General features: G+C 40.0%; 1 protein-coding gene and 1 long non-coding RNA gene across 8 annotated transcripts; one reads left to right on the forward strand and one right to left on the reverse strand.

Annotated features, from left to right (window-relative positions):
- The first annotated feature begins 6,566 nt into the window (after positions 1–6,566).
- LOC132637540 (uncharacterized) lies at positions 6,567–33,239 on the forward strand. 5 transcript variants are annotated; one of them, XR_009581563.1, is made up of 6 exons: positions 6,567–6,724; positions 7,484–7,623; positions 7,739–7,819; positions 7,905–8,688; positions 8,805–8,975; positions 14,046–14,307. It is a non-coding gene; the product is annotated as an uncharacterized LOC132637540 (long non-coding RNA). The 5 variants fall into 5 exon arrangements; XR_009581562.1 differs by having other exon boundaries at positions 7,739–8,028; positions 8,215–8,688; positions 14,046–14,306; XR_009581564.1 differs by lacking the exon at positions 14,046–14,307 and adding an exon at positions 33,085–33,239 and having other exon boundaries at positions 7,739–8,688.
- A 27,626-nt stretch (positions 33,240–60,865) lies between these two features.
- On the reverse strand, positions 60,866–67,859 carry LOC132637552 (NAC domain-containing protein 82-like). 3 transcript variants are annotated; one of them, XM_060354624.1, is made up of 7 exons: positions 67,689–67,859; positions 65,026–65,412; positions 64,279–64,568; positions 62,809–63,321; positions 61,870–62,268; positions 61,680–61,794; positions 60,866–61,236 (listed from the first exon to the last, which is right to left on the reverse strand). In XM_060354624.1, the coding sequence occupies exons 2-7, from the start codon at positions 65,174–65,176 to the stop codon at positions 60,902–60,904; spliced, it is 1,803 nt and encodes a 600-aa protein (XP_060210607.1). In that variant the 5' UTR covers positions 65,177–65,412; positions 67,689–67,859; the 3' UTR covers positions 60,866–60,901. The 3 variants fall into 3 exon arrangements, with proteins under 3 accessions (XP_060210607.1, XP_060210610.1, XP_060210615.1); XM_060354627.1 differs by having other exon boundaries at positions 64,279–64,556; positions 67,689–67,857; XM_060354632.1 differs by lacking the exon at positions 60,866–61,236 and having other exon boundaries at positions 61,663–61,794; positions 61,865–62,268.
- Positions 67,860–72,089: the final 4,230 nt, after the last annotated feature.

Consider the following 72,089-nt stretch of genomic DNA (forward strand, 5'->3'; position numbering starts at 1 on the left):
TACATGATTTTCCTTGGGCTCTCCTGCATGCTTATATGACATATGTATATAAGATATGTATATGTACATGGGGTGGGGGAAGGGATATATGGGGAATGGGAAGGGAAACATGTTTCATTGCCACCTGGTCAGCTGGCGTTATCATCCCGGACGCGGGATATATGGGCGAGCCGATGTATTTCGGTGCTATGTGGGCGAGCCGACATTGTTCGGTGCTATGCTATGACCTGATATGATATGACATGATATGATATGACACGATATGATATGACATGATCTCATATGATATGATACGATATGATATGATATGATAAGACATGACATGATATAAGTTCCATTTTCTATGTCTATGAAAAAGAAATGTTTTTTTAAAGGAAAGACAAGCATGCAAGGTATCCGGCCTGAAAGGGTATTCCTATGTATAGGTTACTTTCTTGTATCACTATATGTCCTATGATCCCATGATATTGTTAATCATACCTTATGTTTCTGTTTGTATTATTTTCCATGCCTTACATACTCGGTACACTATTCGTACTGACGTCCCTTCTTGTGGACGCTGCGTTTCATGTCGCGCAGGTCAGCAGGTAGGCGGATTTGATTCCTAGGAGCTCGATCAGCAGTACTTGGTAGCGCTCCAGTTGTTCCGGAGCCTCATTTCCTGGGTACTATTTTTGTGTATATATTCGGGCACGGCAGTACTCGGCCCTTCCTATGTATATGTGTACTATGTTTAGAGGCTCGTAGACAGATATGTACAGTTAGATGTTTTGTACTTTTGGTTGCCCTCGTCGCTGTACAATGTGCTAGGAAAGTTTATTAGCCTATGTTTATAATTACGCTGCTAATGTTAATGTTAAGTAGCAAAAAAAAAAAATAGATATGGTATAGTTCATACGGCCCACTCAGTAATAGAGGTAAAATGATAGATAAGGGGTGCTCGGTACAAGTATCGGGTACTCGTCGCGGCCCCTAGTTGGGTCGTGACAGTATAGTTCTTCGGTACTAAGTTTATAACTTTGATAGAACTCAAATTGTGGAGTCAAAAATGATAGATAGGAATTGTTATGCGTGTTATGACGGTGATTGTTTCGGGAATTCGGATTCAGTTCAAACGACTAATTGGTGATATTCGAGAGTTGTGCATTCATTCAGGGTCAGTATGGTTTGAGCTAAGCTTAATGGTCTATGGTTATATTTCCAGGAAGATATTTAAAGATTCGATGCGTTTCGGCTCAGAATTGAGGTATGACAGATTTACCGCGCTTAGTCAAGGCTTCCTAGTGAATTTGATGATATTTTCTGAGAACAGTCACTTAGATAGAATAATGGATTGCAGTGACCTTGGTACATATTTGAGGAGGAGTTGTTGTGCGAAAGGTCTCTATAGTGATCAGTTGTTTGCTCGATGAAATATTCAGTGGTATGGTTCTTGTATTGTGATTTGAAGGTTTAAGGAGATTCGGACTGGCCAAGTTGGCTGCCGATAAGATCAGTTTTTGATAGAATTGCACAGAGATCGCAGATGAATCAAGGATTATTTTTGGTAAGAGTAAGTTATGGGTTCAGAATTTTGGTATGTGTGTTCTTATGTTTCTAAGGAATCACGGTACGAGAAACGACTCTAGTAAGTGCAAAGGAAAGGTTAGCGGAATCAGAGTATTTCATCGGTTCAGAATGGGTTATGATTGTGACCATGTTCTAGAGGATTGCATCGGTTTGGGAAGTAGTTGTGGAGCTTTTTGTTGTGTTTAGAGTTGCGGTTTTATCAAATCGAAGAATTCGAGCAAAGCGATTCATTTATTCAAGGATCAGTTGCGAGGGAAATCCGAATATAGAGATATGAGAATCGGAACTTGAGCTAAGTGTGGAGAGTTGTGATTGGTAAGTGAGCCGAGGTGCTTGGGCCTATTTGAGACAACCTATTGTTGGATCCTTGTTCTATGAGTTAGTTTTTCACTAGATCTGTCGAATGTTCATCCGGTTTTCCATGTTTTTGTGTTGGAGAAGTACCGTTCTGGTGGTTTCTGTATCCTTCGTTGGGGATTCAGTTTGTTCGATGAGAATCTTTCCTGTAAGGAGAAGTCTGACGTGCGTGACCGATATCTTCAGTCACTGCGATTCGAGCATTTTTCCGTCCTCTCTTCCTTGTCGCTCGAAAACGAGGGATTGTTTAATTGGTATCTAATGTAACGACCTGTTTGTTGTTATTGCATTTCTGGCCCTTTTCACCCTTTCCCGAGCTTGGTTACCTCCCTTGTGGGCATGTTTCCCCAAATTCTACAGTTGATTTTTGACCCAATTTGAATGATAGCAATATAGGTATTGATCTTTATGATTTCTAATCTAGATTTCGAATATGCCTAGACTTTCTTGATCTTGAGGCTCCGCGGAAAGGGCAAGGCTAAGGAGTGATTGTTGGTGTTATTGTTGTTCTGCCATCCAGGTAGGTTATGGCTTACCCATGGTGAGACTTCGTATAGCAAAGCATATATTTAGATTATATTGTCGGAGAAAGCATGCAAACCTTCGGGTATGAAGTTGGGTTGGATATTGCCTTAGGTTGGTCCCTGTTGTGTGATTGGGGCTAGCCACCCCGTCGTGTTGTGTCTTGTTTTATTGTGTTGGTTTGATGCCACGTGTTATTAGTAGATATTGGGAATTGTTGTTCCATCTTGATTGTGATATTTTAGTATCTTACGAGTGGATGTTGATACGAGGTTAGAGTTTTATATGACTTGTGTAGTCTCTCATGATATTGTTGGCGTACCCATGTTGGTACTTGTGACACTAATATGTTGTTGGCGTACCATGTTGGTACTTGTGATATTGATATGTTGTTGGTGTACCCATGTTGGTACTTGTGATATTGACCTGATTCTTAATGTTGGCACATGCATTGCACACACTCTCATGATATACTGTTGATACATTATTGGTACTTGATGAAACATTATGATGAGCTGGGCTCGGTTTTTAAATGAGTGTGATGTGAGAATTCTATATCTGATGTTAGTCTGGGAATCGTGGATTGAGTGAGTGCATGAATTCCGCGGGTCCTTAGGGTGGTGCCGGTAAGAACTCCCGTGGGCAAAGATCCGGGGTCTCGCCTGTCTGTTGGGCAAAGATTTGGGACGAGTGGCACTTAGACTTCGCGAGTCACCTTGGGTTGTGCTACCGAGACGTCGAAATTTCCGTCCGGAGTACATATGTATACATAATTGCATTGCATATACATTTCATACATTATTGCATTGCATTGCACTTGGCTTCTGTTGTGATATTCTTGTGATTATGGATTCGGATTGAGTATTTATGACTTGGCACATTTGGGGTTTAGATGTTTTAACTTAGGTGATGTCGTATACTTGGTTCTGTCTTGTGTTTGACTTATACTTGTTGATTTATCTGCCTATCCTGCTTTATTGTCTGAATTATGTTAGCTATACCTGGTCGGCCGATGATACCTACCAGTACCGTTATTTTGTACTGACCTACGTTTGCTGCATTCTTTATGGATGCAAAGTATTAGACAGGTTCCATTCTTCCCCCTTGTGGTTGATTGGCAAGGCTACTGTAGAGTCATTCCAGGGTGACCACGATGACGACCGCTGCCCGAATGTTCTTTCCTTTACTTACTTGTCTTACTCTTACTTTGAGACTGTAGTATTATGAGACTTTATCGTCTCTCAGACTTGTAGTGTTTAGTTAGTGCTCTGGTATAAATCAGACCATATCTATGGGGTTGTATTTAGCATTTCTGCACTTTTATCTTATGTGGATGATTTGAGACTTATTCTATATTTATTTCTTCCGCCTTTACTTGAATTGGTTATGTTGGGATAAGGGTTCGCCTATCGCGGAGGGAATGATAGGTGCCCGTAAGGCCTAGTAAAATGGGTCGTGACACCGATGGATTAGCACAAAATATAGAAATCTCAGTGTCAAAATGGTAAATGATCAATACGAATTTTATAGTTGGTCTACCAAGCTCATTTCGCAAGTATTATTCAATTTGTGTGATCGGCTTACCAGAAATGGTTAAAAGTTCTGAAGAAAACTATGATGTTAAACCATTGAATAAGATGGAAAATCAAAAAGAAAAAAATAAACTTCTTTTGGGATATCATCCTTCTTAGTGAGGTTTAACCAAAGCCAGCATAGCAACAAAAATTGACATGGTATACTATAATTTTTTGCTCAAAATTGTCATATTACTTATCCATTATTAGAAAACTTCATCTCTTATTAATGTCAGCCCAGTGAAATGGATCAAACAACTTGATGGTTATCTTACAACACTGATAATTGTTGCAAAGAAAATCCTAGCCTAGCAGAAGGTGGGGCATGACTAAGATATCGTAATGATACTTCATAATGAGTTAGCAGTACTACTTTCTCTTTGGCAAATAAGTATACAGATAATCTGGCTTAAGCAAAAGTCATTTCTTTTGTCTGAGGTGGTGTTTTGGCGATGATTGTTAGAAAAATAGGAAAATATAACCGAAGAAGAAATGGATTTGAGGTGTGGATAGATCGAATTTCTTTAAAGAGATATTACCCGTATACATATTGGGGAAAGTACAAGCAATTCGCTTTAGGATACAACAACGCCTAGTTTATACATGCAAAATTTTCTTTATTCTACTTCAAGAGTGTCCTTATATTTATAGAATTTGAGAGATGACGTTTCAAATAGTCATACGCTTTCACGAACAGATGTGTCTATTCAATTTTAGAATTCTTATATTACAAACTATCTAAACAATCCCCCCACTAGTTTGTAATATGTCTTATAATATTATACATACCGGAGAGTATCCTATTTGAACTTTCCATTAGTCTAAATACTCTAAAGTTTTGACGAAGTTGTTGATATCTTTAAAGATTTGAAGCACAACTCCATGTGTCAAAACCGAAAATATCACACACATAATATTTTTAGTAGCTTAAAAAATCCAGTATTTGATTTAGCACGTTTATGGCCATGTGCTCATCCTAATTCCATGAATACTTACAAGACTAATCCTCTAAGTCTTGTGTGAAGTGGCACCACTTCGATATTCATATAGGTGAAATTAACTACTATGTCCCTGCTACTGCAGACATTTACTAATTTCATTAAGATTAATTCAACTTCTTCTCGTAACAGTCTGCACTATGGAGTTTGTCATTATGCTCATGTTATTTCAGGCATTTAACAACTCCTTAACTCCTCATATAACAGTATCAAGTACATTGGAATCAAGGCTCTAAATGAGGAGACTTGTGCTTTAGCAACACAAAGTAACTTGTTCTTACCCGTTGAACTTGTGTTAGAGTGTATACTATCCCAAAGTTGGGTTCCCATTACTTGTGTTTAATTTAAGGATTTCACCCTTATTCCCTCACAATTTATTTAAACTGTATTTCTTCTAAATAAATCTTGCAAGCTCAACATAAATCATTGTCGCCACCGATTGAAAGCAAATCTTTCACATATGTTTGTTATATACCAACATGTCTAGACTTTCCATTACATATATGATTGTTGGATGATCTTAATGTAGCATCATTAGATTACAAAAATATAAGAGAATGATTGCACCACTTGTGGCCACAACTCTTAATAACATATGCATTTCTCAATCATTTCTCTTCTCTTCTAGCATTTGTATGCTCAATATTTCATATATTGTGAAATAAGTTTGGCTTCACGTCCAAGAGGAACGACTCCTTCACGGTACAAATCCATCTTAAAGTGAATTTTTTTTCTTGTCATTTGATCAAATGATTCTTAAATTTATAGGCAAAACAGGCCTCTGTTCATGAACATCATATCTTTTTATACAAAAAGTTGTCTAACAGACACATGTTTTCATGAGAAGTCACAACCTTTTAAGTGGCAGTATTTCCTGAAAGAATGCAACATTTATAGGAAGGCTCATAACATAACCATCAAATTGGTAGTTCCATCAACTAATCATCACCAAAATTGTAAAGTTGTAAATTCACTAACTAGCATATCAAATATATATATCAAAAATATATTTTGTGGGAGTTGAAGAAATAATTTTTCATCTTAAACTTCTTCAAATAATAATGCGTATCAATCATAAGCCAAGCACCCCCACTCTTTAAACATACAAGTGTCATTTCCAAATAATACTAAGTACTTGAAATCTTATTATAAAAGTCAGAACCTCTCAAGTGACATTTTTACACGAGAGAACACAACATTTCAAGTGACACCCTTTCACAAATGAACACAATATTTCTGAAACGACACGTGACCAACCATCAGGTTAGTAATTCAATTAACTAGTCGTCACCAAAATCGAACCAATTGTGAATTCATTCATTGTCATGTTAATATCCACCAAGGATTGGTGGGAGTTAAAGAACTATAAATTTTAATAAATTTATATCTCAAGTTCTTCCTAATTATATTAAATGTTAAATTCATTATTGACTTTACTTTACTTTACTAGTATATAGAAATGGGACTTGGGGTGGGACGAACACAGCTCTGACTTGTACAAAAAGCCCAGTCAATGGTACTTTATATATCTAGGCCTACCTTTGTTAGCTAATTGACACTTGTACCACACTTTTGCTTTATCAAACCACGTTTACTTCACAACTTCAGACATACTATAACTCTTCGCTCCTCCGATTCTCTCTACTCGGCTGCTCTCTCCGATTTTCTTTTTTGCTTCGCTATTTCAAGGTGGTCATTTATTGGGTGAGTTTATTAAGTTCTTCTGGGCTTCTCTGGATCTGTATATTTTGAGTTTTCTTCTCTTTTTCTTTCATAAATCCATGTTCTAAAGTTCCTCCAAATTTGATTCAATGTTGGTTTATTTATTCTTTTGCATAATTTATTGCTAAATTTCTACATGCGTGTATGAAATTCTATCTGATTTTGAATGTTAATTTTTTATTCCTTTGGAGTGGGTAGAACTAAATTTTCACTTTATGGCATTCTTTGATTAAAAATATCATAAATGTGTCTGATCTAACTCATGAGAGAGATGCACTTCTTTGGTAAACTTTTCAATTGTCACCCATATCCATCTCTATGTGTTTGTTTTCTTAAATAAGAATGCACCTCTGCATACATGTTTTCTTCTCTATGCTTGAGATTATTTTTATTTTTTTAATGAGCATAAGCCTCATTCGCTTTCAATTTCTCTGGTGTTTCTGCTGATTGTGGTGATAAAAAATCTTTCTTTTCTTTGTTGGGTATTTTGTTTCCAGTACTTTGGTGGGTATATGATAGATATTCTATTTTTTGGTAGTTTATTGTAGGATTTATAACTTGCATGTTCCTAATTTGGTCGGATTTACTCATGGATGTTTGGAAATTGGTTCCCCCCTTCTTATTCTTCTCGCATTATTTTTTCACAAGAACTTTATTTGGTGCATCTCTCTCAGAAGTCATGCTATATTAATTATTTGTATAACTTTTCCTGTGGATATTATCATAAAGTTATATCTTTAGGAAACACATGGCACCGAGATTCAACATCGACCGAATAACAATTGACACACCAAATTGGACTTGCAAAGTCCAAATAGTGGACATGAGTCGCAAGCGAGAAAGCCCTGAGAGGAAAATCAGATTTTTTGGAAGATGAAGAGGTAATATCATCTATAGTAGTAGCATCTAATTTTCTTTATAATGGAATTTTCTACATTGAGGAAGAAATGTTTATATCAAATGACCCTCAGAAGTTTTGTGTGCTTGACTGTTCAGGCTGCAAACAGAAAACGCGCACGAAAGGAACAAGGGAATTTGAATGCAAGAAGTGTAATGACAGACAATATGAGTGCCTCGGTATTATGTTTTCGCCATTCATATAAATTTCATTTCTGCAGAATATAGCATATGTGTGCAAGTATTAAACTCGCTATGGTTTCAGGTGTACCGTCCAAGTTTATCTTATTGATGGTAATGGCTTGCTAACAACATTTATTTCTAGTGATCCAGTTGAAAAAATGCTCTTCATGAGAGCAGAATATATATTTGACACGACTAACGTCAAGGTTGCCCCTTATTTATATGTATTAGTATACTTTATATATGTTTTTAGTTTCCTATTTCTGCCAAAGTTGTGCAGCCACAATAAATCATTTTAGCATGCAAAACACCATATGTATAAACATTAATATTAGCTTCATCTTTATGAGATATTTTATCAAAATCTAAGAAATGACTCTTTCCGTTTTCAGAACTAGCTCCTGCCAACATAAAATGTTGTCGGACAGACAGTTCTGAATTCAACTCCGCCTGTGTGAGCTCGCTCACATTGCCGGTCCCAAGCCCGGATAAAGGAGGAGGGTTGCTGAGGGTCAATCGGAAACAGCCTCCCTACCCAGGTAGGGGTAAGGCTGCGTACATCTTACCCTCCCCAGACCCCACTATTGTGGGATTACACTGGGTAGTGACCAAGACCAAGACAGTTCTGAATTCAATTAAGAAAGTCATCCTGGAGAAGCTCTAACGACGCACAGACAGTTGTATCAATTATGTCCTACGTTGAAGGGGAACCGATCTTTCCACCTAGCATGAATGAGAGGAATAGTAAAAAAGTCGAGCCGCTAAGCATAAGTGAGGTAGACATGGAAGAAGCAGTTATTGCATCTGAATCTTCAAAATAAGGGCTGAAATTTCAACCACCCACACCAACACAAAAGTTGTAAAAGGTCAGTCAACTCAAATAACTACAGTTGAGCTTCAATATGACTTTTGAATTGACACAATTGAGATGTAATGTAACTTAAATTTTCTTTCTGATTGTCTTTATGTTGTCTAATTGCAGGGAGTATCTTCCTTTTTTTTGTGAATTTTGCTTATCGGAAAAGAGAAGTTTTTTGGATTCTCTGCAACTTCGCTCAGTAGGGTGGAACAATCATTGAAAACTAAGGAGGATGAAGTAAATGATATGCAGGTTATTCAGCTTTTTTGCGGTCTCAATGTTCCACATTTACAAGTAAGTAAATATGCCGCCTTTTGTTAAAATTAAATTGCTATATGTTGTCTCCAAGTCTAAACATTTGACTTTCATCTTTAGTGATTAATTAGTACATCAGTACATGAATGTTTCATCTCATGTATCATCATTCTCAATTTGATGTGTTCTCTCTTTTTGTTTGTATGTCTTTGTACACCTATTGAAAAGTTGTTGGATTGGCACACTAATTTATGTATTCTATATTGTGAAAACAATAGTAAGACAAAATCTGCAGCCGAATTTTAAACCTACTTTTATGATAGGTTATGACTAAACTTACTTTTATGATATTAGTATGTGGAGTGAAAATATTAGAACAATTTTTCAGAACACAAAGGAATGTTGTTTTATTAGGATTACTCTGTTGTATATTTCCTTATGAGTTGAATAGCTCTCAAGTGCAATTTCAAAATTCAGAGCTGATGAACCCAAAGTTGAAGTTGAGCATTTTCATGTTACGTCTTGAAACAGGTTGTAGTTGAGTATAGTGTGACCTTAAAATCATGAGGTTACAATTATCTTCTCCCCACTACAGGTGACTTTTGAAATAATTCTCCCCTCTATTTCTCCTATTTGGTAGCGGGAAGCAAGACTATATTATGTTGATTACTCAATGTAATAACTTGAAAACATTTAAAAATACAATGTTGTGTCCCCTCTATTTCTCCTATTTGGTATTGGGAAGCAAGACTATATTATGAGTGATTACTCAATGTAATAACTTGAAAACATTTAAAAATACAATATTGTGGGATGATAATTTTAGCTGTTAGTAGTGAAAAGATAAATGCACAGTTCTATCATAGTTGAAAAACATCTAGCCAAAAATATGCGTTAGAAGTCCTCCATTAGGATAAAAAGAGGTGTAGAGGGTGACAAAGAAAAACAAAGAATCAAGTACAATATAGGATTATATTATGAGGATCAAATGAGACTACTCAAAATATAGAAACAATACAAAACTGGTTTGTACTATCAGCGAATGGGACTGGCAGCAAGTGTTAAAAGCAATTATTTTGCTAAACTACTTCTTATAAGTTTTCCAACCATAAACTATCTGACATATTGAACCAAAAAACATGTTCTGGTTTCTCCACAAGTTTCTACTAATTTAATTGAATTAGTCGTTGTACATCCAATTCTTTTTGATATATCATTTTAGCTTATATAAATATTTCAGCTGCCTTTACTTAACTGGTGTGAGCAGCCATGTAAACATCAAGTATGGTACAAAATATATATCCCTTAGGATAGAGTAAACACTAACCAAGCTTATCTTTATCTTTTAATGTGTTCCTAATACCTTGATTTAACATTTCGAGATTTCAAATTATACTAGAGTGAATCTAGACGTAGTGTACTGTTATTTTGTTATTATTTTTGAATGAATAAGGAGAAGGACATCATGAAATCTGATAACAAATCATGTATTCTTTGTTTCCCTTTACCAACTACCTGGACACAAATCTCTGATGGTTTCTCTGGTAGTTTTCATTACTTGAATAAATAGTTAATTATCTAATTTATCATTTTTTTCAAATTTGTATGAATGTATATGTCACGACCCAACCCACCATCATTGGCATCCACACTAATTTCTAGTGAGCAAACCAATACGCCTAACCATCTACTCATTCAAGTCTATTTTTAGTTAACAAATTCATAACAGTTAAACACAAGATAAATCAATAAATAGTCATGCCATAACATAATAATGTAAATGCAGAAGTCCTAACTATTACAACCCTAAAATCCGAAAGTCACCGTACAAGGACTCTAATCTAAAACATGTCTAAGGAATGTATACTGTCAGAAATAAATAACCATCAATATCTGGAATGGAAATAGACATTAGGAAAAAGAAGATCTTCGGGCGGTCTGGCATGGATATAAGCTCACCCTCAATCTATCAGCAAATGGCCTCAACACTAAATATGAGGTCGGGTAACATCTCTGGATCAAAATCTGCACTCAAAAGAATGCAGCAAGGTAGTCTCAGTACAAACACTATTTACCGATAGATATCATAGGTCGACTAAGATTAGTATCATGCATGAATCAAAAAATCAATAAAATAGAAAGACCATTCAACATCACATAATCAGATAGCCCAATAACAAGTCAACCAAGTGATATTAACAATCAAGTCACCCAGTGATATCAAAATCAAGTCAACGGAAGCAAACAATGGAAATAAGTCTACCTACAACATTCTCAATTATCAATCACTGACCCCTCGTGTACACACATGCTAATTGGGGTCGTTGAGCAATAGTCTTGACCTGCAGGGGACCCATGGTGTCCATGTACCACACGTTCCGGATTCACTCCTCGGACCCGAGCTCATAACTAGGCCACATCCTTACCCCCGGTCAAATGTGCCTATTAATATCCAGGTCTCATCCTCACCCCCGGTCAAATGAGCCTTTTCATATATATACATAGTTGTTGTCAAATCGCTTTCAGTACTCAATTAATCATTTTGTACCTCAATTTTACCAAGAAGATCACATTAACTTCTCACCACATCTATCATCAACCTGTAGGTCGCAACATATTGAATAGTGGAACTAAGCCCACATAATCACTCAATCAATAGCATATAGGAATTTCAACCACACATATTATGCTTGAAAACTAGGCATGCTTTCTCCTATCAATTTCACAACACATACAATCAACTAATCAAAGTCTAACTCAAGTAGACCGTAAGCTACCTCAACTGTAGAGTTGGAACAATGCAAATTACGCCGCTATAGCCTTTCCCTTCCGTAATGCCTCGGAAAGCTCAAAGTCTAGCAATTAAGATGCTAAATAAGTCACAATCACTCTAATCACAAAATCAATTCAACGAACACCCTTCCCTTTTACCCCATTCTAATAGTGAATTATTTCTAGGTGTAAATCAATCTAACATTGGCCTTGGCAACCACGCACTATAAATTTACAAGGCTATTTAATCAAATTATCTCTTATAAGCAGTTTATATGGTCAAGCTAAAATTCCTATGAAACCCTAAGTCTCAATTCACTTAGTTCATGTCTCTAATGGTTCAATTCTCGATTACAAAGTGACAACCTGTTACACCTCGGAAATTTTTCCGTTAGTGTACAGTGAGTAGGCTAGCAAAGGACATAGCGTATGCGGTGTTTTGGAGACGAGTGATAACGTCCTGTAGATTGGTATCGAAGTGTTGAACAATTGTTAAGAAGGTTCCATAAGGATCAGAGATGAAACGAAGTGGAGAAAATGAGATTCAGTGAACTGGTGGGTTATACGGTCAACTATACGGACCGTAAAAGGGTTTTACGGCCATATAATGAACCGCAGAAGTGTCACAGAAGAGACTGCTGAAGGGTGAGTTTTACGGTAGGTTATACGGACCGTATAATGGTTTGACGGACCGTAAAATGAACCGTCAAGTTGACACAGAGAAGAGTGGCCACTGGATCAGTTTTACGGTCAATTATACGGACCGTATAATGGACCGTAAAATGGCATCGGGACTGATTTGCATTTTATAAAAATATGATCCAAGTTTCATTTTCTCATTTCCTCTTCTCACTCCACGACCCTCTCTCTCTCTAGAACATTCCATACTCTTCCAAAACAAGACTTCAAGTAGAAATCTAGGATCAATATCATCAATCCACAAAAACCTAGTGTAAGAACACATCAAAAGGATCATTTAAGGCAAGAAATTCCATAGAAGGTGGAACTAGGGTTTGGCCAAAGTGAAGCATTCCAACTCAAGACTTGTTCAACTATTATCTAAGGTATGTTTCAACACTTTATCATGTTATTTAAGGTATTAGGAGGCTAGGAAGCTTGAATGGTAGAAAGACATGGAAAATGGGTCTTGAATGGATGAATAGTGTCATCATTGGATGATAGTGGGATTGAATCGTGAATGTTGAAGTGTTAGGATTACGAATACGATATTAATGATGTTTATATCATGAAACAAGTATTAAAGGTGCGAGAACACAATAATGAGCTATACGGATAAATGTGGGAAAATTGGAGGGAAATGGTGAAATATGGTGAATAGATATAAATGATGGTTGTTGGTTGTAATATTGTGGATGTTGTGGTGAACATTGGGAATTGATATAGACGATGGGAAAAGTAGTACAAATAAAGGAAGTGCTGCCCAATTTTCTCTAGAAATAGTGACGCATTCTCTTAAGTCGATTAACTAATGTTAGTCCAATTCTCTCGTAAAGGTAACGACGTGACCTTGAAGGAAGACAAGGGATCGATAACGTAGCTAAGCGACAAGGTATGTGAGGCTAGTCCTTTCCTTCTAACTGCATGAATCTTATAACTCGAATCCCTATCTTCTTCATGAGTTCCTATATTCCGAAAAGTTAAAAGCCTACTTCCATAAATGCTTATATGAGATAAGAGACACGATATGATGATGCTAGAATGATGATGATGTTATTCATTGCCTACACTCACCTTATGTGCTAGTTCTTTCAAGGTGAGGCAGAATGTCCATGATTGCTCCATAATGTAATCGGGGGATCACGACCTTACGTCACCCCGGTAGAGTAAAGTTAATCTCGAGTCTTATGCAGGTACTATGATGAGATAAGTATTTTATAATGAGCACATTATTATGATTATTTAATGATAAGCATGGCATGAGCATTTCACACCGAGCCTAGTTGGCCGGGCAGTCACCGCTGAGGCGGGCAGCTATACGGATACACCATGACCTTCTGGCATGGGCAGACACCACTAGTGGGCAGCATGAGATGGTACCCCGGACGCGGGAGGCCTGGACGCGGGCTAATGTTATTGATTATCACACCGTTCCGATATGGACGGGCAGCTTGCATATGATGCATACATGTTATGATGATAAGTATGAGTAAGACAGCATGCATTATTTCATTTATGAATGTCAGTCGGGTCCAGATGTTTCACATTGATGTTCTCATTATACTATTAATGTCTTTCTTCATTATTTATGCCTCTCATACTCAGTACAATATTCGTACTGACGTCCATTTTCTTTGGACGCTGTGTTCATGCCCACAGGTAGACAGGGAGGCGAGCTTGATCCAGATTCTTAGGAGCTGACAGCGGACTGAAAGCACTCCATTGTTCGGAGGTGCTTATGACTATTCCTTTGGTGTATATACATTTTGGGCCCGACGGAGTCTTGTTCCGTCTATATGTACAATATGTCAGTAGAGGCTCGTAGATGCGCAGTGTGGGTAGTATGGTCTCACATTTTTCATGTATATGTGTACTTATTATTTTGATATACCAAAGATATATATATATATATATATATATATATATATATATATATATATATAAGAGAAATTATGTTTCCCTATAAACTATGACTTTTCCGTGCTTGAGTTAAAAAAAATAAAAAGGGCATTAATCGAGTAAGGTGAGTAGTAGAGCGAGCGGTGCTCGGTGGTTAGCCCCGGGTACCCGTCGCGGCCCCCAGCTGGGTCGTGACACAACCCACGCCATTAGATGATAAACATACAGTAACAATCATAACCCACTAACTATTGAAAGTCTATTAGGTTCTAGGTTTACTATTCCCAACTCACCATTGTAGACCCATAAAGGGGATGATAATTATAGAGATGAAAGCGTAATGATGAAAGGAATGGTTGAGACTTACCTCTCAAGCGTAATTTCCCAGCTCTTAGGCTTCTACAATTGAGTTTCTATTAGCCTATTCTACCCCTAGAAATGTTCTATTTGGTTTGGCGATCCTAGATTTTACATAACGATCGGGAGAGTCGTTATATCAGCTACTAATTAAAACACTGTTCGTCCCCGAACGGACAAGGATGAGGAATCTAAGAAAAAGGTACCTGTCTCAGCTAAAAGCTGAGGACACTTGCTACGCATATCCGATTCTGTTTCCCAAGTTGCTTCCTCAACTGTGCGATTTTTCCACTGAACCTTCACGGAAGCTATGTCCTTCTACCTCAACTTACGAACGTCTCTATCTAAGATAGCAACAGGCTCTTCCTCATACTGCAAGTTCTCATCTAGCAAAACTGAGTCCCAACGGATTATGTACGAACCATCGCCATGATACCTCTTCAACATCGAAACGTGAAATACTGGATGAATGTCTGATAAGCCCGGAGGTCAAGCCAACTCATAAGCTACCTCCCCCACACGCTTAAGAATCTTAAATGGCCTAATGAATCTCGGGCTAAGCTTGCCCTTTTTCCCAAACCTCATCATAGCCTTCATGAGTGAGACTTTCAACAACACTTGTTCTCCCTCCCCAAACTCAAGATCACGGACCTTACGGTCCGCATACTCATTTTGCCTACTCTTTGCTACCAGAAGCTTAGCTTGAATCACCTTCACCTTCTCTAATAACTCCTTCAGAAGGTCAGTACTCCAAGGTCTTACGTCAAACGCATCGAACCAACCAATAGGAGACCTACATCTCCTCCCATACAACGCCTCAAATGGAGTCATGTCGATGCTCAAGTGGTAGCTATTATTATATGCGAACTCGGCCAATGGTAAGAACTGATCCCAATGACCACCAAAGTCTATCACACAATCCCGAAGTATATCCTCAAGAGCCTGAATAGTCCGTTCAGACTGCCCATCAGTCTGACGGGGGCAAAGCTGTACTAAGGTCCAAATTAGTACCCAATTCCTCATGCAGATGCTCCCAAAATTAAGATGTGCATGTTGTGTCCCTGTCGAACGCGGTGGAGATAGGAACACCGTGTAGCTAACCACCTCACTAATGCAGATCTTGGCTAATTTCTCCGCGTCATAAGTTATCCGAACCGGAATAAAGTGAGCAGACTTAGTCAACCTGTCAACAATAACCCAGATAGAATCAAACTTCCCCAACGTCTTCTGAAGACCAACCACGAAATCCATTGCTATTCTTTACCACTTCCACTCAGGAATGGGCATCCTCTGAAGTGTAACCCCTGGTTTTTGATGCTCATACTTCACCTATTGGCAGTTCGAACACTGAGCAACAAACTCCACTGTATCACGCTTAATCCTAGTCCACCAGTAGTGTTGACTCAGATCTCGATACATCTTAGTAGCACCAGGATGAATGGAATACCTCGAACGGTAAGCCTCTGCCAGAATAGTCTTGATCAAATCACCCACACGTGGAACGCAAACTCTCCCTTAATCTGTAACACCCCCTTTTCGTCGAGCACGGCCTCCTTAGCCTCACTACGCAACACCTTGTCACGAATTTTACAAGATTTTGTATCCACAAACTGCCTAGCCTTAATCTGCTCCAGAAACAATGATTAAGCCTCAACACAAGCCAGCACCCTGCCCGTGTTAGAAATATCCAACCTTATGAAACTTAGAAATACAACCTTATGAAACTGTTAGACAGAGTCTGAACCTCTCATGCTTACGGACGCTCCAAAGAGATCAAACGAGCTAGACTGCCCATACTAGCTGACTTTCTGCTCAACGCGTCAGCCACCATATTTGCCTTACTAGCATGACACAAAATGATGATGTCATAATCCTTCAGCAGTTCCGTCCATCTACGCTACCTAGAGTTCAGATCCCTCAGAGTGAACACATGCTGCAAGTTGCGATGATCAGTGTACACCTCACAATGGACACCATACAAGTAGTGTCTCTAGATTTTAAGCGCAAACACCACTCCTTCCAATTCTAAGTCATGAGTAGGATAGTTATTCTCATGCACTTTTAGCTGTCTAGAAGTGTAAGCAATAACCTTCTTTAACTGTATCAAAACAACAACCAAACCAGAGCGCGAAGCATCACAATAAATAATAAAATCCTTGCCCTCCTCGAGCAATGCTAAATAGGAGTTGTCGTCAACAATGTATTGAGCTTTTGAAAGCTCTCCTCACACTCATCGGACCACTAAAACTGTACCCCTTTCTGACTCAAACAGGTCAAATGAGAAGGCATATAGGCAAATCCCTTGACAAACTGTCGGTAATAGTTAGCCAGACCCACGAAATTACCGATTTTGATCACTGATGTGGGCCTAGCCTATTCGCTGACTGCCTGAATTTTGTGCGGATCCAATATAATACCCTCCTTTGAAATTACATGCCCCAAAAAGGACACAGAAGACAACCAAAATGCACACTTGGATAACTTAACATACAACCTCTTCTCCCGCAATACCCCAAGAGCAATCCTCAAATAATTCTCATGCTCCTCCTTACTTTTAGAATACACCAGGATATCATCAATGAACACTATCATAAAAGGGTCTAAATAGGGCTTAAACACGTTGTGCATCAAATCCACGAACGCAGCTGGGGAATTAGTAAGCCCGAAAGACATATCTAAGAACTCATAGTGCCCATACCTGGTCCTAAAGGCTGTCTTAGGAACATCTTCTGCCCGAATCTTTAACTGGTGATACCTTGAACTTAAGTCAATTTTAAAGAACACAGAAGCTCCCTGTAGCTGATCAAACAAATCATCAATACGGGGAATGGGATACTTGTTTTGGATAGTAACCTTATTCAGCTGACGATAATCAATACACATGTGCATAGATCCATTCTTCTTTTTAACAAATAACACGGGAGCACCCCAAGGAGAGGCACTCGGGCGAATAAACCCCTCACTCAAGAGATCTTGCAATTGCTCTTTCAATTTCCTTAATTCTGCTGGCGCCATCCTATAAGATGGCATAGAGATAGGTCTAGTCCCTGGGTCTAAATCAATTCGAAAGTCAATGCCACGGTCAGGTGGTATACCTGGCAAGTCTAGGGGGAACACATCCGCAAACTCGCGTACCACTGGAACTGAATCAATAGATGGAGTATGTGCGCTGGTATCACAGATATGTGCCAAATAAGCTAAACAACCCTTCTTCATTAGCTTCTTAGCACGAACGAAAGATATGATTTTCTTAGGGAGGGGACTAAGGTTAACTTTCCACTCAAGTCTAGGTGCCCCGGGCATAGCTAAGTTACCGATTTTAGAGTGACAATCGGGAATTGCATAATGCGGGGACAACTACCTCATGCCCAAGATTACATCAAAATCTACCATTTCTAGGATCATTAAATCCGCCCCAAGTACTATATCCTATACATGTAATCACGCAAGAAGAGTAGACTTTATCTACCACCACAGAATCCCCGACCGGAGTAGATACATAGATAGGGGCATCAAGAGTATCACAAATCATATCCAAACCCAAAGCAAAATATGAAGACACATATGAAAAGGTAGAACTCGGATCAAATAAAACAGAAGCCATCCGATCATAAACTGAGATAACACATGTTATGACAGCATCAGAGGACTCAGCCTTGGGTCTACCTGGGAAAGTGTACAAGTGACTGCGTCCTCCTATAGGATGTGATCCATTTTGATTACCTTGTCCAGTCTGAGCCCCGCCTCTGCCAGGCTGTTGTCCACCTCTGCCTGCCCGAGGACCGCTTCGGTTAGGCTGAGCGCCACTTCTACTCGCGGTGTGGCCACCCCACCCTGCCAGTGCATGATCCTTGCCTCCTATATCTAGTGCAAATGGAGCTCGAGGAGCCTGATAATGAGTCCCCTGACCACTCTGTCTGAGTCTGGGGCAAAACCTCCTAATATACCCTGGCTCACTATACTTGTAACAAGAACGGTCCAGCGTAGGTCACTAAACAGAAGCCCTTAATAGACCCCAGCCAACACTTGCATAACGGACTGAACTGGACGCCCTGAATATATCTGTGAACTCTGACCCCTTGAGAAGGAGTTGCTGAAATTCCCACGCCTTCAGACTTTCTTTTCTACCTGCTTTGCATGACTCTCCTGTCTAATCCCCTCAACAACACGGACATGCTTCACTACCTCATGGAATGACGCCCCAATGGCTACAAGCTGAAGAGTTGACAGCTGGGGTCCAGTATTCAATCCTTTCACGAAATGCCTGATCGTTTCCTCCTCAGTAGGCAGCAACTGAAGAGAATATTAGGACAATGAATGGAAACAGGACTCATAAACGGCAACAGATGAGTTCCCTTGATCAATATTAGCAAACTAATCCTTCCTCCTATCTTTCAGAGTACCCGAAACATACTTATCTAGAAACATTGAATAGAATTGAACCAAAGTCAGCGGAGGTGACCCAGCTGGCCTGCACTCCACATATGCCCTCCACCACAACTTGGTATCACCCAAGAACTGAAAGGTCACAAACTCAACACCATACTTGTCCACAACCCCCATCTTATGGAGCCTCTCATGACAATCTATAATGAACTCGTATGCATCTTCTGACTCAGTACCATAGAAAATCGGAGGCTTCATCTTAGTAAACCTCCAAAATCTCCTCACCGGTCATCACCGACCCTGAACTGGCCTCGAAAAAGCCTCGAAATCCGAAACCTCATCCAAGCGAGGTGCCACTGCTGTGACATACTGAACTCCCGAAGCCTGAACTCTGTCTGGACCTGAGGCTGCTATCTCTGCACCCCTACCTGTTGGAACGACTAGTATTGCTCTGGTCAATCCATGCAACCAGTTCAGCACCTAAGCCATCGCATCTGGTACACTTGGAGCAGCTGCAGCACCTTGCCGGAACTGGCATTGCTGTTGGCTGAGCTGGTGCAGCTGCATCTTCCGCGGCCTCATTAAGAGCTACTGGAGGCACAGGATCAACTGCTGGGACTCCGCCCCCAGCCGGTGCTGCCCCTCTACCTGCTCCTCTACCTCTGGCTGCTGTCGCACGTGTTCTCGCCATCTGCAAGAGAATGAAGGATAGTTAGATACAAATTGGAATCAAGTAGCATGAAAGAAAGAAAGAAAGAAAGAAAGAAAAGGAAATTTTCCTAGTGCTCGGTAGCCTCTCGAAAATAAGTATAGGCATCTCCATACTGACCCTCAAGACTCCCCTAGACATGTCCTTGTACGGAGAGATCGATAAACGTAAAGCTCTGATACCAACTCTGTCACGACTGAACCCACCATGATTGGCACCCACACTAGTTCTTGGTGGCCGAACCAATATGCCTATCCATCTACTCATTCAAGTCCATTTTTAATTAACCAATTCATAACAGTTAAACACAATATAAATCAATAAATAGTCATGCCATAACATAATAACATAAATGTGGAAGCCTTAACTATTACAACCTCAAAATCCGAAAGTCACCGTACAAGGACTCTAATCTAAAACATGTCTAAGGAATGTATACTGTCAGAAATAAATAACCATCAATGTCTGGAATGGAAATAGACATTAGGAAAAAGAAGACTTCGGGCGGTCTGGCATGGATATAAGCTCACCCTCAATCTGGCAGCAAATGGCCTTAACGCTAAATATGAGGTCGGGTAGCTGTCTCTGGATCCCAATATGCACTCAAAAGAATGCAACAAGGCAGTATCAGTACAAACACTATGTACCGGTAGATATCATAAGCCGACTAAGATTAGCATCATGCATGAATCATAAAATTAATAAAATTGTCACACCCCCATTTACGGGCCGTACGGGTACCTACTATATTACTAACTAGTAGGCGAGCTCTTACCAACCAACCTAGTATTCATCCGTTTTATAATAAACAATTCTTAAAAATCACAAAGATTAAAAGTAAAAGCTTATACAGACTCTATTTTGAATACGAGAAAACTAAAAAGAACTTCCCGGGACCTAGTCTAGACAGGTACAAGAGCTTCTACTACACAAGGAAAACAAAATAAATGACCCAGCCTTTGCTGGAGTGAGATGAACGAGGCTGTAGGGGAATGCCTGGTAATCTACACGAAGAAACTTCAACTTAAACCTGCAACACACCTACACCTAAGAAAGTGTCACACCCCGACTTTACTAGGGTGTGATGGGCACCCGATCCCATATTCGGAGCCGAGCGAACCCGCTGACTCTTATTACATGCATAATATCTTTGGACTCTTAAATCGAATAAGAAAGAAATACATAGTAAGCTTTCAGAATCTTTCTTTTCCCTTGTACTCAAATCAAATGGAATCTGTAATCACATGGACTTTATAACATAACATAAGATGACACATCGGCTGGTTGAGCCGTTTACAATACCGACACTCTATACCCACGACTCTGTCTGCAAAGTCTCTAACTTCGAACAAGACATCATAGCATAGTACCCTGACCTGGCAACACCCCAGAGAAAATGGAGCTTGCCAACTCCACTGGAACATCTTCTATAATAGCTTCTACTCATCTGGGTGTACCTGCGCAGCATGAAACGCAGCCCCCGAGGAAAGGGGGTCAGTACGAGCAATGTACTGAGTATGTAAGGCATGAATAATAATATAGTAAGGAATATAAATATGAATAATAACATAATGGAAATATAGAGCATATCATGAGGTAGAAGAGTAACCTGTACGTATGGGTGCCTCTTAGGGCGGATGCCATGCATGCTTAGCTTTCTTTGTAAAACATTTCTTGTCCATATGTAGAAAATAGAACATATCATAGCGCCGAACCACATCGGCTCCCCCACATATGTCCCGCGTCCGGGCATCCCGCGTCCGGGATGATAAGTTACGCCAACTGACCAGGTGGTAATGCGTCTATAGCGCAACATATGTCCCTTTTCCCCATCTTCCCCATATACATATACATATACATATATCATATAAGTAGCATGCAGGAGAGCCCAAAGAAAGTCATGTATCTATCGGAGTGACGTAAGGTCAGTAACCTCCGATTATATTATGGAATAATCATCATGGCTTTGTCTCACCTTGAAGGAACAATTATTATAAGGTGAGACTAGCAACGAATAGCAGCGTTAAGACTCGATGGGTACGTACATAAATCGACACATGAAGGCTCAGAAACAAGTTTCGGGTCAATCCGACTTAGTATAAGAAAGTTATGAGCGTTTGAAGTACAGAACCTTCTACGAACGTTTCGGAAGCCACTTTTGGAAAATCAAAACAATAATCATATCAAGTACCTTTCGAACATGAAATCATTCTTATCATAGTTATCATAGAAATATTCTCATCCTTGTCATTATCATTGTCATTGTGAAACATATCCATCATCATTGTCATAAGAGCTTACAAAATCATAAATCTCTGTTTTGGTAGAATACGGACACTTTGGAAAAACATTTACGAGTTATCGGGAAGAGAATCGTGCCTTGGAATCATAAACATCTAACTTAAAAAAAAACAAGTAAGATATGGAAACAATTTTGAAATCATAACATCGGGATCATGCCTTTGAAAGAAAGGGACAAGCCTCAACATACCTGTTCCACGTCCTATTAGCTACGCTTAATTGTCCAAGCTCGTTATCGCTAGTCTACATTCAAGAAGATTGACGCAATCATTAGATTCATCACCATATACTTGTCTTAATCCTTCAAATGAATTCATTTATAATCTGCCGAAATTTCGACAGCATCTCCCCTGTAAATACACCATCCCCGAGAATCTAACTAGGCCCAAATCATCAATCAACAATCCGAGAATTCAACTCGGCCAAACTATCAACAACAATACCATCAATTATACCAACAACATCAACAATCAATTCAAGACGCATTCTAACATTAACAACCTTTGTCATACAATTTAACGACATTTCATTTATATTCAATTCAATTCACATAACATTCGAAACGACTCAATCAACATACTACTTCACCCGAAATCTTCCAATTCCAACAAGGACAATAACAACCTATTTCCTTCTTTCAAATTCAATCACAAAAACCCAACTTACAATCTTCCAAACAAATGTCTCACTTCCAAATTCATGAATTCCACCAACATTTTACATTAACAACTTCATTCATACAAATATAAGAATTCATGTTAGTGTCACATTAACTTCCACCACGACACCACAACGATTACAACTTCATTTCAAGCCATTAAATTCTCATTTTACATCATGGAATCCACAACACAACAATCAAACTACTAAATAAAATCAATTCATTTGTTCTACACAATGCAACTATATTCGGCCAACACCCCAACATACCAAATTCATGATTTTTATCCATTTCTACACACTACAACATACACAACCATCCATAACATATGTAAAAGAGGATTGAACACATACCTTTCTCACTCAACTTCTTGGCTTGGCTAAGGTTTCCAACTTGCACAACAAATGCTTTGCTTGCTCCAACAATCACTCCATGTTAATTAGTGCCTTCAAATTAGTTGGAATACTAGAAGAAAATAATTTTTCTTGATCAATTTTCATGGCATCATTTGCCCTATCCATGGCCGAATATGGCCCTTCTTTTTCTTCAAGTTTTCTTGAATTTTCATGACAATTATGTCTTGCTTGGTAAGCTCTCTCTCATATATATATATAGCTCCTTCCAATAACATGTAGACACATGCCCTCTTCTTGAAGTTTCTTAAGAATAAAAAAAAAAAAGATGACTAATTGTTTTATTAGTCTTCACTTTTCCACATATATATATATATATATATATATATATATATATATATATATATATATATATATACCCCACGGCCAAAGTGGCCTTCTTCAAGAATTTTCTTGAACATTTTGTGAAATTTCCATTTTGCCCCTAGCCTTCCACAATATTACCATAAGCCACTTTGCGAATTTTCCCTTTTTGCCCTTAGCCTCTCTCAATATTTTCTTACTAATAATGTTCATAAATAATATTCATAACCAACTTGTACATTAAAATAATTTTGAAAGATGGTCATTCCCTTAACTTACCACGACTACCTTGAAATATCCGAACGTACAAAATACGGGATATAACATAAAGGATGTAGCAAGAGTAGTATCAGTACACCACACGTACTGGTAAGCATCATAGGTCCACTATGATTAGTTCACGCAACACAATATAAAGTCAATAAGATAAGCAGATAAGTCAACAATCCTCAAGACTCCCAACATAGATTATTATATCGTCACGAACTTACCTTTCTACTCCCAGTTATTCACTTCTCTTATCCCCATAAAATTTTTTATCTTCTAACTAGTCATTGAAATCCCATTCCATATTCTCTTAAGCCAATTAATTAAGTCTCATCTCCTCATTTATACTAATATCTAATTTTTAACTTTTAGTCGTAGAGCTTTTCTATCCAATTCACTTACTACGATATGATGCACCCATAGGACAAACTTACCATTTAGAATTCATTCTTACACTTACCTTCATAATAATCACCACCTCACACAACCTCAACAAAATCATAAAAGATGCACAATGCAATATAATAGACTGACGGTACACAGATATAAGGACATAGTAGTATGAAATGTAATGCCATGCAGATGCGATGCAAGGCCCAATCACACTGTACATACATGCTAACTGATGTCATTGCTCAGTAGTTATGACCTGCAGGGGACCCATGGTGTCCATGTACCACTCGTTCCGGATACTTATCGGACCCGAGCCATAAATCCTCCCTTCTGGAAAGAACCTCGGACGCAGATCCACATCATATAGATACATTTATCTTTACAGTACTGCCAATGATCAGCTATCAACTAGTACCTCATTTTCAACTCAACTTGGCCATACGATCGGATAACTCAACTGGCGTGTACTCAGACTTTCTGTTCTATGTATTACCTCATGCCACATGCAATGTATGCAATGATGCCAATAAATGTAAACAATATCAAGAATCATGCCCTTAATGGGCGTAGCACTACTATGCTTTCCATTAGTCCTCCTGATACAATCCTCTTTGTTACAAGAATGACAATCATAAGAACATTTCAATGCCCTTGGAATTTAAAGGCGGAAATCGAATATGCGTAGGAATACATATTCTGAACAACGAAATACCCCTTTCTAGCCATGACAAATAATCACTTCCAATTATATAACACATAATCTTCAACGATAATAGCACTCAATACTCAAATAAATACTTGTTGTTACCCTAGATTACTATGTACATGTAACTTTCGTTAGTTTTGAAATATATCCATCCAAACTCCGTGTCTGAAGACCAAATCATGCAATCTCCCGTCAACTCTAAAAGTATTTACGATTCTCTAATCAAAGTCTAACTCAAGTAAATCATAAACTACCTCGCTGACGAGCAGCTATTTGAATTTCCATGAATTGCTCGCCTTCCTAGCCTTTATTTGAATCCATGAGAGATGATAGTTGTGGGGAAAGATATGGAGAATGTTGGAAAAATCCTTTTCTCTTAGTGTCATGGGTTTTTCTTATTGTGAAAATCTAATAGCCGCCTTAGAGGGTCTTTTATAAAAAATGAGGGCGAAATATAAACTGAGTAACAAAAATGCATCCACTGCCTCATCTCGTCCGATGCGGCGGATGAGGTCTCGCTATAGCGGGACCACTGTGGCGGTCCCTTGGCCGCTATAGCGGTCCAATTCCTGCCCTGGGTCCGCGACTTTTAACTCTTTTCAAAACTGATTTTTCTCACTATTAATCCTTAAAACACCCCAAGGGACTTACTATTTACGATCATAGACCTAGATTGGGCATGGTTCGGCGAAATATTAAATAACGACCGGACGGGTCGTTATACCAGATACTAATTAAACCACCGTTCATCCCCGAACGGCGTGGGGTGAGATAATGGTCACACTCTTGGGCCCTACACCATAGGAGGCAGGATTTCGAGTTATCGTTACGAAAAAGGAAATTTTTTGACAAAGTTGGAAAAATGCAGCCTGCTACAGCGGTCAGATGACCGCTGTAGCGGTACTGTTGCAGGGGTAAATCCATCACCGCAGCGATCATCGACCAGATTCAAAATAAATGGAGTGAATTCAGTTCACCTCTCCTACTTCCCATTCTTTTCCCTATACCTGAAAAACCCCTCCCCTCTCATGAAATTTATCCCCCCTATTTAACTACTTAGTCCTCTCATATTCCTCCTCACTCCCCTTGTAACCACTCTACCCCTCTCCATTCTTAAAACACTACATAAAAACTAAGGAAAAGAGAAAAAGTTCTCTACACCCAAGGTTCACTTTTCTTGCAAAGCTTGCAGATCTCTCGTTATTTCAAGGTATGCGCTCTCTTTCACTGTCCTATAACTTAATTATGGCCTTCTATTTTGAAATTTCCATGCTTAACTTGCTAGATTAGAGAAAATTTTGGTTTTCTTGAACAAGGGTTTTGATTTCTCGGGGTGGGAATTTTTCTTGGATCATGGAGGGTTATTTCATTGTTCATACTGCTCTAGCATCACCTTATACTAAAGATCTGCTTAAAATGGAGTAGTTTATGTTGGGGATGTTTTGTAGTGGTGCAATTTTTCAATGTTCTTCCTCAGAATTTTGGTGCCCATTGTAGTTGGAATAGGGTGTTATAGGTTGTAAATCTCATGTATGCTATCATAATACTTGATACTTGACAAAAATAGGGAAACTATGGTGAAATTTGGGTTTTCTAAAAGTTAGGTTTGGAGGGTTTCGTTTTGGGGAAGACGGGTCCGCTGCGGCAGACCTTTCATCGCTACAGCTGTCCCGCTGCGGCGATGGTTGGTCGCTGGGAGCGGACCTGTTTGGTTGGGAGGTACTCGTTGTAGCGGGCCCCTGCTCACTATAGCGAGCCCGCTACAACGACGAGGCAACGCTATGGCGGAGCCTTGTCCACTGTAGCAGCCCTATGGTCGCTATAGCGGCTTCGCTGCAGCGGTCATCCCACCGCCGCAGCAAAGCTACCTGAGGCAGAAACTGAAATTTGGGTTTTCAACTACTTCATGCGTGACCTATCACTATTAAATTTAGTGCCACAATATTCTAACTCGATTTTCCATTTTTAGGCTAATTCTCTCATTCTCCTATGGAGAACCCATAACAATAACAACCGAAACAACAATAATAAGGACAGCAATCACCAGCTCCCCCCGCATATAATAGGTTTGCCTCCCATGATTGCAGGAGGCGTTACATGGAACAATAGACTAAGGAGCGGGCCTTTCTTATGGACTAGGTAGAGGAGCTGGCCCTAGAGTTCTCTCAGCTTCTACATCGCATCGGTTGGGATCCGCTAGTCGAGGAGCCGGTGAATGTTAACTGTAACAGGTGTAGGGAGTTCTATGCTATGCTCCCTACCGTTGATTGGACTGCCCCAGAGTCGGAGATTACCATCTGAGAGGTCAACATAAAGGTGGGTAATGAGGCCTTTAATGTTGTTCATGGGTTGCCCAATCCTTCACAGGCTGAGCTTTGGGCTAAAGACCATCAGGGGAATGGGTTGTGGTTGGTGAGGATGCTTGTGAAAGAATCCAAGAGGAGGAAGGCTACATAGTGTGTCACCCGTTCTGCCATTAAGAGCTAACACTTCACTCCAGAGGCTCGGTGGTGGCTGAACCTCATTGCCCGACAGGTTAGCCCTTCGAGCAATACTACTGATATTACTTACCCCCGGGCCTTTGTGGTTGCTTGTATTTTGGATGGTGTGTCCGTGAATGTGGGGATACAGGTGATCGAGGAATGGCAGAGTTCTATGGCTAAGGCTAGCCTAAGTTTGATGTTTCCCTTCCGGATTACCCATCTATGCCGTAATGCTAGGGTGCCTAGGGACCGTTATGTGGAGAGTGATGTCCCTTTTGACCTACTGAAGGTCAAGGGAGCATAGGGCAGGGGCAAGAGAAATAGGGTTGGCTCGAACGATGATGATGACAGCGATGGCCCACAAGGCGGGAGTTGTCATTCACAGAACCTGTGTACCTTGGAGCGCATGGAGGCAGATATGGCTACAGTGAAGGTGGCTATGATGGGGTTTGCACGGCCTTCTATGGAGGCCGGGTTGTCTAGTGGTGCTACTAGTACTGGCTATTTCACTACTGATCAAATGAAGGGCTATATGGATGCCCAGACCAGGATGGGGGGTGTTGTGGATGCCTTGCAAGGCGCCTATGGATCTTTGGCCCAGGCCCATGTGGATCTCCGGGAGGACTTGGACCGGGAGAAGAAGAAAAGCTGGGCTAGGGACAAGTTGTTTGTGAGAATGTGGAAAGGCTTTAAAGGCCTTTTGAAGGCCCTAGTCCCGAAGGCAAAGCATCCCAAGGTGACCATCATAGATGCCCCCCAGTTCTCCTTCCTTAGCGCGTCCGGACTCGGCAGCGAGGACTCTAGCGACTCAGAGGATGGTGGTGATGAGGCGACTAGCCGAGGAGTGGCTTAGAAACACCCCCCCCCCCCCCCCCCCCCTTTCTATCAGCTTTGGTTATCCCTTGCCGTGGCAGGGATTTATGTTTCAAACAATTTCTTGCTTTAGGCTTGTTTTGGAATGTTTGGATAATTTTCTTTCTGTTGTTTTTGGTGCGGGTGCTTTTATGTAGGTATTTGCTTGGGAAATGGCTTCTTCTTGACTTTTTGATGATTTGCACAGGTTGGGAAAATAGAGTAGAGAAGGGGGGTTTACTAGTTCGTGGTACCGCTGCGGCGGTACCGCTATGGCGAAGACAGTCTCGCTATAGCGGGACTTTGCCAAATTTTGGATCCGCTATAGCAGTCTGATGCTCGCTATAGCGACCCCGCTGTAGCAGTCCCCTCACTGTTGTAGCCGTACTATAGTGCCAGTGGGCGAAAATTTTGCCCACCACTTCAGGTCGCGTAGGGGCTCGCTCATTTGCATTGGCGCGTACCAACACAGTTTTCACCTAACGAGTTCGAATGCACTAATAACCTTCTAATCTCCCTAAAATAAGCACACAATCCGTAACACCTTATATTAGCAGGGGAATTTCATTTGTTCACACAATTAACACGCACCTACTCATGGAAGGTCTTCCTTGAGCCAACATAGAGAGATACCAGTTGGAATCGACAGATACCAATTTTCCCGTCAAGATATCAATTGGAATCAACCAGATACCAATTGGATTTGACTAGGAGACGACATATTGGGGTAGCACGATAGAATAAATGAAGGGAAACTTCTAGATGTCCTATAGCCTTTAGCGGACGGGTACGGACGTCATCGTACCATTCCACAAGACTCTACTAGACATTTTGCTCTTGTACTTGTGAGACCGGTAACCTAGGCTCTGATACCAACTGTCACGTCCCCACTTACGGGCCGTGCGGGCACCTACTGTATTACAAACTAGTAGGTGAACCCTTACAAACCAACCTAGTATTCATCCGTTTAATAATAAACAATTTCTTAAAAATCACAAAGATCAAAAGTAAAAGCTCATACAGACTCTGTTTTAAATACGAGAAAATTGAAAAGAACTTCTCGGGACCTAGTCTAGACAAATACAAGAGCTCCTACTACACAAGGAAAATAAAATAAATGACCCAGCCTCTGCCTGGAGTGAGATGAGCGGGACTGTAGGGGATTGCCTGGTAATCCACACGAAGAAAATTCAACTTAAACCTGCAACATACCTACACCCAAATAAAGGATATAGCAAGAGTAGTATCAGTACACCACACGTACTGTTAAGCATCATAGGTCAACTAAAATTAGCTCACGCAACACAATATAAAGTCAATAAGATAAGCAGATAAGTCAACAACCCTCAAGACTCTCAACATAGATTATTATATCGTCACAAACTTACCTTTCTACTCCCAGTTATTCACTTCGCTTATCCCTATAGAATTTTCGGTCATCTAACTAGTCATTGAAATCCCATTCCATATTCCCTTAAGCCAATTAATTAAGTTTCATCTCCTCATTTACACTAATATCTAATTTCTAACTTTTAGCCGTAGAGCTTTTCTATCCAATTCACTTACTATGATATGATGCACCCATGGGACAAACTTACCATCTAGAATTCGTTCTTACACTTACCTTCATAATAATCACCACCTTACAAAACCTCAACAAAATCATAAAAGATGCACAATGCAATATAACAAACTGACGGTACACAGACATAAGGACATAGTAGTATGAAATGTAATGCAATGCAGATGCGATGCAAGGGCCCAATCACGCTATACATACATGCTAACTGATGTCATTGCTCAGTAGTTATGACCTGCAGGGGGACCCATGGTGTCCATGTACCACTCATTTCGGATACTTATCGGACCCGAGCCATAAATCATCCGTTCTGGAAAGAACCTCAGACGCGGATCCACATCATATGAATACACTTACCTTTACATTACTGCTAATGATCGGCTATCAAGTAGTACCTCATATTCAACTCAACTCGGCCATACGATCGGATAACTCAACTCGCACGTGCTCAGACTTTTTGTTCCATGTATTACCTCATACCACATGCAATGTATGCAATGATGCCAATGAATGAAAATAAAATCAAGAATCATGCCCTTAATGGGCGTAGCACTACTATGCTTTCCTTCAGTCCTCCTGATACAATCCTCTTTGTTATAGGAATGACAATCATAAGATCATTTCAATGTACTTCGAATTTAAAAGCGGAAATCGAATATGCCTAGGCATACATATTCCGAACAACGAAATACCCCTTTCTAGCCATGACGAATAATCACTTCCAATTCCATAACACATAATCCTCAACGATAATAGCACTCAATACTCAAATAATTACTCGTTGTTACCCTAGATTACTATTTACACATAACTTTCATTAGTTTCGAAATATATCCATCTAAACTCCGTGTCCGAAGACCTAATCATGCAATCTCCCGTCAATTCCAAATGTATTTACGATTCACTAATCAAATTCTAACTCAAGTAAACCATAACCTACCTCAATGACGAGTAGCTATTTGAATTTCCATGAATTGCTCGCCTTCCTAGCCTTTATCCAAATCCATGAGAGATGATAGTTGTGGGGAAAGATATGGAGAATGATGGAAAAAGCCTCTTCTCTTGGTGTCAAGGGTTTTTCTTCTTGTGAAAACCTAATAGCAGCCTTGGAAGGTCTTTTATAAAAAAAATGAGGGTGAAATATAAACTGAGTAACAAAAACGCATCCACTGCCCCGCCTCGTCAACTGCGACGGATGAGGTCTCGCTATAGCGGGACCGCTGTGGAGGTCCCTTGGCCACTATACCGGTCCAATTCCTACCCTGGGTCCACGACTTCTAACTCTTTTTTAAACTGATTTTTCTCACTATTAATCCTTAAAACACCCCATAGGGCTTACTATTTACGATCATAGACCTAGATTGGGTATGATTTCGCGGAATATTAAATAACGATCGGACGGGTCGTTACAAAAACGGATAGACTAGTTAACATCACATAATCAGATAGCCCAACAACAAGTCAATCAATAATATTAACAATCAAGTCACCCAATGATATCAAAATCAAGTCAATGGAAGCAAACAACGGAAATAAGTCTACCTACAACATTCTCAATACTCAATCACTGACCCCTCGTGTACACACATGCTAATTGGTGTCATTGCCCAATAGTCATGACCTGTAGGGGACCCATGGTGTCCATGTACCACTCGTTCCGAATTCACCCCTCGGACCCGAGCTCACAACTAGGACACATCCTCACCCCCGGTCAAATGTGCCTGTTCATATCTAGGTCTCATCCTCACCCCCGCTCAATTGAGCCTTTTCATATATATACATAGTTGTTGTCACATCGCTTTTAGTACTCAATTTACCATTTTGTACCTCAATTTCACCAAGAAGATCATATTAACTTCTCACCACGTCTATCATCAACCTGTAGGTCGCAACATATCGCATAGTGGCACTAAGCCCACATAATCACTCAATCAATAACATATAGGAATTTCAACCACACACATTATGGTTAAAAACTAGGTATGCTTTCTCCTATCAATTTCACAACACATAATCAATTAATCAATTTCTAACTCAAGTAGACCATAAGCTACCTCAACTGTAGAGCTAGAATAATGCAGATTACTCCGCTATAGCCTTTCCCTTCCATAATGCCTCGAAATGCTCAAAGTTTAGCAATTAAGATGCTAAATAAGTCATAATCACTCTAGTCATAAAATCAATTCAACGAACACCCTTCCCTTTACCCCATTCTAATGGTGAATGATTTCTAGGTGTAAATCAATCTAACATTGGCCTTAGCAACCACGCACTATCAATTTACAAGGCTATTTAATCAAATTATCTCTTATAAGCAGTTTATATGGTCAAGCTACCATCCTTATGAAACCCTAAGTCTCAATTCAGTTAGTCCATGTCTCTAATGGTTCAATTCTCGATTAGGAAGTGACAACCCAAGCCATTAGATGATAAAGACGCAATAACAATCATAACCCACTAACTATTGAAAGTCTATTAGGTTCTAGGATTACTATTCCCAATTTACCATTGTAGACCTATAAAGGGGATGATAATCATAGAGATGAAAGCGTAATGATGGAAGGAATTAGTTGAGACTTACCTCTCAAGGATTTTCTTTCCCTAGCTTAGAATTTCATCCTAGGTGCTTGTTGGGAACTATTTTGGAGTTTTATGAATAAAGAATTCGGAACTAAGTGTTTAAAAATTGAGATTCTGTCCCCGCCGACCGCTACGGCGGTCCAACCATCACTGCAGTGGTCCTGCTATAGCGGGCAAGTGCCCGCTATAGCGGACCATTCCAAAACTATCCCTCCGCTGTGGCGAGCCTGGTCCCGCTGCAGCAGTGCCCACCATAGCGGACACCTCATTTCTCAGATGACCGCGGCGGCGAAAGGGCCGCTGCTACACCGTCCCTGCCGCAGCGGTACATACCCCGCCACAACGGTACCACTGAGCCTGTAAGCTTGCTAATTTCACAGTTTTTCACTCTATCACACAACACTTCATTCCGAGGCCTCACAAACAACAACAAAGCTTGCACACAAATGTAAAAACACCATACGGGCTCACCCGTGACCTCGGAATTCCTAACGGAGGTCTAATTTCCTACGTCACCCCCCAACAGACTCAACACAACCAAACAATAATTACAAACAAACCAATTTCCCAGCTCTTAGGCTTCTACAATTGAGTTTCTATTAGCTCATTCTACCCTTGGAAAGATTCTATTTGGTTGGGCGATCCTAGATTTTCCATAACGACCGGGAGGGTCACTACAGTATATTTGAATTCTTTGACCCATATATGAAGTTTTTGTTCATCCTTTTACTTATAATTCATAATAAATGTCTATCTTTTCACTTCTCCCAAGTCCAACTTAGTTAATTTGTACTTATCTATTTTTCAAGGCACCTCTAGATCTGCCAATGTTGTGATTTTTGGGATGCAGAAGATTGGCTGCTAAGCTTAGGACTCCAGCTCCAGCTCATTGTAAATGTTGAATTTGAATATGCTTGTGTTGTATTTAAAGATACAAATAGTTCTTATATTTATTAGGGGGTATTATGTCTATTGAAGATGGTTCAACTAAATAATGTATTTTTTATGTCTTTTGCACATGTTGTAAATATATATAAATTTATGCTTTTAGCACATATTGTAGTGGTATTATATTGAATTATGTTATATGCTTAATTTTAGGTAGTAGGTGACTTAGTAGAGTTAGTGTTGGTAGTAAGATGGTTTCACCACAGATGTGACGAAACTAAAATAGACTCAACTAATTAGAGAAATCCATTTAAGACTTACATTTTGCTTATTATTTTGCATGTGCTGCTTCTTATTCTTCATTGGCACCTGCTCTTCTTTACTGGGCATACTTTCTCTAATGCTACTTGACCCTTCTTGATTGAGCAACACCGAAAAGAGGATATGATTTAACTGTGGTGTCAACACAAAAAAATGCATGTAAGAAATCACTGCTGAAAAGGTGCATTACAATTGCTTGGTCTGAGATGGAACAACAATTTAATTATGTTAGTGTGAGCACGGGCCATGCCCATCTAATTTAATTATAAGTCAAACATCCCCACACTTTAAATATTTCAAATATCTTTTCAAAACTCATATGGACTATTAACATATCATTTTGTTCTAACACATATATATTAAAGGACTTTAATTTTTATAAGTCTTCACATTACATAATCCAAAGCAATTTAATAATAAAATTATCACTTTCTTTAGATCTTCTCAAATTGTTAGAACAACTTTCAAGTATGTATATTATTATTTCAAATAAAGTAATTTATACATATATTATTCCATAACTTGAAAGTAAACTTCACCTGATCTTTATGCAATATAGTTATGTCAAAATGTCAATTTTTTGTTTGACATAGAATGACAAATCTATTCCAATCATAACAAATATGTCATTCTTAACGTTAATATGCATTTTAAGAACATCACAAGTATGTGTTATCTATCTTATTATTTATGAAAATAAATTTCACATAAATCTCAAAGGGCAGAAATTCATAAATACGTAAAGTTAAAAAAGTAGAACCCGATTTTGCCACTTTTTTCTGATTCATTTTCTTGATGAGATCACCTTTTTCAGTTTCGTCTCTCCGAAGGAAAACACCGTCTGATTTTATGAAGAGGCAGATTCCTTTTCTATTCCTCATATGTGATATGTACCCTCGATAATCTTTTTTTCTTTTGACATCAAGTTTTATCCCAAAAGTTCAAATGCCATGCAACATAGCAGTTCACCCCAATCAATGAACAATTGAGAAATATTTGTGCACAATAATTGACAATGAACGCTAGAGGAAAATAACCATAATCATTGGTGATTAACCCTATCATTTTTCCTTAATGCTTTTCATACTAATTAGCATCAGCAAATTAAAGTCAATAGGTTAAGAAGCCATCCAATATTGGCTTCACAAAACTTCTTACTTTTAATAAATCTGTTTGTGTTACAAATCTCTTGCTAAATCATCTCCTTATAAGCACTGCTCCAACATCAGACACAACCATTAATACATTTATGTTCTTGCTTCTTTATCCTTTTCCTCAATCCTTCTTTTTGAATCTCGGCCGTATCTTCTTCGTAATACAATATTACTTTAAGATTGTTAGAAAAATAGGAAAATATAATCGAAGAAGTAATGACTTTGAGGCGAGGGTAGATCGACTTTCCTTAAAGTGATATTGTCCGTATACATATTGGGGAAATACAAGCAATTCCCTTCAGGATACAACAAAACCTAGATTATACATACAGATTTTTCTTTATTCTACTTCAAGAGTATTCTTATATTTATAGAATTTGAGAGATGACTTTTCAGAATAGTCATATCTTTTCATGAACAGATATGTCTATTCAATTTAGGACCTCTTATATTACAAACTATCTAACAATGATTACAAGGAGGTTCTAACAAAATCTAGTTCACAAATGTTAGTCAACTCAATAAATAGATTCTCAAAGGGCCCTTGACAGATTGCAGAGCTACTTGATCAAATCACAAAACTAAAGCAGAAAGGAAACTATATTTTTACTCCTTACTTCAGGGAAGCCAACTACACAACAAATCTTTTAGCTAACTCGAGCTTAATCATGAAAACCACTTTTTTTTTTTTTTTTTTGAGAAGCTAATACTTTTGTTGAGGAATGGAAGAGCTACTTTGAAGATTGATAATGACCAACTGGTCAGTCGAATATTCCGAACCAGAAAAAAGGTCTTTGTGGAATAGTTTCTTAGTCTTGGATACATCATTTTTGGATAGGAGGATATAAGGAGTTATATCCTCACCTCTGACTCTGACTCTGAGATATAGCATCATACCTTTTTGTTTTATTTTGTCAGATGATGCCTATATCAACCTTATCAGGAGTTGTAATTTTGCTTCACCTCTTTCATAATTTTTGATCTATTCATATATATGTTGAGGTCAATCCAAACTACTCTGTTTCTCTTCATCAGAACCCTTTCCTTTTTTGACTTCTTACATCTATCTCCGTATGATATTTCTCAGCTTCATCACATAAAACACTATTTTGCTTGAATCAGAAAATATATCGAGGCCTCAAGCAGAAGAGGAAGAGAGAGATTCGATCTATTAAGTCTTAAAATAATGGATTGAAGCTTACACTATCATTTACAATTTGGGTGAAAAGGTATGGGCTTCAGGGGCAGTAAAACTCTGAATTTTAAATCTAAAGATGGAGCCAAAGGGTCCTAGAAGCTCTTTTTAAATATTTTGATTTTTCAGAAATATTAGAATTGATAATGATACAAGTTAGAAATAATGCGGCTGTGGAAAGTAGCACTCTATGTTTCCGGACATGGGAGTTGAGTTGGTTATTTGCCTATCAGTTACTAATTTTACATTTGAGTCCAATAAGTAGTTATTTTATTTCCCCTGAGTTTAAGAGGCTATGAATGAAAAACTATCTTTTAGCTTTATCTTAGTATAATTTTAGCTTAATTTTAGTTGGCTTCTTCTTCTTTGAAATTCAGTATTTGTAACAGTGGTATGAGAGCATCGATCCTCTGACCATGGACATTGAAAGATTTTTATCACCATTTCTTTACTATAATGACCCACGAGCTACACAACCATGGTTAAACGTTGTATTGAACACTACACTAGTGCACCTGTATATGAGGGTCACTATACTGGATATGAACAACAATTCCAGCAAACCTACCCTCTATATACTTCTAATTTCAGTCTGCATCAACCTTGTCAAGCCGCGAGCTCTCAACCTGCCCCTTATCTCCACCAGCCATCGGAGTTCAGTGGTGTTCCCTCTAATTTTTGGACCACGGGAGGGTATACAAGCAACTCTTACAGCACTCAAACCAATGTGAAGCCTTACGCGACATGTAATTGTTTACCCCGAATTTCGGTAACAATTGAATTTGTATGTGAGATATAGGATATGTGGACAAACTTTAATCTATTTTGGGCTGATGTAGAATATGTATGGAATCGTATGCGATAATGTATATATGTAAATATATGTGTCAATGCCTTGAATAAATATGTTGATATTAATGATTAAGCTAATTATGTTGCATGAACAAGTAAGGCCAAAACGCCACTGATTCGGGCCAAAAGAGAGAGAGAGAGAGAGCTTCAATATATATATTTTCTATTACAATGTTCTAGATCTCAAAAAAGCTAACCCCTAAAAGTAGGAAAATGTCCTCTATTTATAGTTTTGCCTCATGGGCCTTACATTCAACACAAATCATTTTTTTAGAATAAACAAACCCTAAAAGGATAAGGTAGGACCGTACGGTCTGACACCCGTACGATTGTCAGTACAAAATGACAGAACGGTCTTGACGTTCCGTAACTGCTTAACCGGAACAACGGCCACAATCAATTCAGACATGGAGAAACCGGACTAACAGCGACGCAGAGTATGTTCCGGAGACACCGGACCAACAGATTTACTTCTCTTTTCTCGAATCAGCCACATCTGGTGCAATTCCCCGTCTGAAGAAAAGTCCGATCATACTCGTGCTCATTCGTTCATACCTTCGGCCCTCGATCTCACCAGTCTTACATATATCCGGTTTTTACCGTATACAGATAGTCCCCACACTTTTCGGACCGTAGTTTTACCGGAGTCACGGGAAGTGGATAAGTCACGAACCCGGTGATTTCATAAGCTCGTTCTTATCCTTTAATTTTGGCGGGAACAGTTATGTCATGTCCCTCTGACATCGGCCACGTGTCACGTCCCGAAAGGCCGACCTCGGGAATCGCCATAACGCACGTCGCCTAGTATCACGTCTCATTAATTGTGGGACACGTGGCGCCACCCGATTGGCCGCCTTCTGTAACCGCTACAGTTCCCATGCCTATATAAAGCCCTCAACCTTTTCATTTTTCTACTCTCACTTCTTTACTTCATTTCACTTCTGATCGTTTTCATCTCTCCTTCTCATTTGCTCTGATCGTTTTCACCCCTTGATTTCTTGCTTGTTTTGATCGTAAGAAAGCCAACTTTGCCAACCTCCCCATTTTCCATTCTTTGATCGAAAATACTCCCTTGTTTCCTCTTTCACTCGTCATTTCAAATTCTTTAACTGCCTTTTCAATCTTTTCTCACATTTCCTCCATTGTTTTCTTTTCTGCATTTTGACTCTTATCTCGTTCAAATCTTCTCTTTCACATTCCCCAAATGTCTTCCAACACCGAAACCACTTCCCAGGATGTTCCCTCGGTTTCTTCTCACGGAGCCGAACCAACCTCACAACCCAAGGGAAAACCCTTCGTTGAACCTACTGCTTTGGACATAGTGTCGTCCAAACCTAACTACAACAAAGAATTTGAGGTCGAGAAGCCTTCTCCGGTTGTGGACAGAGGTTTCGATGTAAGGCGATATCCTTCGTCTATTACCGAGGATAAACTTGACCAGGTCCGGGTTGACTGCGGATGGGATAACTGTCCGGTGCAAGTGTTCGCCCCCGGGCCCGACGAATCTATCACCGATCATAGAGAAGGCTTCTTGTATGTTTACACCTATCTACTTACGCTCAAGCTCGTCCCTGAGATTGACCCGGTTATTTTGGAGATGTGCCGGACATACAATGTGACCCTGGCCCAAATTGGTCCGATTATATAGAAGATCGTGGCCTGCCTCCGGTTATTGGCCAACAACGTCAATAAGGAATTCTCGATGATGCATTTCATCCGGTTATATTCCCCGAGGCTATTCCGAGGGGGTGTGATAAAGCTCGCCAAGCGAGGTCGGAACCCGATCTTTTCAAAGATGGATGAAGAGAGGGATCGAGGTTGGTTAGAACGCTACGTTCGGGTGAGGACCGCGGACATTATTCCGGCTGATTACATGCCTTTTCCGGAGAGGTGGAACGATAGACATAAGTTTCTGAGTTCTCCCTTCAATAATAATTCTCCCAGGTTTTGTCAACACTTGTTCCCTTGTATTCACACAATTTCTCCCCTTCTTTTTATCAGTTGTGGCATGGATACCTCCGACCGTCCGGAACATGACTGAATGGGTTGGAGCACTCCTCGGCCAACACACCCATGAAAAACGGACATGGGGGGACCTGTCGCGTGGCCAATGGGTTGCTCAAAATCACGATAATACTCTGCTTGAGTTGGAATATATTGTATCTTCTACTTTTTCCTTTTCTTTTTATAACCTCTTCAGTATTCAGGTTTACCCAAGGGCTCGGTGGAGCCAAGACCAGAGCCAACAGCTGAGCCTGCTGCCCCGGTTCCTGAATTTGATTCAGCAGGGACATCTCGGCTTATTGCCGCTGCCAATAAGAGGCGGAGAAAGCCTCGGACAAAGGACAGAAACCGAAGAAAAGGGCAAGGAACGTTGTTCGGACTCTGAGGGATGAAACAGAGCCCGACTTCCTTATTCGACGGGTCGGTGTGGCCACTTCCGTCGTCTCTGTTCCGGAGGAGGAAGCCACCATTCTGCTATTTCCTTCAGCCGAGGAAGAACCTTCAGCTCCGACTTTGCACACATGTGGGGAAGAAGTTCTTTATCCGACTCCTCTAAGGTCAATTGAATATGTTGACATTTCAGGTGATGCTTCATCTGAAGAGACCCCCCAGCAAAGGACTAGAAGATCCGGGCCAGCTTCGACTATTGAAGCCGAACCAAGAGCAGAGTCGGTCCCCGATACCGAGGCTTCAATGGATACCAGCCCACTGCTCGGTGGTGATTCAGCTGCTACATCCGAGGCACCTACTTCTACCGAGTCCGCGGGGGTTGCTCCAACTTTTCCTAGGCCGAGGTCGGATAACCTCGATGACATGTTCTCGGGCACACCACCTGCAACAGGGGAAGCTGCCAGTTTCAGACATCTCCCCATCCCTCGGGTCACGAGGGCAGCTAGCTGGGCCACCGAAACTGGTTCAAGGGATATCCTAGTACGTGTCTTCCCGGCCCCGAGCGTGGAACTGAGAAGGACAAGATCGGTCATGGTTACCGTCCCCGAAGATTGTAGTTTCTTGTCTCGTCATGTGGAAATAGCAAGCTATCTGAGGCCCCTCGTTTCGGACTCAGACAAGAGAAAATGGCCAGAGTCCCCTGGCAGAGTCTCATTAACGAGGGCATACACGCTGGCAACCGGGTAAGCTTATCATCCAACCTTTCCATAGTTCGATGTGATCCTCCGCTCTAGCTTTATCCAAATTTAACTTCTTGTTTCTTTTACAGAGTGTTGTGCTTGTCAACGAGGCCTTTACCCGTACCCAGCAAGAAGTTGACGATTTAAAGGGCCAGCTGGATGGCCAAGGTCGTGAAACGGAGAAGTTCCAGCACCTTTTGCGAGAAAAATCAGATCAATTGAACCGGGTTGCTGCCCTTTCCAACCTTCAACCCGAGAGCGGTGAAGGCCGAAAATCTTAGTTTGAAGGCTGAGTTGGCCGGACTGGTTGAAAAGAACCTGCTCCTGGAAGCGGATAAGGTCGGCCTTAGCCAAGACAATGCCCCTTTTTCTTCGAGGCTCGGTGAACTCGAGGCCACTATCTCCCAACTTCGAAGTGAGCTTGATTCGATCAAGATTGATACCGTGAAGTTGGCCGAGAGGAATAGGCTGCTTGAATCCGAGAATGTTGAGTATGAAGAGAAGTTGAGGGTATTTGAACAGAAAGCCGAGGATAGGGCCCGGATATGCGACGAGCTCAAAACCAAATTCGAGAAGACAGCCGAGACCAATGACATTCTGAAGGCCGAGCTTGAGTCAGCTTCTCAATTTCAAAGAATTCTCGATGAAGAGAGGTCAGAATTAATGGCTAAATTGGCCAAAGTTGAGGCCGACTTGGAGGAGTCTCTTAAGAATGTGGAGGCTGCCGAGGCTCATACCACGATTGCGGTTGCATATGAATGGTCGAAGTCCCGGAGGGCCACTCTTGAACAAGCTCAACAAGGATTTGGGAGCTCTCGGCTCTGATACTCGAAGCCAGAAAAATCGAGGAGGAAGCTAAGAAAGCCCTTGACACCGAGTCTCAGGATTCTGAGAGAACGGTATCCGAACACTCCGGCTCCAGCTGCACCGGGTAGACCAGGGCCTGCACTAGCCTTTATTTTGCTTTTGCCTTTTTGGCTTGTTTTTGTTTTTTAACTTTGTAGAAGTTTCGGATGTAAAAACCCTTCGTATATGGAATGTGCATTTTTCCTTCTGATTCTCTTTATTCTTTTATCGGAATGCTTTTTATGACTTTCGCCCTAATCGCTAATCCCGTTAAAGAACAATCAAAGGCTCGGAGTCATTTTTGCCAGACTGTGCCTTAATGTTGGATTTTGTTCTTCGTCCAGTACATTTTGTCCGGTAATTTGATCGAGTGGTTTGCCTGTGGGACTTATTTATGTTCTGTGAATTCAGACGTCTCCGAATCATGTTAGGCATTTTAGGGCCGATGTTTTTCGACCGCTTACTTGTCATTGATTAGGTTCGGACACCTGAATCCCTGCCTTATCAAATTTTTATATAGCAGTCCCCATTCGAGGGTGTTAAAAGATTTTGGCTTGGTTCAATGCGACCTTGATGCCTTTGTCGAGTTTCGACTATAGTCCCCGATGTAGGATATTTAGATAAAATGATGCCGAATTTCGGCGGTAATCACCGGTGTAAGGTGTTTAACAAGAAGACACACCCGAAATGAATTTTTAATAATCTTTATATTGCAAGTATTTGTATGTACATGATATGAAGACTTCGTTCGTTTCCTTCTGTTTTTGCCGTAGAAAATACTAAGTGGACACGATTCGTTCTGATCGTTTGGTCCTTACATCGAAACCTAATACAGAAGGTCCGATTTTGGACGAAGGTGAGAAATACAAAATTTCGAGGACATCTCCGGGGTGGTACCTAACAACGTTCACTTGCTTTGTTGAGCTGCTTCGTTTTCTATTTACCGGGGTAAGCCTCGATATGGATATAGTAGTCCCCTAGTGTTTATCAGAGCTGCAAGATCGGGTATGCACTATTAAGTCCCCACTCGTAGGATATACCCCCGAGTTTCCGGATACTTATCCTCGTTTTTATCAAGTAACACGTTGTACTTGTTGCCTCATTAAAAACCTTGTCAGAAAACCAACTTCGGGACAAAACCGTTCTAAGAAAAAGAGTACAACACGTGTTTTCAGACCTAACTTCATCCGGTATTCGACTTCCTGCAAAAAAGGAAAAATTAACAAAAAATAATCACAAGGGTAGGCGTCCATACCTTAGCAGTAGTATCTCTTAAAATAATCCACATTCCAGTTGTTGCGCAACCGATGTTCGTCCATGGATTCCAGCTGGTACGACCCTTTACCCGTTATTCCTGTTATCTTGTACGGCCCTTTCTAGTTCGGACCCAACTTTCCGTCGTTGAGATTCTTGGTGTTCAAAGTAACTTTCCGAAGCACTAAGTCCCCAACTTGGAAATGTCAAAAATTGGTCCTCCAGTTGTAATACCTTTCCATTCTCTATTTTTAGGCTGCAATACGGACCAAAGCATTTTCACGAAGTTCATCCGTCAGGTCGAGTTTTATGGCCATGGCCTCCTCGTTTGACCAGCCGGTGGCGTATCTGAATCGGAGGCTCGGTTCACCGACTTCTACTAGGATGAGGGCTTTGGCCCCGTAGACCAACGAGAATGGCATTTCTCCCGTACTTGATTTTGATGTGGTTCTGTAAGCCTACAATACCTCGGGCAGAACTTCCCTCCGGTGATGTTTCGATGTTTCAAGTCTTTTCCTTAAATTTTTAATTATTGTTTTATTGGTAGATTCCGCCTATCCGTTTGCACTTGGGTGATACGGAATTGATACAATTTTCTTGATCTTCAACCCTCCGAGGAAATTATAGGACCGTTATCACAAGTTATTACGGCTGGGATGCCGAAACAACAAATAATGTGGTCCCATATGAAGTCAATAACCTCCTTTTCTCTAATCTTCTCGAAAGCCTGCGCTTCAACCCATTTGGAGAAATAGTCTGATAGACTATGTAATAGTCTATGTAAATATTGTAATTATTCTCTTCCTTATGTATAGTAATTAGGTCCTATAATTTAGCCGAGTATCATTCTGATAGTGAGATACCTACTTTGTATATAATGACTTTCATACATCAATACAAATCACGGATTGATTTCCTACATGGTATCAGACTAGGTTTCTCCTAAAACCCCTGGCTTCCTAAACCCTAGTCGTAGCCGCCACCCCTTCCTCCTCCCTCTTCTCTCTTCAATGGCTGACAATAAAAATTTCCATTCTGCTTTAACCGTCACGAATGTGAAATCTTTAATCCCAATCACTCTAGACATGGAAACCGGCCATTATCACGAATGGGCCATTCCACTCCGTACTTGAACACATCATACCACCAACTGACACCACTGAACTCACCGCGTACAACGCAACAAAGGCGGCTAACCTTCCGCTCTGGAAATGGCTAGATGCGGTGGTCCTTCAATGGATATACGCCACCGTATCCCATGATATTCTTACCTCTATTCTCGTGGCGGATGATGTTGCAGAGAAGGCTTGGAATCGAATTGCTCAACTTTTCCAAGATAACAAGCACTGGGCAGCGTACCTTGAAACTGAATTCACCACCACAAAAATGGCCGACTTCGGCTCGGTTATGGCCTATTATAATAGGCTCAAGTCTCTCGCGGATCAGCTTGCCAACGTGGGGTCGCCGGTGTCCGACCAACGTCTGGTCTTACGCCTCCTTGCAGGCTTACCGGAGACATATGCACACTTTGTCACCACCATCCAGCAGAAGGATGTGCTGCCCTCTTTCTCTGAAGTGTGCTCCAGACTCAAGCTCGAAGACGCAGCAGCCAAGGAACATGCCCGCGATTCCAATCCCGCGGCTCTACTTGTTGATAATGATACTCCCTCCCCGCCACCTGGCGGCAACAATAATTCAACTAACCGTCGTGATAATAATCGTGGCAGGAATTCTAACAAGAACAAGGGAAAGGGGAACAACAACAACAACAACCGCGGGAAATCCGGCGGCGGCGGACAGACCAACAACGGCTAGTGGCCGACGGGACAGCCACCAGCAGGGGGCTACTACTGGCCTGTCTGGCCGCCCCAGCAGTGGCCAATGCCCCCTTGCCCGTATCCGACGAGACAGTGGCAGCAACGTCCCACCACACCGCGGCCCGGCAGTGGCATTCTCGGTGCGGGTCCACGACCTCAGCAGGCCTATTCCATGCATGGTCTGACCTATTCTGGGTACACTCCGACAGACGTGGAGGCAGCCATGCACACTCTGTCCATGCATCAACCGGATGATAATTGGTACATGGACACCGGAGCGACTTCCCACATGACTGCCAACTCAGGTACTCTCACGTCTTATTTTAATTTGAGCAATAATTCTGGAATCATTGTTGGTAATGGTAGCACTATTCCAATTCGAGGCTATGGTCATACATCCCTACCCCCTCCTAATCATCAATTACGTCTCCGAAATGTCTTGCATGCTCCAAAACTCATCAAAAACCTTATTTCCGGACGTAAATTCACTAAGGACAATAATGTTTCTGTTGAGTTTGATCCTCTTGGGTTTTCTGTGAAGGATTTACCGACGGGGAGCCGCCTAATGAGATGTGAGAGCACCGGGGAATTGTATCCTATCATTGCCACAAAATGGACCACTCCACCATCCACCTTCATTGTCGCATCACCTAGCTTGTGGCATTCCCGACTCGGCCATCCGGGAAATGCTATCCTTAGTTCTCTTCGTAGTAATGCCTTAATTGAATGTAATAGGGCCCGAACTTCTTTTTGTACCTCTTGTCCTTTGGGGAAACATGTTAAATTGCCATTTTATGATTCATTGTCATTTACTACTATGCCGTTTGATATCATTCATAGTGATTTATGGACATCTCCTGTTTTAAGTTCTAATGGACACCGCTATTATGTTTTCTTTCTTGATGATTATAGTAATTTTCGTTGGACTTTTCCAATCTCTAACAAGTCCCAAGTCTATTCCACTTTTCTATCTTTTAAGGCATTAATACGGACTCAATTCGAAAGAGACATTAAAAACATTCAATGTGATAATGGGCGGGAGTTCGCCAATGGGCATTTTCAATCTTTTTGCGCCTCAAATGGTTTAAATTTCAGATTTTCTTGCCCCCATACCTCTCCTCAAAACGGCAAAGCGGAAAGAAAAATTAAATCCATTAACAACATAGTGCGCACTCTTCTTGTCCATTCTTCCATGCCCCTCCCCCCCCCCCCCCCCTCTTTTTGGCATCATGCTCTCCAAATGGCCACATACCTCCTTAATGTACTTCCCACCAAAGTCCTTGGGTATAAATCACCGACGCAAGTTCTCTATCAACGAACCCCCTCCTATTCTCATCTCCGGGTTTTTGGGTGTCTATGCTATCCACTTTTCCCATCTACAACTATTCATAAGTTACAAGCAAGATCCACCCTGTGTGTATTTTTGGGCTATCCGTTGAATCATAGAGGATATAAATGTTATGATTTATCCACCAACAAAATCATCATCTCAAGGCATGTCATCTTTGAGGAAACTCAATTTCCCTTCTCCAAATTGCACTCACCAACCCCAACTTCTTATGATTTTTTGGACCATGGGATTTCTCTATATACCCTGCATTTTCTGTCACAGCCTCCTCCACCCATCATTCCCTCGGTCCAGCCCCTCCCCCCCCCCCCCCCCACTACTGAGCAGCCCCACCCCACCCCACCCCGCTGCTCCACCCGTGACTGCCCAGCAGCCCTCTCCCCCCACTGCCCAACAGTCCAACCCCACGGTCACTGCCCACAGCCCCTACCCCCCACTGCCCCACCCGTGACTTCCCAGCAGCCCACCCGCATGGTCACTAGAAGCCAACATAGGATTTTTAAGCCCAAACAACCGTTCAACTTAAATACTTCTAGCACTCCCTCCATCTCGCCTATCCCACGAAATCCTGTCAGTGCTCTAAATGACCACAATTGGAAAGCTGCCATGGTTGATGAATATAATGCTCTAATTAGTAATAAGACGTGGGAGTTGGTTCCACGTCCCACTTATGCGAATCTTATTCGTTCTATGTGGATTTTTCGTCATAAAAAGAAATCTGATGGTTCTTTTGAGAGGCACAAAGCCCGTCTTGTCTGTGATGGCAGGTCTCAACAGGTTGGAGTTGACTGCGACGAGACATTCAGTCCGTTTGTCAAACCGGCTACTATTCGCGCTGTCTTGAGCATTGCACTTGCACACTCTTGGCCCATTCATCAGTTGGACGTCAAGAATGCTTTCCTACACGGTAATCTTAATGAGACTGTTTATATGCATCAATCTATTGGGTTTAAGGATCCAAAGCATCCACATCATGTCTGTCTCTTGAAGAAATCATTGTACGGACTTAAGCAAGCTCCCCGTGCATGGTTCCAACGCTTTGCAAACTATGTCTCCACTATTGATTTTTCACATAGCCGATCTGATCACTCTCTCTTTATTTATTGTCGAGGTTCTGACATTGCTTACATTCTGCTATATGTTGATGATATTATTCTCACAGCGTCCTCAGATGCTCTCAGAAAATCCATCATGTCTCTGCTTAGTGCCGAATTTGCTATGAAGGATTTGGGCCCTCTAAGCTATTTTTTGGGTATCGCTGTTACCCGGACTTCACACGGCATGTTTCTCTCTCAGAAAAATTATGCAACAGATATTATAGAGCGTGCGGGAATGACTGCCTGTAAGCCAAGTCAGACACCGGTCGACACCAATGCCAAACTTGGTGCCACAGCCGGGCCTCCTTGCGATGATCCCACCCAATATCGTAAGTTGGACGGCGCGTTGCAATACTTTACATTCATAAGACCAGACATCTCCTATGCGATTCAACAAGTATGCCTTCACATGCATGATCCAAAGGTTGCATATATGCATGCTCTTAAACGCATAGTCCGATACATTAAAGGTACTATTGAGTTTGGTCTCCATCTGTACAAATCCTCCATTGCCTCTCTTGTTTCTTATACAGAAGCAGATTGGGGTGGTTGTCCAGACACTCGCCGATCCACATCAGGTTACTGTGTCTTCCTTGGCGATAATCTCCTCTCATGGTCATCCAAACGACAACCTACTATGTCTAAGTCGAGTGCCGAGGCCGAATACCGTGGCATCGCTAATGTCATCTCTGAGTCCTGTTGGCTTCGCAACCTTCTTTTGGAGCTCTGTTGTCCCATCCGGACAGCTACATTGGTTTATTGTGATAATGTTAGTGCCATATACCTATCAAGTAATCCAGTTCAGCACCAGCGCACTAAACATATTGAGATGGACATACATTTCGTACGTGAGAAAGTTGCCCGTGGAGAAGTTCGTGTTCTTCACGTCCCGTCCCGTTACCAGATCGTAGATATCTTCAATAAATGTCTTCCGCGCATGCTCTTTGATGATTTCAGGGACAGTCTAAGCGTACGACAACCTCCCGCTTCGACTGCGGGGGTGTGATAGACTATGTAATAGTCTATGTAAATATTGTAAATATTCTCTTCCTTATGCATAGTAATTAGGTCCTATAATTTAGCCGAGTATCATTCTGATAGTGAGATACCTACTTTGTATATAATGACTTTCATACATCAATACAAATCACGGATTGATTTCCTACATAGTCAATCATAAACAGAATAAAACGGGCCTTACCTGGTGCCCATGGCAGAGGACCAATAATGTCCATTCCCCACTTCATGAAAGGCCAAGGTGATATCACCGGATGTAGCAACTTCCCGGGTTGATAGATCATTGGGGCATGCCTTTGACACCCATCACATTTCCGGATAAAATTCTTCGAGTCCTCCTCTATCCGGTTCCAGTAATAACCGGCTCTGATAATTTTTCAAACTAAGGTGTCTGCACCGGAATGATTACTGCAGGTTCCCTCGTGGACTTCTCTCATCACATAATCGGTTTCTCCGGGACCCAAACACTTGGCCAGGGGTCCGAAGAAAGACCGTCGATACAATTGACCGTCTATTAAACAGAATCGTGCTGCTTTTGTCCTCAGTGACCGTGATTATTATGGGTCACCCGGGAGCTTCCCATCTTACAAGTAGTCGATGTATTTGTTGGGCCAATCCCAAGTTAGACCCATCGTGTTTATTTTAGCATCCCCGTTTTCTACCGCCGAATTCAGCAACTGCACTATGGTGCCGGGGTTGATTTCCTCCCCTTCTACTGAAGAACCCAAATTGGCCAATGTGTCGGCTTCGTCGTTCTGCTCCCTGGGTACGTGTTGCACGGTCCACTCTTTAAACCGGTGTAGTATCACTTGGGTTTTCTCCAGATACCTTTGCATTCGTTCATCCTTAACCTCGAAGACGCCATTCACTTGGTTAACGACCAAGAGAGAGTCGCATTTTGCTTCGATTATTTCGGCCCCCATACTCCGAGCTAATTCCAAACCTGCAATCATAGCCTCATACTCGGCTTCATTGTTAGTTAATTTAACAAATCTAATTGACTGTCTAATGGCATCCCCGGCGGGGGTTTTAAGGACGAAGTCTAGCCCAGAACCTTTTAGGTTCGAGGCCCCGTCCGTGTGTAAAGACCAAATACCCAAATCCTTTCCCGAGGTTAACAGAAGCTCTGTCTCAACCTCGGGGATCATAGCGGGGGCAAAATCTGCTACAAAATCGGCCAAGATTTAAGACTTAATGGCCGTCCGAGGCTTATTTTCGATATCATATCCGCTAATCTCTACGGCCCATTTGGTCAGTCTACTCAGCAGTTCCGGTTTATGCATGACATTTTTTAGAGGATAAGTAGTCACTATGTATATCGGATGGCATTGAAAGTAAGGTTTGAGCTTTCTTGAAGCACTTACCAATGCCAAAGCCAACTTTTCGAGGTGGGGATAACGGGTCTTCGCATCCCCTAAAGTCCTATTCACATAATATATAGGAAATTGCGTACCTGATTCTTCTCGGACCAAAACACCACTTACCGCTACCTCGGATGCGGCAAGGTAAAGAAACAACTGCTCGTCTGCCTTCGGCGTGTGCAGCAGAGGCGGGCTGGACAAGTATCTTTTCAGTTCTTGCAAGGCTCTTTGGCATTCCGGTGTCCAAACGAAGTAAATCTTCTTCCTCAATAAGGAGAAGAAACGGTGACTTTTATCCGAAGACCTCGAAATGACACGGCTCAGCGTTGCAATCCTTTCGGTGAGCCTCTGCACTCCTTTGACGTTATTCACCACCTCGATATCCTCAATGGCTTTGATCTTGTCCGGGTTGATTTCAATCTCTCGGTTTGACACCATGAAACCCAAGAACTTGCCAGATCGGACACTGAAGGCACATTTCTCTGGGTTAAGCTTCATGTTGTATTTACGGAGTACATCAAAGGTTTCCTGCAAATGTTCTAAATGGTCCTCTGTTTCCAGGGACTTGACTACCATGTCATCAATATAAACTTTCATTGTTTTCCCTATCTGTTCTTTGAACATCCCATTAACTAGGCGTTGGTAAGTTGCACCGGCATTTTTTAACCCGAAGGGCATGACATTGTAACAGTAAGTCACATACCGAGTAATAAAGTATGTTTTCTCTTGATCCTCCGGATGCATCCAGATTTGATTATAACTGGAGTAAGCATCGAGAAAACTTAACATCTCATGCCCGGCCGTCGCATCGATCATTCTATCGATGTGAGGCATCGGAAATGAATCCTTTGGGCATGCTTTGTTCAAATCCTTATAATCAACACACATTCTAAATTTGTTACCTTTCTTCGGCACCACCACTATGTTGGCTAACCAGTCCGGGTATTTTACCTCCCGGATAGAGCCTACTTTCAAAAGCTTTGTTACCTCATCTTTTACGAATGCGTGTTTCAGCTCTGCCATGGGCCTCCTTTTCTTTTTCACCGAGGGAAATCTCCCGTCAAGGCTGAGCTTGTGAGTCATCACTCCCGGTGATACGCCTGTCATATCTATATGGGACCATGCGAAACAATCGGCATTAGCTTGAAGAAATTTAATTAACTTGTTCCTGAGCCCCGAGGTTAATCCCGTGCCCAGGTATACCTTTCTATCCGGTAGGAATTCAAACAAGATGACTTGCTCCAGCTCCTCCACGGTAGATTTGGTTGCATCTGAGTCATCCGGTAATACGAACGATCTGGGTACGCCGAAATCATCCTTTTTATCCCCCGGGCCCGACCCCTTCTGCTCCGCTGTCAGACTCGTACCCTTTAATTTCTATTGAGCGTCCTTGCCTCCGACTGATTCATCATCCTTCAGATCCGGTTTTTTGGGAAAGAGTGGCGTTTTCTCGACCACGAACTTCTCTCTGGCAGCGGGTTGTTCACCTCGGATGGTTTTTATCCCCTCCGGGGTCAGGAATTTCAGCAGCTGATGTAGTGTAGATGGCACTGCCCTCATGCTATGAATCCATGGTCTTCCAAGCAAAGCATTATACTTCATATCCCCTTCGATGACATAGAACACCGTCTGCTGAATAGTGCCGTCAATGTTGACCGGCAAAGAAATCTCCCCCTTCGTGGTTTCACTTGCCATATTGAACCCACTGAGTACTCGGGAAACCGGTATAATCTGATCGAGTAGCCTTAGCTGTTCAACCACTCTCCATCGGATGATGTTGGCCGAGCTACCTGGGTCAATCAAAATACGTTTAACTTGTGATTTAAAAATAAGAATAGAAATTACCAATGCATCATTGTGCGGTTGAATGATGCCTTCTGCATCCTCATTTCTGAAAGAGATGGAACCCTCGGGTACGTAATCCCGGCTGCATTCTCACGCATAATGGAAACCTTTATTCGTTTCATCACCGGTCCTCGAGGAGCGTCTGTGCCTCTGATTATCATATTGATTATATGCTGAGGTTCCACCGGTTTGGCCCGTTTGTGAGATTCCCTTTCCTTGTAGTGGCTTTTAGCTCGTTCACTCAGGAATTCTCGAAGGTGGTCATTCTTCAGTAACCGAGCCACCTCCTCTCTTAGTTGGCGACAGTCCTCAGTTCTATGCCCATAGGTTCCATGATATTCACACATCACGCTTGGGTCCCGTTGACCCGGGTCTGATCTGTTAGACCCCGTATTTTATACGTCGAGTTATTCGCGAAGGAATCGACGTGAGATAGAAACCTCGGATTTTTAATTTCTAAACTAGAACTAATCGGTTATAAATTTTACTTAGTATAAAAATGTTATTGGAGATTAGGAACTACTTAATTGTGGTGCTAAGTAAAAATTAGTGGCAACAATGAGCCAAGATGAACATGTAGCGTGCAATGCCTAAAGATGACTCAAAGTCATCTAAAATAAGGCTATTATGGAAGACATACAAATATGCATTTAAATGTTGATTCATCAACTACACTTCCATTATATTGTGGGCAACTAAATTGGAAGAAAAACAAGTGTGATATTCGGCCAAGGTGGCTGAAAATTGGGGGAGAAAAAGGTGAGGCATCCATTAATTTATGAAGGCATGCATTATTTTATGAAGGCATACAAGTTGGAAGAATCATTATACATTTAAATATGGACAATTCATCCTTGTATGATTACAATGGACAAAGGTTCACATGGAAACCTTATGGAAGACATACCAACATGCATTTGAATAATGATTCATCCACTACACATGCAATTACATTGTAAACAATTAAAAGGGAGGGAACAAAAGTGAGGCTTGGCCGAAAGGTGTAGAGAAAAAAAGTTGAACTTAAGTTTAAAATTAATTGAGTGGCTCAATTTCATGAGTGGAGCATGTGTCCAACTTGTAGGCATCATAGTTTAACCAAATTATGACTAAGAAATCAGCCATTACATTCATTTCAACTTCACAACAAAAATAGAAAACCTAGAGAGGGAGAGAAGGGGGCTCTCGGCAAAGGGGCTGAATTTTGAGCTCTTTGTGTGTTGATCAAAAAAAAAAAATCTTCAAGCATTTCAACCCTTTAGAAGGTCCCTAGAAACGTGAAGATAGTCATTGGAGCAACAAGAACCAATATCATTTCAATTCACAAACTCTAGCCAAGTTGAGAAGTCAAGTTGTCAAGGTAAGACCTAACTTTCTTTTGCATGTATTAAGGGTGATGTAGATGTGTAAATATAAGTTGTATGCATGAAATGATGTGTGTTGATGTTGGAACATGATAGTATCCATAGAGTTATATGTGTTGATGTTGAAGTATGGTTGTAACTTGGTGAACATGACTTGCATGCATAAAATCATGAATGTTGGTGTTGGAATGTTAATGTGGCCATAGGGACTGTTTTAGTGGAAATGGTGGACTGATTTTCTTTATTAATTATGGTTGTTTCTATCATATATTGCATGATAAAAAGAATGAAAGGAATTTGAAGGTTAAAGGTGAAGTTGTGTTAGTATGAAAATAATTGAATCCATGATTTTATGTGTGTGATGTTGAAGCATGGTTAAGCCGTGTAGTGGACTGTTTTGTGTGGAAGTTAGTAAACTGATTTTACTTGATATTTTGATTGTTATTGTCATGAATTTTATGATGGAAATTAAGGTGTTTAATGGTTGGAGTTGGAACTAAATTCGTTTGTAAGTTGTTGTAAGGGTTATAGAGATGACGATGTAGCTTAGTTGCGTATGAATTGATGATGTAGTTGTCATGTGATTGCTGGTCATAACTTACTGAAATTATATGAAAATAAGACATGAAATAATGTGTAAGAATCATATGTGGTTTTCTTAGTATGTTCGTAAACGTTTGCAAGAATTCCGAACATTGTTATGTTGTCGGTTAGGAACTGTTTTGGACGTGCTGTTGGTTAGGGACTGTTTTGGACGTGTTGTTTTCATTAAGTTGGAAAAAAAAAATTATAGTTAGGAGTATACATCATGTTGTCATAGTGGTTGGGCTGTTATAGAATCGTTTCGACGAAATATTATGACTATTGATTAACAAGAATAAATTGGATGTGTCATAATCGCATGTACACTATTATCTAGTGTTGTAAGGTACGGGCTGTTTTGACACGTTGTTGTTATTCTTATTGAGCTTGGAAGATTAATGATAATTAAGATTATGCATTGTGTTGTATGTTGGATGGGCTATATAAAGTTGTTACATGCAAACATTAAGGCTACGAACTATTAGGAATAACTTGAGAATGTAGTAGCCGTATGTGAATCGTTATTGCATGTTGTGAATGTGGGCTGTTTGGAATGTTGTGTGGGCTGTCCGGATTGGTATTGAACATATAATTATTGATGTTGGATTGGTTGTATGTAGTTGGTTTGGATACAAGAGAAAACGTCATCTAAACATCTAGAAAGGAGTTACTAACGTTAGAATACGTTTTGAATCTCCCCGTAGCTTAACCGTAGTTGTTGGCGTCTTAATATAGGTTGAAGTATTATTGGGCAGCGTATACATATTGTGTGGCGAATAAGCGCTAAAGGTATGTAAGGCTAACCCTTCTTTCTTTTGGCATGTCTTACATGTAAGTGATGAATGATATGAACTTTGGGGTAACTCTATTCATAGGTTCCGAATGTGATTCATGATTCTCGTGCTATTCATTCCATATGTACTCCATATGATTCCATTCTTAGACGAGTAAGGTCTAAATGTTTCTTGTGATGTTTTATTGATATAGTACTCCTATTCTGTTCCGAAGGGAACACCCATAAGGTGCCAGTTGGGTTGTGTATATGGTTTTACTAATGATTTCGAGGAAATTAGTTTTATACTAAAGGAAACATAAAGTTAGACTTTCAAAACCACTCCGAAGGGGGGTGCGAGGTTTTACTATTTCATTTCATTTACGACTTATGTTTACATTCCATAGCATCATCTCTTTGCATTGATATTGGTGGATTAAGTTTGTGTTGACATGATTGTGATATTAAGCCGGAAGCGGCTGCCCGAAGGGGCCATCATTATTAAGCCGGAAGCGGCTGCCCGAAGGGGCCATCATTATTAAGCCGGAATCGGCTGCCCGAAGGGGCCATCATTATTATGCCGGAAGCGGCCGTCCGAAGGGACTATTGTGATACTAGCCGGAAGCGGCTGTCCGAAGGGACCATTTTGTTAACATGTCGGAAGCGGCATGTGTGTGAGATTGCATTATTTACTTAAAGAATGTGTGTTGGATTGCATTATTTACTTAAAGATTGTTTTGGAGACTTCGTGTATATATTTATGTTTCTTCCAGCGAAGGCTGCAGGTAATGAGTAGATTGTGATCTCTTCTCTCCTAAATCAAATTATGATTATGATTTGTTACCACCTTACATACTCAGTACATTGTCCGTACTGACGTCCTTTTGCCTGGGGACGTTGCGTTCATGCCCGCAGCCCCAGATTGTTTGGCAGGTTAAGTGTATAGCTAGGATGTTTGGACGTCAGTTGGGATTGGCAAGTTCCACCTCATTCTGGAGCTGTACTGAGTCATGTATAGATAAGTATGATTACGGGTATGTCAGGGCCCTGTCCTGACTCATAATGTTCAGTTCACTTCTTAGAGACTTCTGCAGACAGTGTCCTGTGGTATGTTTGTCGAGATGTCGACGAAATGATATTAGTTGAGTCATTTATGGATTTTAAAAGAGTATGTATTTTAGATGATATAGCTGGGTCTAAAGTACTTATTGATTGAAAGTTTTCATAATCGTTATAGAGATAATGATTTCTATTTGGAAAAGTTTTATATTCATAAAAGTTTTTGAAATGATAGGTTTTAATAGAGCGGATGTCTAAGGGTTTGCTCGACTCTGATGAGAGTCGGGTGCCCGTCATGCCCTACCATTGCTAGGGTGTGACATGATCTTATTGGTCTCGGCCATCTTGCTTCTGCGATACGGCCAATAGCCGAGACGAGGTCCGAAGTATTGACATTGAAGTTGTACTCTGATATCCTTGGCAAGTCTTTGTTGCTAGTCGAGCTTCCGGCATCACTCCTAAATGAGAGGCCTCAACTGTTTGTCGGGCGTTCGGCCCGTTTATCGCCCCTACTCGAAAAGTGACTGGGACCAACCCTTGATTTTTCCGACCTGAAGCTTGGCTTTTCCGAATGAGAGTATGGCTGATACTTTTCCCTCGATGGTCTTGATTCCGGCTCGTAATTTTTTCTCGATCTCTCAGAGCTTTTGCTCATATTTATGGGCCCCGGGGGAAGTTCGAGTTGGTCATCCTCTACCCGAATCTTCGATTCGTATCTGTTATGGACATCTGCCCAGGTCACAGCCTCGTATTCCAGCAAGTTTTCTTTTAGTTTGAACGAGGCCGTCGAGCTCCGAGGATTAAGCCCTTTGGTAAAAGCTTGTGCAGCCTATTCCTCCGGAACCGGAGGGAGTTCCATCCATTCCCTTTGGAACCGGTTGACAAATTCACGTAACAACTCATCATCCTTTTGGGCTATATGGAAAATATCCGCCTTCCGGGCCTGCACCTTTTTAGCTCCAGCATGGGCTTTTATGAACGCATCCTCGAGCATTTCGAAAGAAGTGATTGAATGCTTGGGCAGATGGTCGTAACAAATCAATGCTCCCTTCGATAGAGTTTCCCCAAACTTTTTCAACAACACGGACTCAATTCATCCTCTTCGACGTCATTGCCTTTTATGGCACATGTGTATGAAGTCAGGTGCTCTTGTGGGTCCGTTATGCTGTCATATTTCTAGATATCTGGCATTTTGAACCTCTTCGGGATCAACTTCGGAGCCGCACTTGGAGGAAAAGGCCTTTGAATTTATCTCTTTGAATCTGGCCCTTTTAGAATAGGCGGAGCCCCCGGGATTTGATCCACCCAAGAGTTATACGTTTCCACCCTCTTCTCTGTTGAATCTACCCGTTTTGCTAAGGTCTCGAGCATCTTCAGAACTTTGGTGGATGAACCGGCTTCCGATCCATTACGTTCGACTCTCCGTGTTTCATCCCTCCTCTGTTCGGTGGCCCCTTTCGACCTCTCCGGAGCTGCCTTATCATTTTTGCTCTGCGGCTGAGCTATTGCAATTCCCTGCTCGGCTATAGCGGTTCCTTGTTCGTGCAACATTTCAAAAATTAAACGTAAGTTAATCTCATCCGGAGTATCCGGCGCTTTCCGGCCTTGTGCCCGGGATAAAGTAATTGAGTTATGAGTATTCAGGGGATCGATGGCCGGAAGGGCGGTGTTCTCCTGGTTGACAGTATTCTGCCAATCGAGGCCCTCTCTCGAGTTCACAACATTTGGGTCGGCTAGATCCGTAGGTGGATTTCGTAACCCACTGTTGTTCTCGTTTTCAGCCACAATTTTGTTGTTGTTGACATGATCAGACTGTCCGTTGTTTTCCATTTGGTTTGTTTTTTCATAAATTAGCAGATGATTTCTTAACCAAACGGGTAGGAGATAGAAGCAAAGATTAAAAAACCACTATTATCCTAGCCCCACGGTGGGCGCCAAACTGTTTACCCTGAATTTCGGTAACAATTGAATTTGTAAGTGATGTATAGGATATGTGAACAAACTTTAATCTATTTTGGGCTGATGTAGAATATGTATGGAATCGTATGCGATAATGTATATATGTAAATATATGTGTCAATGCCTTGAATATATATGTAGATATTAATGATTAAGCTAATTGTGTTGCATGAACAAGTAAGGCCAAAACGCCACTGATTCGGACCAAAAGAGAGAGAGAGAGAGCGCGCGCTTCAATATATATATTTTTTATTACAATGTTCTAGATCTCAAAAAAACTAACCCTAAAAGTAGGAAAATGTCCTCTATTTATAGTTTTGCCTCATGGGTCTTACATTCAACACAAAACCTTTTTTAGAATAAACAAACCCTAAAAGGATAAGGTAGGACCGTACGGTCTAACACTCATACGATTGTCAGTACAAAATGGCACAACTGTCTTGACGTTCCGCAACGGGTTAACCGAACCAACGGCCACAATCAATTCGGACATGGAGAAACCGGACTAACAGCGACGTAGAGTATGTTCCAGAGACACCGGACCAACAGATTTACTTCTCTTTTCTCGAATCAGCCTCATCTGGTGCAATTTTCCATCTAAAGAAAAGTCCGATCATACTCGTGCGCATTCGGTCATACCTTCGGCCCCGGTCTCACCGGTCTTACATATATCCTGTTTCCGTATACAGTAATCCCCACCAGTATTCAAACTTCAGTTCCGATACAATTGCGGCTTATAATTGTACAACTGTTCTTGCGATTTCCCAGTGCCAAAAATAAACTACAAGCAACACTTTTGTTTCGATGCCGTCGTGGAGAGCTCTCTTCAATCCGAATTTTCGATTGATGTGGAGATTTCGATGGATTGCAACAACACTTCCATTCACACAGATGAAACGCTAAGCAATCTCGTCGATGTTAGTATTCCAGAAGATTCGCCGAGCAAAGAGATGTTGACAGAATTTGAGCAATAGAAAGAGGAACAACATGAGCACCAGGTGTTTGATGAAATGCCAATTAGTGAAGTAGTGATGCCTTTTAAACAATTGACTTCTCTATTTGATGATTAGCTCAAAAATGAGGCCATGTGTTTTGTGGACTTTCCAACTGTTGAAGCTAAGGCTGTGCAAATGTATGCAACAAAGAGTAAAGAAGTGAAACATGCTGCGACAATTGGTGATTCAGAGGGTACATTTCTAGAGAAGAAAGATGAAATGATGATCGTTAAGGAAAGGATTGTTAATGCGAGTACTGAAACTGACACTAAACGGTATGAGTCTATTGGCGAAGGAAGGAAGTATGCGAGTGAGAAGCCAGAACCAGTACTTGGAAAGCCAAATGTACATGACGAGGCTTCTACTGTTTGTCATTCAACAAACACTATCCCTGAGATTACTGTAGCAATTGTGTCGCCAACAAAGCGGATTGATGTTGATAAAGATGTGCCACTCATGTTGAAGCCAAGTGACCAGTCTCCTCTTATAAGCATTCCAAACGAAACTAAGAATTATATGGGCTACGACACCTATTTCAATGTTCAGGAGGCCGAGAAGAGGGATACTGAAAAGAGTTGCAGCCCCTTAAATGAGGAAAAGCTTGAGGAAATGGTTGTTGTAGTAAACAAAAATGACAGTAGAACCATTCATCTTCCTACAACTACCATGACTGCTGCGAGTGTTGATAAGAATCACTTTGCCATGAGAGATCCTATCACTCCCTTGAAGTATATGTTCGAGAACAACATGGGTAGTGAAGTTGAGTTAAATGTCATAGATAAGAAGAATGATGAGTTGATCGAAAAGGCTGTTGAGTGTGCAGATGCAAGCCCTGTTCCAGCTCATTGCCAACTGCTAAAGAATGTATTTGCTGATCGTAAGAACTTCAGAATTTGGCCTGATCAAATGCACAAAGACACTCAATATCCTCTTATTGTTAATGGTGTATTACGTAAAACAGGAGCGACCTCCAAGTTTGTCGAGGTAAATTCTTTTGCTGAGTTCGTAAGGAAACACTGGTTCCTTTTAATTAGCACCATAACAGCCTTTGCGCTTGATCAGAATCACACGTGCAATGAAGACATGCAGGTTGCCTAGAGGCTGATGTATGTCTTATTAACTAATGCTTTCACTTCTAGAGTAATGAAAAGACAAAAGAGAAGTGGTGATAATCATGGCAGTGAACGTGTTAGTGTAATGTATAAGGGTTATGGACTTTGTAGTGTTGGTTACAAAGGAGAATTGGAGAATCCTGACTATAAAGTTGCCCTTGTTAATTTTCTTAATTGTTTAAAAGGGTTGAGTCTTTTACCCGCAAGGGTGGCTCAGTTGGTTGAGCATGGGGCTTTCATAATGAAAGTCCCAGGTTCGAAACCCCCTGCCTACGACAGCAGGGGATTTGCCTTCTCGGTTGAGCTCGTCGCACGGGGCTTGCCTAGTGCGGGTCGCTGTGCGCACCCGAAGGGTAGCGGCTGCGGGTTCCCATGTCATCAAAAAAAAAAGTTGAAACTTTTGGATAGCACTTTCTTCAGTTGTATTGCGGTGGGTTCTCAAATGTGTGCTCCAGCTATGAAAATAAGCTTAAGAAACCATTATCCTATTACTAATTAGACAATCACCAGGTACTCTAGTTGTATGGACTTGAATGCAACTTACTTGGTTTTTGAAAGGTTAGAGAAAATTGTGCAATTGGTTGTAGATGCTGCCAAAAGAAGCATTGGAACAGCAGCAAAAACGGGAGTAAACAGTGGTTGGGACAGTGCTATGAGCAGTGAGGGTTGTGACATTGGTGCCGCTATGGAGGATGTGGAGATAGTGAGACAAAACGAATTGACAAAGAAGATTGCAGAAAGTGTAGTTTGGAAGTGGCCAAATATGAAATCCCATTTTCTTGGATCTGTTGGTGATGCCAAAATTAAGGAGTGATTCTTACTTGTCTGGTTGTTGAAATTACCATGCCAATACCTTGAGAAACCTTGTCCCTTATTTGAAACAGAGATATTGTTGAAGGGTAGTGGTGCACACTTTTGTCGATGTGGTTCTGTTGACCAACACTTGAAGCAATTTCCTTCGGAAGCAGAGTTGCTGACTATTACTATTAATATTCTTCTTCTAGTGTTAGGAAGGGATCTTAAAGTTGGAGACTCTTATGTGGTCCCATTCTATACATGTGTGATTATTTCTTCATTTCCACTTATTACCCTTGAGGACAAGGGTGGCTTGATGGGGAAGTGGTTTGGAAACTTCCCTTTTGTTCATGTGCAAGACCATGCAGTCTATGTTCGTCGGTTGGAATTGCAATGGCAAGAAATCTCCATGAGCATGTCCTTATTACTGCTGGTTTGCACGTTGCAGAAGCTAACAACATATGGAAGTTATACAAGGGATTTAAAGCAACTGTTCTCCTTGCTGCTGAAACTAATGCTGAGCCAAGAAAGAAACAGAACCATCAAGTTCAGAATTTATTTTCTCAACAGTTTTCGGCTTCTAGTGTTGATCTAAGTTTAGCTCTTCCCCGTTACGAGGAAGGTATGGTGTTTCTTGAAGCACGGACAGAAAATATTGAGCCTACGCACTCCATGGTTTTACTGCGCTTCATGCTTTTACATGTCTGACAGTGCTTGAGGAAGAAAAAGTTATTCATTGCCTTGAACTAAATACTTGTGCGAGTGATAAATTAAGTCTTGGGAGTGCTGTGTTCATTTGGAAGCACCACAAATTCAAGAATATTAGGAGAGAAATCAGTATATCGAAATGGATATCATTGCATAATCTTGGTTTAAGGAATGGAGCTTCGGGAAGAGTGTACAAAGCTATTCTAAGCAGCGGTGAATTGGGTTGAGAAAGGCAGTGGCGGCGGTGAAGTAGGCTATCGGAGAGGATGGGCTGGGTTTTTCAAATTTTTTTAATTATTTAAATAGATTTTAAAATAGAGTTTTTGTTAAAATTAATTTTTAATGATTAAAAAAGAAAAAAAAGAAAAAAAAATTGGCCTTTCACGCTCTGTTTAAAGCAGTGAGCTTCACGCGTGTGCCAGCTAGCACGAGGGGGTTCAAATGGCACAGTTTATCTTATGTTCGGGGATTCAGATGGTCAACGTTTCAGTTGGGGGGTCTAGATGGAAAATCAGGACAAATTCAGGAGTCCATCTATGACTTTGGCCTAAAATTTAAAACTTTTGGAAGGGGTAATGGGGTATTTTGGGTTGGGGGCGTGGGGGTGTAGAAACCCACAAAAGACACTAAAAAACTTCAAAAACAAAAAATGTTAGGGTTGGGGATTGGGAAGGGGGTGTTGGTGTGGTATGGATTCCACGCAAGGGGAGAGGGGGCTGATGAGGGATGTGGTGGTGTAGAAAATTTAGAAAAAAAATTAAAAACTTCAAAAAAAAAATGTTGTGGGTATGGGGGTTGGGTTGAAATTGGTAAGACTTGGATGAGTATTTTCCGAAAAACGTTTTCTATCAACCAAACGAACATGAAAAATAAATAAGAAATTCACTTATTTTCCACTACCCAAACAAACATGAAAAGGTTGATACCGAACACACTTATTTTCGTAAAAATTCACTTATTTTCTAGGAAAACATTTTCCTCCATACCGAACACACCCTAAGCGCGCACAAGTTCCAAAAGCATACAGAAGGTTGATTTGCCCGCACTGAACTAGTGGTACATTTTTATAGCAGGAGCACACTTCAAAACCCAACTCACTAGATTAAACCACGATATAGAAGACCAATCACTTGAATTCATTTGATGCTGTCTCAATAAAAAGGTTGAATTACTAAATTCAACTCCAAAAGGAATTGTCCAACAAAGTTCAAGAGAGAAACAAGAATGCAAGCTAAATTAATCCCAAAGAAGAAGAAAGTTGTAAAGTCATAGCAACAATCACACCCTTCCTTATCTGCCTTATTAACAGCCGACTGGTAGGTAAGACCAGTACTAGAATCTCCCAAAACAGCTAGCAAGGCGTCGTCAGTGCATCCATCAATCCAAAGAATCACCTCAGCCTTGGCATGTATGGAGAAGCCAGCACAAACAGAATTTGAAGCAGAATGAGCATACATGCAAGAGAAAATCTTTCTTTGCTGCTCACCTGAGGACAAGAGGACAAAAAAATGAAGATAAAATGAGATCGCGCAGAGCAATCCAGCACACATCAAAGACTGCGCGGCAAGTACCTTCAGCCTCCACCAATCATAAATTAGAGGTTAATGCAACCTCATCATAAATGCTGCACTATTCATGGTAACTCGATCATACCGCCTAAAGACAACAATACAGAGTAACTTAACCGTATTTTCTAAGCACGGTCGTTACAGTCATGAGTGATAGCTAGCTACTTTGACTATTGATCAAGCACCAGATTTAAAATAAAACCCTGTTATATCCCACACTGGCTACTCCAATTTGCATAAATATTGTAGGCCAAGAATTTCCAGTATCTCATACTTGCTGTCCGCATTCACACTAGCGCAGACAAATGAATAGCACATGACTGCCGGAACACGAACTGTCATCACAAATAGTAAGATCTACCTCTTTCCTGGTTTTGAGCAGTGTATCTACTGTCCACTGGTTGCTTGCGAGAACTAAAATCAGTAGGGTATGGAGCATTATATCCCTGATTCACATTAGCTACATTACAATTTACCTGCATATTCACAACCCCAATAAGTATTATACAAGAAACAAAGATGAAAACTAACATTGAAGAAACTTGCCTTACCAAATCAGAACGAATAACTTGCTGGACGTAATGTTCAGGGAGATCATGCAGCTGATTTTGTTCGGCAACTGGTTGACTTCTCTCTGAAGAATTGCTTCCATAACAGAACTGTCGCATTTCAACATCAGAACTATGTGGTACACAGAAATCGCCCATCATTACTCGTGCCGTTTCAAATGTTTCAGCAGAGTGACTCAGAGGGATTTCAAGATCTTTGAGCTCCAAATAGGGAACATCTTGGAAAAACATGGGGTTATGACTACAGTCAGTTCCCTGAGTTACGGAAAGATCAAATGTTGTTTGATCTAGTTCTACACAGTTGTCAAGGCTCTCAAGACCGTTGTAGATATCATTCTCATCAATGAAAGATGCCGCTTCAAGATTCATATCGTTAGGACCCTGCAGACAAATGAAAATGGATCTAATCACAGTATGGTTGATCAAAACATATAGCAATTGCCTCAGATTTTCTGGGATACTAGAGGCTAAAGAGCTGTTACAAACAGGAGTCAGACATTGTAAACATAGACATATGAAACAGGCCTAAGTTTCATAATCCCAAGTCTTGCAACTTGACAGTTTCACAGGTAAACAAAAAGGGTAAAGAAATTCTGTATAATCTAGAGTTTAATTATACCCTTGGTTCCACATTTATGCACTAATTTCTCAAAGCCAAGCTCCAATATATATCTTTTATCTGCATAATTTGGTTTTTAAAAGCTTTATTTATTTGACATTTCAAATGTTAAAGCCATGCTCAGACTACATATTCACTATTACTTACTCCAGCACTTGTTAAAAGAAGCAGAGAACAAACATAGAATAAAGAAAGAGGAAATTATTAGCTCAAGAGCATTGACAAAGACCACTAACAAAACATGCATGGTGGAACTAAAGGTTTATCTCAATGAGCTCAATAAACTACCAGAGAATACGTACCAGATTATTCACATTTCCAACAGGAAATATAGCAGGATCTTCAGTGAAATTGTCAAAGAGATGAAAGATGTCATCCTCCACGTCCTGAGGCATTTTCTGACCGAAGAGCTCAGCGGAAGATGGGACTAGTGCAGTTGAAGGCCAAAGAGATTTGTTTCCTGGGTCAACCATGGTGGTAAAAACAGAGCAGCTTAGGTTGGCAGGCATTGCAGGTACAGGAGTTACATTGGATGAATTAGGTTCAGTAGACATCTCATGTATGGAAGGCTGAGTAAAAGGTGGATGCATTTCAGTAAAAGTACACCCAGATGGAGTTCCTGGGTCAACCATGCAGGTCACAATTGAGCAGGTTTGATGGTTAGGTAGAGGTAAAGAAGGAATACTGGAGGGATTGTGTTCAGCAGGAGCCTCATCATCTTCCCAATCTTCCTCCTTAAATGGTGCTCCATACTGTGCTCCATTTTTGGGACCTGGTCCGCTCTTCTTAAATACTTTGCAAAGCACGTAAGTGTCCTATTAAAAGAAGAATAATGACATACTAATAATTAAAAAAGACGGTCTTCAAATACTAAAAGATAAGACTGATATATTAAACATACAAGTATTCAGGAAACTATGAAAAGCTTGAACTCGGATGTATCTGTTTCAAACAATCAAGGTAGTCTAAAAACTGTGTAACATAGCAAAATTTAAATGGTGCATCACATTAAACATACAATTCAGGAAACATGGATTTTCTTTCTAAATATAGGTTGAAGGTGTTGAAATACAAAATTAGAGATGCATTTGACACCAGAATCACTTGTATAGCCATGTGATGATACTAATGACCCATGCAAAGGACCTGTTATCCCATTAGATGCTTTAACTAAAAGGAAGGGATTGGGCACATCAGCAACTAATATTTTGAAAGGGGAAAAAATTGAAGTCAAAATACAAAGCCAGCAACGCTGGTTACAGTGACAGAAGCTTATGGTGAGAAGGGTTTTCCAAAGCTGCCGAGAGAAAGATAATGGGAAACCATATCATTAACCAAAAAATACGATAATGTGTAGCTTGAAGAATCAAGTGAATGGGTATTGCATTTCATTAACTAAAAAGCATAATTTCAGTGATTAAATTGAGAGAATAAATCCAATGCCAACCAACTGCTTTTTTATAATAAAGAACTATTTGGAATTATTTTTGAGTATCTTTATGCAGCCAACATATAAAACCAATTCTCATATTATTATTTTGTAGAATTATATAGATCAAATTTAAGAAAAGAAAACTATTTGAAGCTTTTAATTTCTTTTATGTAATCTTGTACATACATGTACCCTTTTTGATTAAGTTGTCATTTTTTAGGTTACTTATACACAAATTCTTCTCGTGGTTGCGATGAATCAAAGTTATTGAAATGAACAGGCAGAGCTTAATAAAAGTATTACGCACAGGTTTACCCAAGATGAGAGTTAAAAAAGGTACCAGAGGAATTCCTGTATCTGCCATATCTTTATCTTCAAATCTATACTCATGAATAACCCAATCCATTCTCTGCCCTCGCGGTGCATTACCCTTGTGGAAAACCAAAGTCTTAACAGATCCAACAATCTTTTCATTGTAAAGAACAGGTCTATCCTTGCCAGTAGTTTTCCAGTATCCAGTTTCAGTAGCACGATTCATCCTGGCTCCACTAGCATACTTTTTCTCTCTTGGGCAAAAGAAATACCATTCAAGATCTTTACTTTTGTAGCAACATTTGTCTGGAAGAAGAACTACAAACATTATGAACAATTGAACATGCACAGATAAGCAGAAGGAAAAAGGGAATTGCAGACCACTTGGCCCTACACTCTGAAGAATCATATAATAAGGTTGTCGTCAGAGTATTAATTTTTTTTTTTTCCTGAAATAGGAAGATAGGCAAAGGGAATTGCAGACACTTGGCCCAGTACATATATGGATACTAAATCTAGACTATACAATAACAATATACCCAGTGTAATCCCATAAATGAGGTCTGGTGAGGTGTTGTGTACGCAGACTTAACCTTAAAAAATATGTACATTAGAATATATAGGCGACGAGATTTCCAAAAGATCAAACTTTAAATAACATTGTTGCAATAGATGTAAATCAAAATGTGATTTCTATATAAAGCCATCCTTCAGGTTGAAGAACACACCATTTATATGCACTTATCAAGATTATCAAGGAGTATGCCATATATACCTGGAAGATCCCATGGGGAGAACTTGTAAATGTTGAGTTCCGATATGGCTTCAAAAGGGATTTTCTTCCCCATAATCTTCCGCTTGAGATAGTACATTGTCAGCTCAACATCAGTAGGGTGAAAGCGAAACCCTGGTGGAAGCTTCGCCATTCGAAAATGGTAAAAAAACCGCACAGCCAAATTAAATTGAAAAAACACGGCACTAGTAGGTCTCAGTGAATCAAATTATAACTAAAGAATGTAAGAGAGCATATATGTAGTGTCAAGTCCAATGCCGAAACAATATCTTTCCAGAGCACCAAGGTCTTCTTCGATTCAATGCAGCCCAAACAAAGTAGTGATGCTTCTGGTTGATGCTAACAGACATCTGGTGTGCAACACAAAACCTGTTCCATATCAAAAGCCTCAGAAATACAACAACATGCCCAGTGTAATCACACGAGCTGGGTCTAGGGGGGGCAGAGTGTACGCAAACCTTACCCCTACCTTTGTGAGGTAGAGAGGCTGTTTCGGATGGACCCTCGGCTCAAAATAAAATAAGGCAGCAAAATAGCTAGATACAAAACAAATGAAAAACTACGCGATACCTAAAAGCCTCAAAATACAGGTTCAAAAAGAACTGCACAAAGGCACAGAGGGCAATAACACAACACTAGTGCAGATCTTGAAAGAGTTAAAGAGTGCCAAATAATGGTGACGGAACCCTAGCGAGTACAATAAATACTATTTTTTTTTGCACAAAAATAATATAAAATAAAATGACTAATTAATCAACAAGGAAAGAGATACAAAACAAATGCAGCAACAGATAGTAGTACTACAATTGAAGAATAAAAAGCTAAGCCATAACTAAAGGGTGCTACTAAAAATAAGAAACTAGGCGATAACTAAATAATACTACTAAAAAAGAAAGGCACAAAGGCACAGAGGCAATAAGACTAGTGCAGAATTTGAAAAGAGTGACAGATCACGGTGACGGAACCAAGGGCGAATTTGTGTGTAAGTTTTGGGTCACGTGAACACATGGTCACTCGACTAATCTCGATATATTATGTGTATAATTCTGAAAATATATCTAATATTAACTAAGTGAACACATGGTCATAATAGGCTGAGTGGAGCACTAGTCAAAGGTTATCTTTGTATTCTCAAGGTCACGGATTCAATCCCCAGCTCGGGCAGCTTTTTAAATTTTTGCTATTATTTTCTAACCCTCTGTTTGGATGGTTGTTTCCCGTGGTTCATTAATGTACAGTATGGCATGGTACAATATGATGTTGTATTGTATTGTACTGTATTAATGAACTCAATGTTTGGATAGACTGTATCGTTTGTTGTGGTTTAATAACATTTGTATTGTTTGGTTTGACTGTATGGTACTGTATAATAACTTGTAAATTTACTAAAATACCCTTAACTCTTAATTAGAAATTAGTTTATATATATTAATAAAACTCAGGTAAAGAATAAAATAGGAACTTTAAAAAATAAGTAGGTAGTGAGTGGGGGTGGTGGAGGGGTGGGTGGTTGTGGGATGAGGGTGGGGGTAGTGGCTGGTAGGGTGGGGGTGAGTGGTTGTGGGGTTGAGTGGTGGTGAGAGGTAGTAGGTGGTGGAGGGGTGGGTGGTGTGAAATGGATGGTTGTGGGATGAGGATGGGGGTAGTGGGTGGTAGGGTGAGGGTGAGTGGTTGTGGGGGTGAGATTGGGTGGTGGTGAGGGGTAGTGGGTGGTGTAGGGCAGGGGTAGGGGTGGGGTGGGGTGGGGTGGATTGTGGAGGGTGTGACAGTGGTGGCGTGGGGGTGAGTGGTAGGGTGGGGGTAGGTTGGGGTGAATGGTGAAGGATGGGGTATAATGGGAAATGAAATACGTAACCACGGAAAAACCACCAAATCCGTGGTTACAAAAATTGGGACTTTTCATGATTATATAACCATGGGATGAACCACGAATTTACATCACCATACCACATAATTTTAAGAACAATAGAAACAAACATTGATTTCATACAAAACCATACATTAATGAACCACGGGAAACCACCATCCAAACAGGGGGTAAAGCTACCTTTTACCATTGTAATTATAAAACAACTTACTACTTAAAAAAATGTAATTAATTATCTTTTGCTTGGGAAGTCGATGCCCCAATAAAAATTTATATCTTATCTTAAAGCAATGGCGAACCCATCCTCGTGAAATCCTGAATTCGCCTCTGGACGGAACCCTAGCGAGAACAATTATTACTGTATTTTTTTATTTTATTTTTTGCAGAAACAAAATTAAAGGAAAATAGACTAATTAATGAACAAGGAGAAGCAAATCAAAATAAGAAAATGAAGAATAGAGAACGATACAATACAATAGTTAACATAAAATGAGACTTTCCGATGAATCTAATGATACCGATACAATAAAATTAAAGTAACAATGAAAATTTAAACTAACAACACAGTACAATACAATACAACACAACCATCTGTAACACAACACTAGTGCAGAGTTAAAGATTAACAAATCACGGTGACGGAACAACCCTAGGGAGATCAATAAATACTGTATCTTTTTTTTCACAAACAAAATTAAAGGAAAATTGAGTAATTAATGAATAAGGAGAGCCAAATCAAATAATAAAAAGGAACAAGAATTGAGAAAAAGGAACGAACCGGAGATGCGCTAACGAAAGAGAGGTGGAGGCGGAGGTGACGATTAGTGGGGAGAAATGAGGGCCAAAATGAAGAGCTAAATAGGGTTTATATAGCTTAGAGTGTAGTGTTAGCGTGTAGCTTCTTCACTAATCTAAACCTTTTCATTGGCTCATTAATTTGTCGGATCGAATGATACTCCCTCCTGGTAAAAAGAGTATCTACTGAGGGTGTATCCGGTATCGATCAAAATGTTTCCATCCAAAATGTGTCTTGGAAAATTAAATAAATTTCTCTCTTATTTTCTCATAAGATTGCGTATCACTTAACATTTAATAAAAATACATTTAAAAAAATAAAATTAATTTTTTTTAATTTGATAAAGAAATACTTTTTTGAACTATAATATAAAAGCTAAATGGACCTCTTTTCAAATCGAATAGAGTAGTAAATTGGATGGACAAAAGGGTCAATTTACTCTTTAAGAGGGTCCATAAGAAAATTCTTCACACCTTCTATTTTTTTTCCCCGCTTTATTTTATTAGTACGAATAACTTAACTATAGAAGAGATGGAAACATTATCATTGATTTTACTATTGGGTCAAAATCATGCTTCATTTATGCATCTTTTACAAAAGTCGTAGTTCTAGAATCTTCTAAAAAAATTAAAAAGAAATTATCTTAAAAATGGGAAGGAGTCAATACAATTAAATTATATTACCCGAAGCGATTATTGAAAGGCTTATGTGTTTGGTTTGAAGAAAATTATTTTCCAACTAAAAATATTCCTAGAAAAGTAAGTAATTTTTTTATTTATTTTTTAAAGCCCCCTAATCTATATATCTACTAGTCCAGTGAAGCCCATGCTGAACTCGGGCCCAAGATCAAGGTAATAATGCACTTCATAGGTTTTAACTGGAAAAAAAAAACAATTTGTGTACGTTTCTTAGGCACAACTCTTTTAAGATGATAGCTTCTTAATTATGTATTATTCATTTTTCAAGTTTTTAATCACATAATTAGATAATTTACTGAAAGAATTGTTATAGGAAAGCAAGTTTGCTAGGGAATAAACAGATATCAAAGAGACAAAGATAACTTGATGTTTAGTAATATAATTTAAAGTATGCAAAATGATTTCAAACTGACTATAATCATATATTGAAAAGAATATTTTAATATTTTATGAATTTGTGAGCATATAATTTCTAGTCAGAGGCAGGAATAGCATATTTTGGTATTTATTGATGAATTACTCATAATTTCATGTGACAATGGTTTATGCTAAAACAAATATGATGATTAAAGTCTAGGTTTAGATGAAATTAAAAAAGAATTGAATTCATTAAAACAAACTTTAAGAATTAATTTAGTTTGTCATTGACTCATTGATGTTTTATTCTTAAAAGAAAATTCTCTTACTTAATCAATTAAGGATTACTTGATTTCTGACAATTTAAATTGTTTGTAAGAAAAGAAGGATGTTATTATCAATATATTGAGGAGTTGATCACTTGGTAAGCATCTTTTCCTCTTTTCTATCCCACTTAATTAAGCAAATTGAATAAAATTTAAAGTTTTTTCTTTTAGTTTCCAGGATTTTAATCTATTAATTGTTAAGAAGTTTTAAAATTTATTTTCTATTTTATAATTGTATTATATCATTAAATCTAACTTTATATTTTTAGAATAATTTCTTTTTACTAAAAATAAGATCAAGAGAAATTTAGTGGTGATTAAAAATTACTAAAGAAAATTTAATCGACCGAGTACTATTCTAGTACCAAATGAGTTCTTCAAAGTTACTATCATCACCATTTTAGATTATTTTTGTGCATAGTTATTTTTATCCGATGACATCATCACTTTTCACAACTTTTGAAGCATTTTTAAAGGGCTCAAAATTGATTATATTTACCAAATTGATTATGTCAACCTAAGTAAAAATAAAATAAAGTAGGGGCAAAAATAAGACATAGAAAAAATATATGCTATCAAAAAGGGTTTGAATCTAGATTTATTGGAAATATACTTAGGTACATGAAGTAATAATAGTAAATTCAAGGGTAATTTGAAAGAGCAAATCATTTTGGTTGGGACAACCAAATAGTTACAATGTAACTAAATACTACAAAATTCATTATAGTATCCCTTATATATAGTAGTAATATAAATATACAAAAGGCAGGACAAGAGCCCGTTGACGTGGCATAACAGAAACGCAAGGATCCTATTTATCTTTTTTCACATTTTTTTGAGGAAAAATCAACTTTTTGAGTGCTAAAATAATTAAACCCGCCAATAAAAGACACTGCTTCGCCCATTGCACCCCAAAAACTCCGACAAGGAAAAAAAAACTTTTTATCAGATCTCCTTTATTTCACCATCAAACTCCCTATTTTTCTTCCTATTCTCCATGTTCTGCACATACAGGTAACCGATTTTGAATTTGCAGGGTAATCGTCCTTTCGGATTTACGGGGTAATGGATCTTGAAATCTGGTGTTACACTTTATATCAAACTTTGCACCTAAACTTAACCTCTTTTTCCCAATGACTTTCAAATTCCCTCCTCACTTTGAAATTCTTCTTCAAGGCGCACAAAATCTCCACAGGCTAGGCAGGTATGTTGTTTATCCATTATCAACCACTACTTTTATCTTCTAATGCATCAAATTTTTCCATGTTGATTTCCTACTGCTTCTTTCATTTACTTACATTACGACTCCCATATGATATTAAAAAATTCCCGACTTCAAATAGTACATGACAATTGATTGTGTTACTAAATATATGTCACGCCCAGTCTCGACTATGGCGGACTACATTCTACATGCAACTACTATAACCTTGTAATGGGTGCACGTGACATAGTAAAGTCTGACAACCTGTAAACATGAACTATATGATGCTCTGTCTGTATAACTGAAAGTAAAACCTGTACATAACTGAACCTAACCATAGACGTCTATGAAGCCTCTAGGATAACTAAAACTATACAACTAACATGTTGTATGGACAGGGCCCCGACCTACCCATAATCTCAATTCATAAAAGTACAAGACCTGACTCAGCTCCAGGAAGAAATGGAGCTTACACCATCTTGCTGAACATTTGTACTATCTAGAATGCACACCTGCCACTCGGTAATCCTGAACCTGCAATGTGAAACATAACACATGCAGCGCCCCTGACCAAGGGACGTCAGTGCAGAAAGATTGTACCGAGTACATAAGGTAGACATGAAACATATACAATAAAATAGAAGCTTAGGAAGAGCAAATGAAAGCCAATTAAATCAAACCATAACTGAGGACTTTGTAACTTACTATGGAAACATATATTAGATCTTACTGTACTTCTATCTCTCTGAATCTTCTTACAATCTTTTTGATGATATTTTTTTGGGTCGCTATGTGGAGCGACGTTCTGGGGTCGTTCACTATAATACTTGGGATCACTGTTCATTACATTCTTTCTTTACTTTCCTGTAAGCCCTACTTGGCCAAATGAATACAACATATGATATCAATGCAATGAAGTACATATGAAATGCTCGAGGTAGCACCTATGTATGTCATAGCCCATCCATAGGAACCATCTGTATATGCATAGCCCCGTAGGCAACTGTATATGTATAGCCCTGAAGGCAACTATATATGCATAGCCCCGAAGGCAACTGTATATGCATAGCCCCGAAGACAACTGTATATATATAGCCACGAAGGCAATGGTATAATTGTGCGCCTATGCGTTTCATATTTCGTCCATAGGCAATACCATCTCTGAACATACAATGAACGTGATGCAATGCAATGCAGTAACTTCTTATATGACATGCGTAATATATATACGTTAAGCATTCTGGGAAACTTACTCTCTAGCTTTTGGGAGCACGTAACTTATTCCTTATAAACTGATCATCCGTGAAACTATCTTTTTATCTTTTATGAGACTCATGAAAAGGAATGACACTATCACGACCCAACTAATGGGTCATAACGGGTACCCAGAGCTGGCTACCGAGCACCACTCATCATGCTAACTATCATATCCAACCTGAACATATATATATATATATATATATATATATATATATATATATATATATATATATATATATATATATATATATATATATATATATATATATATCTTGCTATGAAGGATCACTAAATATCTCCCAAAAATATGCATATATACGTAAGCCCTCACGGCTACCAGAAATGATATGCAAAGTATACACTGAGAGGTCACATAACGTCTACTACCCACACATATGTATCTACGAGCCTCTAACTGGAGTACTGAACATAAGGACAGGACCCCGTCATGCCCGAATATGTACATAAAAGAATATATCAACAAATGGCACCTTCAGAGTAGTGGAGTGCTCCTGTGAATCTGCTGAATAGCTCCTAA

The sequence above is a fragment of the Lycium barbarum genome, chromosome 1 (assembly GCF_019175385.1).
Source record: "Lycium barbarum isolate Lr01 chromosome 1, ASM1917538v2, whole genome shotgun sequence".
NCBI lineage: Eukaryota > Viridiplantae > Streptophyta > Magnoliopsida > Solanales > Solanaceae > Lycium > Lycium barbarum.

What these genes read in the sequence shown, in the direction of transcription:
- LOC132637552 (XM_060354624.1), bottom strand. Translation starts at nt 65,176, where the DNA reads ATGGCGAAGCTTCCACCAGGGTTTCGCTTTCACCCTACTGATGTTGAG. An exon ending in TTGGAAATGTGAATAATCTG is followed by an intron (nt 62,269 to 62,808) that starts GTACGTATTCTC and finishes ATTTGTCTGCAG; the next exon opens with GGTCCTAACGATATGAATCT. An exon ending in AAGTTATTCGTTCTGATTTG is followed by an intron (nt 61,795 to 61,869) that starts GTAAGGCAAGTT and finishes GTGAATATGCAG; the next exon opens with GTAAATTGTAATGTAGCTAA.